Genomic DNA, 67876 nt, shown 5'->3' with positions numbered 1-67876 from the left:
TGGCCGCCCCTGTGCCTAGGGGCCGCAGGGTCCTGCTGCCCGCCGTTTCCTGGGAGCTGCCCAAATAAGCACTGCTGGGACCCCAGGTAAGCACTCACCAGTGTACTCCTCCAGCCCCGAGCCAAAACATCAGGACAAATGGCGTCCCGAGCGTACATCGGTCGGGACACGGGACAAAACTAAATATCGGGACAGTCCCGATTTTATCGGGACATCTGGTCACCCTCATTGCACATCTATCTGGCACGCGCAGATATCATGACGGGGTATGTGCGTGCGCACAGAGAGACACACACTAGGTAACTGTGTGCACAGAGGGATGAGTAGGTGCATTTGCAGGCATGATGGTAGTATCTACAGATGCAAAATTCCATACCTCAAATGCATTAAAATCAGGCCCCTGGCTCTTCTGTTCTCACCTGAATGACCAATGATGAAGTCAGCCAATTCAAGAACAGCTAATCCATAAATATTGAGGGTTAAGATGATAAATAATAGGCAGCCTCCCAGCAGTCTGACTGGCCAGCCCAGATTCTGTTTGGTCCAATTATAAACTGGTGATTCCTTTCACCCCCAATGCAGTTTGTTGTCCTTCTGCAAAACCTCGCTGCCTCTTGGGAAGGTAAGAAAGGAGAAGACACCATCCAACTCCACTGAAGTCAATGTACATCTCTTCCTTTTCCTGATGCAAGTTGGATCACGCCCCAAGTGCCCTAATCAGAGTCATAGAATGTCAGGGTTGGAAGAGACCTCAGGAGGTCATCTAGTCCAACCCCCTGCTCAAAGCAGGACCAATCCCCAACTAAATCATCCCAGCCACGACTTTGCTAAGTCAGGCCTTAAATACCTCTAAGGATGGAGATTCCACCACCTCCCTAGGTAACCCATTCTAGTGCTTCACCACCTTCCTAGTGAAATCATCAACATCCTTACCTTCCCTAGGGGGATGGTGGCTACATAGAGCAGGTTGTCATCCTCCCTTTTAAACCTTGGGTGGAGTTTCTCTCGTACAATGAAGATAATATCAGCTGGGATAATGTTCGGGCCCTAAAGTACAAGAAATAAACCAGGAAATGAGTCAGTATCTAACAGAGACGGGCACTGTTTACAGGGAAAGATAATCAGGTCTTTGCCTTTTTTTTCTTTTCTTTTTGCTTCTTTCTGATGTCTCCAGAAGGCCTGGGAAGTGTGTTTTTTTAACAAAATACGTTTTCCCTGATTGCCTTTACACTGGATGCTCAGGTTCTTAGCATGCTGTTTTTCATGGAAGATAGAAGTAGCAAGGTCATGACATCACAATTCCAAGGAAGTGAAACCTCAGCAACTGAGAATGGGAAAGGATTTTAAATCGGATTGTTTAAAATGCTTTTTCTTTGTTTCTATTCATGCCTTTTAAACCCAAACATCTCACACACATTTAGGACAAAAGCTGTCTTTGTTAAAGCCCCAGGTTCTCAGCTGGCTGGTTCTTGCTCACATACTCAGGGTCTGATTGGCATATGTAGGATCGGGAAATAATTTTCCCCCAGGTCAGATTGGCAATGACCTTGGGGGTTTTTCACCTTCCTCTGCAGTGTGGTATGCGGGTCACTTGCTGGGATTATTTCATTTAATCAATTCCCTGCTCTGGTGCACCTCGGTCTCTCCTCTTCTCTGCCTGTGGCACATCATAGTTTAGTCCAGTGGGCTGGAATACTTGGGTCTCATTTCAGTTGTTGGGTTAGCGTGTGGGTATTGGGGGATATTGGTGGCCTGTGCGATATAGGAGGTCAGACTAGATGATCTGGTGGTCCCTGCCTGCCTTAAGCTCTATAACGAATACTCCCCCCTCCATTAAAGGTTAAGAAAGTCCCCACTGAGCTCTTCAGCGAGTCCTCTTGCTAGACCAGATTTGACATTCCTGGGATTCTTGCGGTAAAAACAAATAGAAAAAAACTAGGGCTGTCAAGCGATTAAAAAAATTACTCATGAATAATTGCGGTGTTAAACAATAATAGAATACCATTTGTTTGTCTGAGCAATTGGCTGAACAAGAAGTAGGACTGAGTGGACTTGTAGGCTCTAAAGTTTTACATTGTTTTGTTTTTGAGTGCAGTTATGTAACAAAAAAAATTCTACATTTGTAACTTGCACTTTCATGATAAAGAGATCACACTACAGTACTTGAATGAGGTGAATTGAAAAATACTATTTCTTTTGTTTATCATTTTTACAGTGCAAATATTTGTAATAAAAATAATATAAAGTGAGCACTGTACACTTTGTATTCTGTGTTGTAACTGAAATCCATATATTTGAAAATGTAGAAAAACATCCAAAATATTTAATAAATTTCAATTGGTATTCTGTTGTTTAATAGTGCGATTAATCACAATTAATTGTTTTAATCACAATGATATTTTTGAGTTAATCGCGTGAGTTAACTGTGATTAACTGACAGCCCTAAAAAAAACCCTCCCAAACCTCCACTGTGCGTCCCAAAGAAGCAAAGTGAGACAAGAACCCTTTTGTTTTCCCTTATTGCAGGACTCTTTAAAATATTTCTAAATATCATAAAGTAAGACGACCACTTCAGCTACAGGAGAACTGGCCACTTCCCCTGTACTAGTTACATGGGGGATCACAAATATAGCAAAAAGCCAATTACTCGAGCCACTGAAAAAATATTCTTGCACAGGCAACCTTAACTCTGGAATTGCCGAGCTACTGAGTGTTTAACATAAGAACAGCCAATTGTCCATCTAGCCCAGTATCCTGTCTACCGACAGTGGCCAATGCCAGGTGCCCCAGAGGGAATGAATGAACAAAACAGGTAATCACCAAGTGATCCATTCCCTGTCGCCCATTCCCAGCTTCTGGCAAACAGAGGCTAGGGACACTCAGAGCATGGGATTGCATCCCTGACCATCTTGGCTAATAGCTTGATTTTGCAACCTTAAGAATGTTCTTTTAATGTAGCTTTTCGGGTGTAACTTCAGTACTGACCACTGCTGCGTGCTCTCCCTGGGGTGTGAAATTCACCCCTGTGCAGAGGGCCCAGCACAAGTCACATGTGCCAGCTAAGTCCCACTTAAACCCTCAAATAGGGTGTAAAGCGATGCCTCGGCCTGGTGCTCGCCCTGTGCACAGGGTGAATTTCACCCGACAATATTAACGTTCTGCATATCTGGGGCCTGATTCTCAGTTACGGCTCTCTGATCCTGAGGGCTGGTCTGCGCCAGCCCCAACCCCAGTGGGAGTGACAGCAGCCAAGAGACTGCTCTAATCTGTCCCACTGGCATGGCTCCCCTTTCTCTTGTGCCGGGGGCAGGGGATGCAGGGGCCACCTCCGTCAGCTTTTTGCCAGCGGTTTTAGTTCTATGATTCTCCACTGCCAGGGGAATGCCTGGCTGGCTACGTACCATTGGATTCTGGGCCCTCGGCACTGCCTGAGCAGAGCCCCGACCTGGATCTCAGTGGAGAATCAGGCCCCCATCTTCAAAGCACTCTACAAACATTAACTAGTTCAGGGGTGGGCAAACTTTTTGGGCCGAAGGCCACATCTGGGTGGGGAAATTGTATGCAGGGCCGGGGCAGGGGGTTGGGGTGTGGGAGAGAGTGTGGGGTGCGGGAGGGGGTGCAGTGTGCAGGAAGGGGCTCAGGGCAAGGGATTGGGGCAGAGGAGGGATGCGGGGTGTATGAGGGGGCTGAGGGCAGGGGATTGGGGTGCTGGAGGGGTGTGGCAGGGGGCTCAGGGCAGGGGGTTGGGATGCATAGCGGTGAAGGGTGCAGCAGGGGGCTCAGGGCAGGGGGTTGGGGTGCAGGAGGGGTGCAGGGACTTGGGGTGCAGGAGGGGTGCACAGTGCAGGCAGGGGGCAGGAGGGGTTCGGGCTCCAGGGTGGAAGCGGCACGCACCGGGGCCAGCGAAGGCTCCCTACATACCTGCCCTGTCCCCGACCCCGCGCCGCTCCAGGAAGCGCTGCGGCCCCTGGGGGAGGGGGGCAGCGGGCTCTGTGTGCACTGTCTTGCCACGCCACCAGGTACCTCCCCCGAAGCACCTATTGCCCACGGTTCCCCGTTCCCGGCCAATGGGAGCAGTGGGGGGTGGTGCCTGGAGGCAAGGGCCCGGGGGCCGCAGGGACGGCCGCTGCTGAGAGCGGTGCGGGGCCTGTGGGGTCACAGAGGGCAATCCCATGGGCCGGATCCAAAGCCCTGAAGGGCTGGATCCGGCCCACAGTTTGCCCACCCCTGAACTAGTTAATCCTCACAATGCCCTGCAGAGGAAGTGGAGAGTTATCAGACAGGGAAACTGAGGCAGGGAAGTTATGTGACTTGCTCAAGGCCATGGCAGAAGTCCGTGTCAGAGCTAAGACTTGTGCTCCTAAATCCCTTAGGCAATGTAGAAAATCTCCCCCTTAGCCTCTCTGTGCCTCATCTCACAATATACATAATTACTCAGGGATGTTTTGTGTGGCTTGTTGATTAGTGTCCATCAAGCACTTTGAGATCTTCAGCTGGAAGGTGCAACAGAAACACAAGATCCCATTACAGCAAACGATGAATGAGCCCGTCAGAACTGGTGAAATCTTGCCATGCGACGGTCTCTCGATAACTTACCTGGTCGCCTTCTTTCTGAAAGGTAATCCTGGTACCCTGCTTCCACCCGGGCTGCACGTCGATCGTTAAGATCTTATCTCTGATGGTGGACGTGTGACCGTCTTCATTCATCACCTGGGGTTTGAAACAGCCGAGTGGGGCAGTCGGGTTTGGTCTGTATCTAGGAGAGCTGGGCCTTTGATTGGCTAGGATGCCAGTGATACTGCACCAGCCTTGTGGGCAACTGTCTTTAGGAAACAAAATCAGTTCTGGCTTGAATTGCAGAGCTGTTGTGCCCAGGCAGCTCTGGGGATCATAGTTATTACAGTAGTGCCGAGGGACCAACCAAAGATTGGGCCCCATGACAGAAAAAGGGTGGAGGAAAGGGGCAAAACACACAGAGGGAACAATGGGATGGAAAAATCAGGCCACTTGGAGACAAATGCAGCTCCCAGTTACCCCTGTGCTACCTCACTGGAGTCTGCCAGGGAGGTTAACATTTGCATTTAATTTCCCTCTGACTTTAGTGGGGTAGCAACGGGGTCACTGGACCTATATATTTGGCTTACTGTTTGGGGATTGTTTTTTGTTCATGTCAAGGCAGTCTGAGTGCCAGCACAACCCACCCGGGGCGTCAGAGCCCTGCTGACGGCAGAGGCCACATAGCTAAGATCAAGGCAGGCAAAGAGACCCAAACCTGTGATGTTAACGCTACGGAAGCCCACGCTTTTCCTGTCCCCTACTCAGTGCTGTCTAAGGAGCCTCCTGTGCTCCGGCAGCAGGGCGGGGTCCCACGGCACCAGAGAGAGCACGGACACTTTGGCTGTCGGAGTCCTGCCTGACCTGGTTGCTCTGTACAGCACACGTGAGCTGCTGCTGTGGCTGGCTATGAAAGAGAGGCCGCTGCCGGAGCAGGGATGGATCCCTGGCTGCTCTCTGCACAGCCACAGGAGCACCTTTGCCGTGGAGATGGAGTGGGGTTGGGGCCATGCACTTTCACCCCACCCTGCTCTTCTCAACTGCCCTGTCCCACTCCTTGGAGCAGGCTACTCCCCCCCTGTTCATTCCCCATCGGCTGGGACTCGGGAGATGCTATCACAGAATATAGTGATCAGTCACATCCACTGATTTCAGTGAAACTTCCAATGCCCTGTGAGTGAAACATACAACCCAGCCCAATGGGAAAGAACAGCTCTTCCATGACAGGCTCCCTTCGGGCGGCCGTCCCGCTCCTAACGCCACCAATTCGGGCTCACGTCTCGCCACTTCTCATCCAGGCCCCATCTTTCCTTACCCTGCGAGAAATCTTAATTTTCTTGGTGCATCCGTAGAACAGGTCCTCCAGTGACAGGTAGAGATCTCGCTCAATTGGCGGGTCCTGCTTCGCCACCCCTTTTCCCCGCAGCCCCCCGAATCCCGTGTTCACCTCAGACCCATCTGGGGCAAAGAACTCTGTGCATAATGAAAAGCAGAATCCCAGCTGTGCATATAAAATGGTGACGTCTAAATTAGCTGCTACCACCCAAGAGAGAGAGCTGGGGGTCATCGGGCATAGCTCTCTGAAAACATCCGCTCCACATGCAGCAGCAGTCAAAAGAACAAACAGAATATTAGGAACAATTAGGAAAGGGATAGATAATAAAACAGTAAATATCGTAATGCCTCTATATAAATCCATGGTGCGCCTGCATCTTGAAATCTGTGTGCAGTTCTGGTCGCCCCATCTCAAAAAAGATGTATTAGAAAAGGAAAAGGGACAGAGAAGGGCAACAAAAATTATTAGGGGGATGGAACAGTTTTTATATGAGGACAGATTAAACAGGCTGGCACTGATCAGCTTGGAAAAGAGATGATTACAGGGGGATATGACAGAGGTCTATAAAATCATGACGGGTGTGGAGAAAGTAAGTGATATTTACCCCTGCACATAACACCAGAACCAAGGGTCACCCAATGAAATTAATAGGCAGCAGGTTTAAAACAAACAAAAGGAAGTACTTCTTCACACAATGCACAGTCAACCTATAGAACCCTTTGCCAGGGGATGTCATGAAGGCCAAAACTATAACTGGGTTCAAAAAAGAATTAGAGAAGTTATTGGAGGATAAGTCCATCAGTGTCTATTAGTCAAGATGGTCACAGATGCAACCCCATGCTCTGGGTATCCCTAAGCCTCTGACTGCCAGAGGCTGGGACTGGACGACAGGGAATGGGTCACTTGATGATTGCCCTGTTCAGTTCATTCCCTTGGAAGCTCTGGCATTTGCCACTGTCGGACAACAGGATACTGGGCTAAATGGACTACTGGTCTGACTCGGTATGGCCTTTCTTATGTTCAATGACCCAGAGAAAGGTTAGATGCAATCACACCATCAGCTGAGAGTGGCATGAGCTAGTGGCCTGAGCATAGGTCTGGGAGCCAGGCATTCCTGAGTTCTAGTCCCAGCTCTGACACTAACTCCCCTCTCTGTCCTTGGCAAGTCACTTAGGTCAGAAGTGTCTCAGTTTTTCAATGACATGCAGGGCTGAACATGGCACTCACAAACCTTCCCCCTGCCCAGTTCTTGCTGATTTCAACTGCTGTTGTGGGTGCTCGGTGCCTCTCAAAATCAGGATCAAGGTGGCTCACATCAGCCACCCAGCAAGTGAGGCATTCCAAGACAGTGACGGCAATTTGGCAATTTCCAAAACAGCCTCCCTGTGCTTCAGTTTCCCCATTTGTAAAATGGGGGTGATCTCACCGCTCTATCAGCTGGGATAACTTTGTGAATGTTTGCAAAATGTTCTGACCATGAAAAGCATGAATTATTATTTATTTATTTATTACATGTTTATTACCATGCTAAGGGAATTCCTGCTTTCCTCCGAGAATCCCTGAAGTTGTTGTCACTACCTTTGTTTGAGGGAGTTTGATACCCCCCAACCCTTTTTTTAACCAAACATAAACATTAGACGTTTCTATTCTACCCCCTAAGCTGTAAAATCAATAATTGGACTTTGCTCTCCTCTAGTGCCTTCCATCCAGGGACCAAAGACATTTATGAAGTAAGTCCCCCAACCCCGCTATGAGGCGGCACACTAATAATTATTAACCCCATTTTACAGACAGAGAAACTGAGCCATAAAGAAGTTAAGTAACTTGTCCAAGGCTGCCAAGTGAGTCAGTGGCAGACTAGGGGATAGAACCTAGGTCGCCTGATTGCCAGACATGTGCCATGCCCCTAAGACCATCCTTCTTGTTTCCAACATGGCAGTTGTAAGTTCTTTGGGACCTGATCCTGTGATCTCCCCAAACAGAGTGTAAATTCACTCCTGCAGTTTACAATATTAAGCCTTTAATTAGTTTGAAAACTTCACCAAGAGGCCAGATTGGGAAGAAACCTTTCAATCAGATCTCGTGAGTGTCCTGAGCTCCACTCAGAGCACAATGTGCCCCACAGATCCAGGGACACGGGTCCAGAGTAAACTGGTGCTAGGAATGTCTCAGTGCTGATGGTCCCAGTCTCTGGAGAAATAGATGAGGCAGCTTGTAGCACGCTTCAGCACCACCTAGTGACTGACTGCAGCATGGCATTAAAATCTCTGTGGTGGCTGCCTGCTCTTTGGGTCTCCAGGTTCTGGTGCAGTTGCCATTATTTGAGCCAGGGGATTTTCAAGAGGAGAAAGTGACGGGCTCAAGGGAAGACGCTACAAGCCCAGCCTGGAGTGACTGTTCTGTCCCATGTGTGTGGTTTAAAGCACTGCCCAGCAACGCTCCCATGGAGACACGGGGTGGGGTGACGGGTCACGTAAACCAAGGCCAATTGCAGGAGAAACAACCCTCAAATTGGGGTTCTGAGGGCTAATGGTGGCAAAGGCACAGAGGCAGGGTCTGGTTTCCAGATGACTGTACAAAACTTTAATCTACTTCCTGCCAACCACAGGGCTGGTTATGCTGAAGAGACTATGCTTGGGGCAATCACCATAAAAACACAACTGAAGCATCACAGGAAGGAATTATACCTACCAGCAAAGGGATTATCACCTCCAAAGAACTCCTTGAAGACTTTCTCAGCATTGCCGTGAAACACATAGCCAACAGACCAGGGGTTTTCACTCCCAAATTCCAGGGGGATCCCTCCTTTGAGACCCTCTTCGCCAAATTTATCATAGATGCCCCTCTTCACAGCTAAGGAAGAAAGAGGCATCAGTAGATGTGCATATGCTTTGATCATTTGTGTGTCAGATGGAAGTATATAGGCTGGTATCTGTCACCCAAAGCTGTCAGTAAGCAGTCTCCTTGCCGGCAGAAAGGCTGAAGTAGCAGAAAGGATGCTATTGCATCAGTGTAGTAGCAACTACCTATAGGAGTCTCAAAGGCGCATCCTTCCCACTGGGGAAGGTGATACATTGAGTGATCCAGGGGAAGGTGGCTGATGCCCTCCTGTCCCTACCCAGCCAGTCATCCAATACACAGAATGGAAACCACAGAGAAGACGGTTACAAATCATTTTCCTAATAAGCTCATTAAGGTTTCCCACGACTCAGTTTCCACACAAGGATTCCTTTATTAGTCCCAAAGGCCGCTTGGTGTTAGTTACATCCAAAATACAAACATAAGCATATACATGCCTATATTCTATATCCCAATGCCAACATAGTTACAAGCACTGGTCAAAATGCTCACAACAAGATCAGGTACCTGGGAGGTACCTTGCCATCATAGCGTGACTCCAGAGGGGTTAGGAAAACTTCTGACAAAGAACCCCTAGAAAACTTTGCTTTTTTATACACTGTAACAAACAGGTAGTGTTGGACCTGAGCTAAGGACAGATAAAGCAGCTAGGGCTGAACAATGTCTTCTGCCCCAGTCAAGACAAGATTAATGACTGGGCCTCTTTCTTCCAGGTTTTCTTCTTATCTCATTTGGCCATATTTCTTTCTAACTACTAAACTACACATTTTTTAAATAATAAACTAAACAAACCAATTATATACAGCACCTGGTACCCAATTATCCAAGTTTTCTTTATTTCTGTGACCTCAACCCAAACTTTACACAAGATGACACTGATATTTAAGTGTCACCACAAGTTTAACACAAACAACTTTTGTTTCTCTTCGACTCATCCTTCTACATGCTTCGGGCCTATCACTCATGCTAAAATCCAAACTCAATTTAACACCATAGTTTGCTTAGGCCTGACGTGGGCCTATATTCCTACAAAGACTACGATCTTCTCTATCTCCAGTCCTTACACTCTTGAGAGACCCCAGAGAGATTACAAACATACAGCAAGCCACAAAGAAGAAAGGGGGCAGGGTATGGAAAGTCAGATTTAGATGCCTACAGGTGCGATCTGCCAGCAGAAGCAGAGAGAAAGAGAACTACAACTTTCAGCCATTAGATTTCCTTGTGCCTGTGCATTGTGGTGGATTCTCCTTCATTGTAAATTTTAAAATCAAGACTGGGTGTTGTTCTGAAACATATGTCCAGTTCAAACAGGAATTAATTCAAAGGAGTCCAAGGACTTGTGTTATACAGAGGGGCCGACTAGATGATCACAGTGGTTCCATCTGGTTTTTATAATCTATGAATCTATGCTATATTAAAGAGAAATATTTTCTTCACATGTAAGTACTTATAGATCAGTGGTTCTCAATCAGGGGTACACGTACCCTGGGGGTACACAGATGTCTTCCAGGGGGTACATCAACTCATCTAGATGTTTGCCTAGTTTTACCACAGGCTGCATAAAAAGCACTAGCGAAGTCAGTACAAACTAAAATTTCATGCAGACATTGACTTGCTTTATATACTATACACTGAACTGTAAGTACAATATTTATATTCCAATTGGTTTATTTTATAATTATATGGTAAAAATGAGAAAGTCAGCAACTTTTCAGTAATAGTGCACTGTGACTTCTGTATTTTTATGTCTGACTTTGAGTACTGTACTAAGCAAGTAGTTGTTAAGTGAGGTGAAACTTGGGGTACACAAGACAAATCAGACTCCTGAGAGGGGTACAGTAGTCTGGAAAGGTTGAGAGACACTAGTATAGACCATGATCAAGTCACCTCTTAACCTTCTCTTTGATAAATCTAAACAGATTAAAATGTATTTACTCTCACTGTAAGGCAGATTTTTCAGACCGTGAATTGTTCTTATAGTTCTTTTCTGCACCCTCTCCAATTTTTCAACATCCTTTTTGAAGTGTGGACACCAGAACTGGAGGCAGTTTTCCAGTAATGGTCTCACCGATGCTGTAAACAGAGGTAATATAACCTCCCTACTTCTATTTAATATTCCCCTGCGTATACATCCAAGGCTCATGCTAGTTCTCTTGGCCACAGCTTTGCATTGGTCCCTGCTCCTGCAATCTGACTGGCACAGGTGGGCCCTTACACCCATGCTAGCGTTGTCAATGGGGCTCCAAACACACACAGACGTTCTCCAGCCTGGATCAGACAGCAGGAGCAGGGATCAGTGCTGCATGCAATACATAAACAATTAAGTAACTGACGTTAATAACCAGACAGATGATACACCAGCTAACCAGCATGGCAGCAAAGCAGACCATATGATGTGCCTAATGAAATCCCCCTGCAGAAAGTACACTCTGTACTTGGATATGACTTTCCAGACCTTATCCCTGAACTGCACAGTTTATCTGTGGGAAGAGAAACGTGTTTCTACTTACGATCACTTAACACTTCGTAGGCTTCTGCGAGCTGCCTGAATTTATCCGGCGCCCAAGGTTCTTTATTTTTTAAAGGATGGCTCTTCAAGGCTAGTTTCCGGTAGCTGCAAAAGAGAAGCCAGGGAGGTCCAGCCCCATGGTGGGCGCAGTTAGATCCCGTTCTGACATGCCATCTAAAGTGCTTTTCACCTAAGTGCATTTTTTAAATGTTTAAGATCCCAAACCACCAGCAGAATGGAGGTATGCAATTAGGGCCCGATCCTGCCCTTCTTTGAAGGTAAAGCCTTACACTAGTGTTTTCAAACTGAGTTCCTCTCTTGCATATTGCAAGGTCTGGCTCCAAGGTTTGGTGTCTGCCCTGCTGCGGCTGAGGAAATCAGTAGCACCTAAACGCAACTCTCTGCATTGCTTTGTGGCCTGATCCTACAAAGTGCTGAACATTCAGAGGGAGTGGATGGTATGTCAGTACTGTCACCGGGTCACTCAAGGCACAGAGCCTAAAAGGTATTTAGGCATCTAATTCCCACTGGTTTCTAAGGGTACGTCTACACTACGAGATTAATTCGAATTTAGATAATTCGAATTTGGGAAACAGATTGTATAAATTCGATTGTGCGCGGCCACACTAAGCACATTAATTCGGTTTTTAACCACATTAATTCGGTGGTGTGCGGCCACACTACCCCATTAATTTTAACCACATTAATTCGGTGGTGTGCGGCCACACTACCCCTAATTCGAATTTACAAAATCGATTTTGGTGCTACTCCGCTCGTCGGGGTGGAGTACAGAAATCGATTTTAAGTGCCCTTTAATTCGAAGTAACTGGCTCCGTTGTGTGGACGGGTTAAGGATTAATTCGGATTAACGCAGCTAAATCCGAATTAAAGTCGTAGTGTAGACCAGGCCAAAGGGAGTTAGACACCCAAATCCCATTGAAGATCTGGGTCCAAATCCTTGCAGGATTGGGCTTTTCAAGGTGAGAGACATCAGCCAATGACAGATCCATTTCCTGCCCTCTCTTGAGTTGCCCCACAGTTAGAGATATCACCCGGCATTCCCCTTTGTTTAGCAGATCCAGCACCTCAGGCCATCACAGATATTTGCACTTGCAAATAGCAATGGATGATGTGTTGTGTGTTTTGGGGTGTGCCTCTCTGAGATCAATGTCTGCATGCAGATGCTCTGAGCCCAGTATGCTCTATCAACCAGGAATTATTTCCGGGAAGTCGCATGGCCTGTTTCGCGGGAGGTCAGACCAGATGATCACAATGGTCCCTTCTGGCCTTGGAATCTGTGAAGCCCTTCCCAACAATACACAGAGTCGCTGGACCCAATAGAGAGATGCACACAAACTGAGGGACTCAGCCCCTTCCTCTTGCCATCACAGCAGCAGGTGAACACAATGCAGCTATACAGCTGTGAGCACAAAGCAAGGGGATTACTTCTTTTCCCCAAAGCTCCTAGTCTTCACAGCAGTGCGTTGCTGCACCAGGACACTTCAGACAATACAGCTGTGCACACACACAGAGGGGGGATGCACTCTACCACCTAGCCCCTTCAGAGCAGTGTGCAGCTGGATTAGCCCCAACCCACGAGGTGCCTGCATGTCTGTACACACACCCAAACATCTACTTGTATAATGGCACAGTAAGTGTGTGTCCATGCAGCATGGAGGTGTGGTACAGAAATATCTACGCATGGAGCATAGAGACACCAGACAGATGGACACACGTGCACATGAGGTTGATGTGCACACTCATGTGCACCATTAGCAGATGTGCACCTTGGTGTGCCCTTGACACAGGATGGGTACCATTGATAGCAGAGGTGCACACTCACACCCCCCTGACACTAATGGGCCCCTGGCGGAGCTGCACACTCACACCCCCCTGACACCGACGGGCCCCTGGCGGAGGTGCACACTCACACCCCCCTGACACCGACGGGCCCCTGGCGGAGGGGCCCCCTGGGCAGGGCTGTTCGGGGCACCCATGACCCGACGGGGCGCGCCCCCCACCCCCGCTCACGCTTGTTTAATGTCGGCGTCCTTGGCGCTGCGGTTGAGCTCCAGCACCGCGTAGTAATCCTGCCCCATGGCGCCCGGTCCGCGCTGCCCCGCTCGCCCGTTGCTATGGACGCCGCCCCGCGCGGCATTGTGGGAGTTGTAGTTCTTTTCCCCGCACCACTTCCCGCCTCAGCGGTCACTTCCGGACTACAGGTCCCTCCCTCTCCCCGCCCCCACTGCCCCCAAAGTGTGGGCGTGTTTGGGGAGGGGGCTAAGAGACCCCACCCTCACCCACAGCAGCCTCTGCGCACCCCCCAGCTCCTGGGGCAGTGGCCTAGCTGGCTCAGTATGGTTTGGGAACCACCCCCAGGGCCTCCACTCTCCCACCCCCCAGCAGCTCTGACCCCGCTCCTTCCCCCACCCTGGGTTGCCACTGTTGGTTGGACCAATTCCTGGAGGTTTCATCACATGACAGTCTTTCATTTTAAAATTAATCTTGAATTCCTGGAGACTCCAGGACAATCCTGGAGGGCTGGCAACCCTACCTCCACCCTGCCCCTTCCACATAGGGCCTGCTTCTCTTGTCTCACTTCCCCTCTTCCCCCATCCATTTCTTCTGTAGAGCCTTCACCAAGGAGCCCTCCCAAACTCCTGGCCTACTGAAGCGGGTGTGTGAATGGCTGCTGCGTTGTGGGGTATTCCTTGCAGTAGGGAGTGGGGCCACAGGACACCGAGCACAGGTCCTGGTGTGCATTCATTTACCAACAATGCCCAGCTCAGCACACAATGTGCCATCACACACATTAGCAGTATTGGGGCATGATGGTATTTCATTTTCACATATATCAATGACAGGGAGGGAGGGAGGGAGGGAGGAAGGACAAAAATCTGACAGGTGAACAGGGAACTGGATTGGATGGGGCCTTGTTGCATTCTGATAAGCTAATCCTATATTCCTAAATGCTCACTGACACTACGGCATGCACTCTGTTAGTTATTTAAGAGTAAATGGTTGCTTGTCTTCAGAGTACTTTACACACCTTAACTCAGCCATCACAAATTCTACGGGGTCTGGTGGGTTTTATTAGCAGATTTTCAGGAGAAGTAGAAAGTGGGAAAGCAGATTTTGTATGTGGGCTAAATTCTTATGACCATTTTGATTGGCTATAAGGTAGTTATGGATCACCCCCTTTTACAAATGGGGAAACCGGGCATAGGGAGATTAAAAGGGATTTGCCCAAGGTCACACAGTGAGTCAGTGGCAGAGCTGCATCAGATCTCTGGTGTTCCTCAATCTTAGCCCACTGTTCACTCTTTGATAGCACGTGATAGAACAGGAATTTACAAACACCCGCACACAAATTGTGGAGGTAGATCAGAGTCGACAGGACTGAACATTTGTCCCTTAGGGCAGGTCTTCACTACGGGGGGGGGTGTCGATTTAAGATCCGCAAATTCAGCTACACGAATAGCGTAGCTGAATTCGACGTATCGGAGCCGACTTACCCCGCTGTGAGGACGGCGGCAAAATCAACCTCCGCGGCTCCCAGTCGACGGCGCTTACTCCCACCTCCACTGGTGGAGTAAGAGCGTCGATTCGGGGATCGACTGTCACGTCCCGACGAGACGCGATAATTCGATCCCCGAGAGATCGATTTCTACCTGCCGATTCAGGCGGGTAGTGTAGACCTAGCCTTAGACTTAACATTTAGATGAAAATGGCAGTCTGCCACTATTATTTGAAATCCTATGGCAAAAAGATGCTTTTCACCATACTGTAAGAGCTATGTAATTGCTGATTTAACAAAAACTGGTGGAATTTTAATGTGGCCTTCACTACAATGGCTATAACTACAACTGGATATATTTTTAAACTGCACAAGAACATATGTATTTCATTCACATGGAGATCAAACTGAAATCTCAAATTTAGTCAGATCAAATCACGACTACTCACTAAATTCACAAAAATCACACTTTTTATTGTAGAATAGAGTCACAAGAAAGGTTATGAGGTGTTGAATGTGACATGGACAGAGTCGTTTTGCTTTTAAATTAACTGTCTTGAAAATGCACAAACTTCTCTAGAAAAGGGGTGATCAAAAGTCAATCCCTTTATTTCAATCAATTCTGCAGTATGGTCACCTCCAGATCTCGTGTCTCTCCAGCCCCAAGATCATAGTCTTGTTAGAAATACCAAAATTGTCCACTGAATGTTGAAAACAGTTCGGTACATATATTGCAGATACAAAGGGTCTTGCATTAACATCTTCTATAAGCTGCTTACTGGAAGAGAATGGTCTAAACTTTGGGTTGTAATAAGCAGCACAAGAGCAAGAATTCTATGTACAGCCTTGTTCTTAGATTTTATCACAACAATGTTCTCAAAGCTTATATATACACACTTCATATATACTGTACAGTCCTAGAAAGGTAGCATTGCTATTATTTGGAAGTGCTACATGGCCTAGGTTCTAACCTAGCTAGACTTTAGCCTTGTTTCTTTGTTCATCTGTTTCCCACACACCACAAATGGTCAGAGGTCAGAAAGCTGGTATCTCCTCACCATCCCATCTCTGCAGCATGTATAGATTTGTTTCTCCCATGTAGCTACCTAGAAGAGGGAAATGAAAATATTATTTAAAAAGAAAACTTCTTACATTATCATCCTCCTCATCTGCTTTTCTCACAGCGCCTTAGTGCATTTTCCTATGCAACCCCATATGGCTGGGGAAAAACTTCTTTCCTCTTAAATCCATCCTTAAAACACCCCTCTCCCATGAGGCCTACAAATCACAATAATTGGCCACTGGCAAGGTGAAAGACCAGCTGGGGCTGCTTGACAACTCACAATAGAAACATACCCATATTAGACAGGGACTTCTCCCTCTTCCCCCCTCCCCCCCCGCAACTGTTTGGATAGCATTCAGCACAATGGGGCCCTGATCCCTGACTGGAATCTCTATGAGCTACCACAATATAAATATATAGTGAATGGCCTTTAACCTCTCCCTTGACTGTTAGGACTTCAAGGTGATGCCAGAGATTCTTGGAAGGGTAATTGCCCCATGATGTTCGCAAAGGATTACAATGGCATGATCATTAGGATATTCTGAAGAGGATCTGCTTACATTGGTATCTCCGTGTTAACAATTGGAAATCCTACTGGTACCACCATGGACAGGGCAGTTTGCTACTGACAGAAGCTCATGTACTTCCCCAAATGCTATATTATAGTGGATTCTGAACTCAGCAAAAGTCTGAAGAGAAATGGGAACATTTGAATGTTTTTATTTTCTGAGATGGGAAGGAAAGAAATCAGCGGCCCTCGGAAAAAGTATTCTCCTAAGCTAGCCATAGAACAACACTGGCTTAGCTGAAAATGCAGCAGTTTCCCTGAAGGAAAACTGGAGGAAGAGGGAAGACGACACATTAGTAAATGGTGGGTGGTCCTGTTGAAAAGCACTGTTGGGCATGTTTCTTGGTGTCCATTTTTCTTCAGATTTGCCATTATAAAGATGACTGTGTAACAGCACTTGGGGTCTACAATGTGACAGCTAAAAGCTTTATAGTCATTCAGCAACAACTTTTAGAAACAAGGTTTTTGGGGGGGTTTGAAATTGTTTCAAAGATGACCAATCAAACGCACTCCATTTACAAGATGGGCTTTTCTGTCAGATCTGAGAGAGAAGATGGATTTCTTTTGCTCACGGATCACCACCAGTTAAAAGTCTGTAGGCCAAACTCTGCCCTCGGGTATGCTGGCCTACGCTGCCTTCAGTGGGGTATACTGTTGGAACAGATGGCAAGATATGACTTTGCAATAGGACTGTCAATTAATTGCAGTTAACTCATGCGATTAACTCAAAAAAATTAATCGTGATTAAAAAAACTAATTGTGATTAATCAGAGTTTTAATCGCACTGTTAAACAACAGAATACCAATTGAAATTTATTAAATATTTTGGATGTTTTTATACATTTCCAAATTATTGATTTCAATTACAACACAGAATACAAAATGTACACTGCTCACTTTATATTATTTTTGATTACAAATATTTGTACTGTAAAAATGATAAACAAAACCCAGTATTTTTCAATTCACCTCATAGAAGTACTGTAATGCAATTTCTTTATCGTGAAAGTGCAACTTACAAATGTAGATTTTTTTTTTGTTACATAACTGCACTCAAGAAATAAAACAATGCAAAACTTTAGAGCCTACAAGTCCACTCAGTCCTACTTCTCGTTCAGCCAATCGCTAAGACAAACTAGTTTGTTTACATTTACAGGAGATAATGCTGCCTGCTCCTTATTTACAATGTCACCAGAAAGTGAGAACAGGTGTTCGCATGGGACTTTTGTAACCAGCATTGCAAGGTGTTTAGGTGCTAGATATGATAAACATGAATATGCCCCTTCATGCTTCGGCCACCATTCTAGAGGACATGCTTCCATTCCGATGACGCTCGTTAAAAAAATAATGCATTAATTAAAATTGTGACTGAACTCCTTGCGGAACAATTGTATGTTTCCGGCTCTATTTTACCTGCATTCTGCCATATATTTTATGTTATAGCAGTCTCAGATGATGACTCAGCACATGTTGTTCATTTTAAGAACACTTTCGCTGCAGATCTGATAAAATGCAAAGAAGGTACTGTTACGGAGTCCCCAGGCGATGCTTTGGAACTGCTCCCCACAAAGCCAGTTAGGACTTTGGTGAGCCTCCTCTTCCATAGAGCAGACTGTTTTTAGGGCAAGAAGCTTACACAGCTTTACCTTTTGGGTTTTTCCTGGGAGCATTTAGCATATGCCCCTCCGTGAGCTTCCCACAGTGAGTCCGCCCAGGCGGGGTTCTGGGGAAGCCAGAGGTCCTGTACGCACCCCCACTTCGCAGTCAGACATGACTCTTAGCCAGCCAGTAAAACAGAGGTTTATTAGATGACAGGAACACGGTTTAAAACAGGGTTTGTTGGTTCAGCAAATGGGACCCCTTTGCCGGGTCAATTTTGGGGCCCAGCAAGCCCGATACCCCCGTCTGCCCTCACTCCTAGTCCCCAGCCAGCTCCAAACTGAAAAACCCCTCCAGCCCCTTCTTTCTGGCCTTTGTTTTTTTCCCGAGCCAGGAGAAAAAAACCTGATCTTTTTGTTTTCAACACCTTTAGTTGGTACCTTGCAGAGGAGGGGCCCAGGCCATCGGTTGCTAGGAGACAGAGTGTTGGGCATTTATGTACACTGGCCCTTTGCTCTGCAGCAACTATACACCCTTATCCCACCACCTAGATACTTAAGAACTGCATAGGGGAAACTGAGGCACCCACACAGTATTCAGAGAAAACATTAAGAACATTTCCAGTTCGTCACAGGTACCAATGTGAGATTTCTAAAGATGGCTACAGCACTCGACCCAAGGTTTAAGAATCTGAAGTGCCTTCCAAAATCTGAGAGGGACGAGGTGTGGAGCATGCTTTCAGAAGTCTTAAAAGAGCAACACTGTGATGCGGAAACTTCAGAACCCGAACCACCAAAAAAGAAAATCAACCTTCTGCTGGTAGCACCTGACTCAGATGATGAAAATGAACATGCGTCGGTCCGCACTGCTTTGTATTGTTATTGAGCAGAACCCGTCATCAGCACGGACACGTCCTCCGGAATGGTGGCTGAAGCATGAAGGACATATGAATCTTTAGTGCATCTGGCATGTAAATATCTTGTGACGCTGGGTACAACAGTGCCATGCAAACACCTGATCTTACTTTCAGGTGACACTCTGAAGAAGAAGCAGGCAGCATTATTGGTTTTTCTGAGCGACTGGCTGAACGAGAAGTAGGACTGAGTGGACTTGGAGGCTCTAAAGTTTTACATTGTTTTATTTTTGAATGCAGTTTTTTTTGTACATAATTCTACATTTGTAAGTTCAACTTTCATGATAGAGATTGCACTACACTACTTGTATTAGGTGAATTGAAATACTATTTCTTTTGTTTTTTACAGTGCAAATATCTGTAGTCAAAAATAAATATAAAGTGGGCACTGTACCCTTTGTATTCTGTGTTGTAATTGAAATCAATATCTTTGAAAATGTAGAAAAACATCCAAAAATATTTAAATAAATGGTATCCTATTATTGCTTAACAGAGCGATTAATTGAGAGATTAATTTTTTTTAATCGCTTGACAGTCCTACTTTGCAACTGGAACCTGGTTACAAGGAGCGCTAAGCATCATCCTCAACACTGGCTGTACGGAGCTGGATCCTAATCCAGTGCTCTCCCCCAGAGCTGTGTTGACTCAGCAGGGTTTATGGGAATAAAGAGTAGCAAAAACTTACTCTGATTTCTGAAATCAACAGATGTGATTCGGAATATGCACAGTGGGCAGCTCAGCTGGGTAAGAACTGGGCCATTTTTACATTAGTCACTTTTCTAAATAGAATTGCCCTTTACAATAGATACGCCTGAATGCTGAGGTAGGAGCCCCTGAGTTCTAATCAGAGCTCTCTCTGACAATGAACAAGTTACTTAACCTCTCTGCCTCAGTTCCCCATCTGAGGGGAGAAATTACGCTACTGTTCCTCAGACAGATGACATGAGGATTTGTTTGTGTAAAGTGTTATTATTCAAATAAAAAAGTAAATTTAAAAATTCACTTCTCAAAAAGGTGCCAGCTCTGCTGGTTGCCAAATCACCAGACAATGGCAGCCATTGCAGAGTGGCACCTTTATTCCCCCTCGCTGGTACTCAGGCCAATAGTAAGTAGACTTAGCCATTACCTTGTATACAGGGTCACAGTCTGCTTCTGTGAGGTCAATTACGTGATCAAGATCTTGCTGAATAATAAAGCAGGTTCCATCACCTAGATGAAAAACGAAACAGGTAAGGAACATAGAACTGCTTGCAAGATAAGACATTCTCACAACTACAAACTGATGCAGATTGGCATATACAGGAACCGTTTTGTATCAGAGCCCAATCGTTGCTTTAAATCAGGGGTCAGCAACCTTTCAGAAGTGATGTGCCGAGTCTTCATTTATTCACTCTAATTTAAGGTTTCGCATGCCAGTAATACATTTTAACGTTTTTAGAAGGTCTCTTTCTATAAGTCTATAATATATAACTAAACTATTGTTGTATGTAAAGTAAATAAGATTTTTAAAATGTTTAAGAAGCTTCATTTAAAATTAAATTAAAATGCAGAGCCCCCCGGACCGGTGGCTAGGACCCGGGCAGTGAGAGTGCCACTGAAAATCAGCTCCCGTGCCGCCTTTGGCACGCGTGCCATAGGTTGCCTACCCTTGCTTTAAATCATAAGAATGAAGATGAACTGCACTTGTTACACAAAGCCAACAGAGTCCTTTGAATAGGGGTTGTGGGCTGGCAGTTTGGCCAGACAGACCCTCAGAAGATTGGGGTACCTCATGGAAGAGTCAGTTGTTTTGGGAGACCAATGGGGAATGATGACAGAACATCATGAAATGTTAGGACGTTAATGAAACACTGATTAACATTGTTCCCATTATGTCACTTGTCATCCATTTGCTGTGGACATGTTCTCTAAGGGTGTAATTTCCAGCTCGAGCAGATATGTCCATGCTAGCTCTGATCGAGCTAGTGCGCTAAAAACAGAAGCGTAGCCATGGGGATGTGAACAGCGGGAGGGATTAGCCACCTGATTATGATCCCACCGCTCGCCCCCCTGCAGCTACACTCCTATTTCTAGTAAGCTAGTGCAGGTCTATCTCCTCGAGCTGGAAATTACGTCTCCAGCTCCTGTGTAGATGGACCCAAAATGTCACTTGGACAGCCAGCTATCACCCTGCACCACAACCCAGGAATTCACAGAGAAAGCAGAGCTGCATGATCACAGTGAGACGCTGGGTGAGCATATGGAGGGATGTGAACATATCCAAGAGGAGAGATAAGAGCAACTCCAGCTAGCCCTTTGGAAGCTCCTCTCCAGCACCAGACTGGAAACATGTTAAGAGGTAAAAAAAATAGATACGATCTAAAAGCTCTGGTGTTTGGTCAGAACATATTCATCACATCCTCTTAATTCACTGGGGGCCTGCTTCTGAACAGCCTGGTATAGATTTATACCTCTGCAAAGTGGGTGGGAAACGCTCCCAACACAGAACAGTAGCATTACACGCCCATTTTGCAGAGCCGTAAGAGACTCCATGAGGAGCAAGGCAGAGGAGAATCAGGCCCTTGTTTTATAAAATCCCTTTAACAGTTCTTCTCTGCTTCAGGGAACCGCAAGCTGAAACTGACGTGTCCACACACTGCAAGAAATGTGCAAAAGTGTCTTACGAGGATGACGATTAAGGTAACCACATTGCAAAGTAAACACTGTTGCCTCAGTAACTCTTGTATTACCTTGGCTGGCAATAAATCCATCTCTATAAGGGAGCAGACAAAGCACTGGTGCTCCTGATCGATGAATGATCTGAACTGGAGCCCTAGAAAAACCAGCAAAAACAAGGTCCAAGTATTATAATCAAGGACCACACTGTTGTATTAATTTAGATGGAATATATGGGCCAAAGTTGTTAACATAACCCAGTCAAAGTTTAACATTAAACAGTGTTAAACAAGGCTCGGTATAGACCTCAGCTTTCTTAGTACCAGGGCAAACACACCATTAAATATCCTTTTAACCTCTTAATAAAGATAAAGAAAAGAAGGAAAACACAGTCAAAGCATTTGAAAAGTAAAGTATTAAATAAGACTGATTTTAATAACATCCCTTGTTCCCTCTCTCTCTAGCTGGAAAGAGTTTTTAGAAGAAAAACTCCTTGTGTTTGACAGTCTCTTAGATGATATCAAAGACGGCAATAACTGTCCTTTGGCGAAAAGAGACTTTAGTTGAGATGGGCTGGAAGTGTTGTTGTTAAACTCTGATCCCGTTTCATCCCATGTGATGTCTGGGATTCAGCTGGAGCTGATGGTGATAGTGATGGTCATCTGGGTCCCTCTCTCTGGCTCAGTCTGGTCAGGACATCTCTCAGGGTTTGCCTGACAAAGACCCAGGGCCCCAGGAGATGGCGGCAGCCATGATGGTGAAGCTTGCTTCAGTAGCCTCTGTTCTCTCTTTTCCCCCAAAAAGTTTCTTTCTTCAAGCATCCAGAAAGGGAGTGGTGAGTGGAACAGCCCAACCCTTCATTTTGTCTATCAATTAGGCCTAGTTTTTGACACACCAATTTTGGTTCATTAATTTGAGGACCCACATTTTCTTGTTTACAAACCTGACTTCAACACAGTCCTTGAGCTAGATCAGTAGGCTTTTTTGTTGGACTAATTCAGTTTTGTGTCTGGTTTTCTTGCACCTGTTTATAACGTTCTTTACTAAAGATAACTTGACCTATTTTTCATGGTTAATTCCCAAACAGGCAAAAAGTTATAGGCCCAACTGTCAGGACACCTCCCATATGCAACATAATAAAGAACAAGCAAACAGAACAGAGAAGAAAGTGATTAAAGATGTATCAGACAACCATTAGGGTCACATGAATTATACAGAGTGAGACTGGAAAGCTGGTGGTTAGTCACCATGGACAAGGGATAAAACTGGAAAGATAGAGACACATCCAGTCTGCAAAGCTCAATATTTTATCCTTCAGTGGCTAGATCAGGGCAATGTAATAGTAATATAAGGAGATATACCTATCTCCTAGAACTGGAAGGGACCCTGAAGGGTCATCGAGTCCAGCCCCCTGCCTTCACTAGCAGGACCAAGTACTGATTTTGCCCCAGATCCCTAAGTGGCCCCCTCAAGGACTGAAATCTCAACACTGGGTTTCAGCAGGCCAATGCTCAAACCACTGAGCTATCCCTCCCACCCTCAATGATTCCTCCAGAGGCAATTCCAGAAGATCTAAAGGGATCTAAATGCTAGTTCGTTTGTAGGCAAGCACCAGGATTCCCTCCGTGCAGAATTTAAAGAGATTATCCTTAATGAAATAGATGAAAGCTTGGAGACTTTCCAATAACAGAAAAATAATTTTTCAGACATGGAATGCTAAATTCTGTCATGTCTTCATCCGAAGGTATCATCTTGACATCCTCCCAATTAGAATGTGCATTTGGCACTAATATAAACAAAGTTAATCATTACACTGTATGTACGAGCTTGACTAAGAGCTTTCAGAAAAAGGAAACACTTGGCAGTGGGCAGATCAATTCAAAAATACTAAATTGGAACGGGAGAATCATATTGCAAGCAGAATGCACCATTTATAAGGCGTGTTATATCTCAGGCCTAAAGAATTAAGCTCATTGTCAGAGGCAATGGGGGATGGGATTTCCATCTGGTGGAAGGCGTTTAAAGCTGCACTGGTTGCATGACAGCTGATAAAATGATGTGGTAGGAAGAAGTGCTGCTGCTTTGAACTGTTTTATATTTAACTCCTACATTATTGTGATTTTAAGTGTATGTCAAGAGTATCCAGATCTTTGGAGGGGCGCACACTCAGCATAAAACCAAAATCTACATAAAGCAAGACAAATTCCATTCTTCAGTATCTCAGCAGTCTATATAAAATGAATCCATATTGTAGTCTCAGTCCAATTCCTAGTGGAAGAGAGTCTACAACAAAACCACCACGAACACACGTGGCATCCTCATTGGTCATCTCTGTAGAGATACCAAGGGCTGAATAGGCCAGAGAGATCGAGTTGTTCTCTCACTTCTAGCAGGAGTCCCTTCAGATCAGGCCTGAAGCACAGAGATAGGGCACTAAGAAAAAGACTGAACAGTAACTGACTCTGATACGCCTGATCTGTGGCTAACTATAGGAGCCAGCATCCCAGGGATATCGGCACTACTGGCGCTTGTGCTGTACCTGCTCTACAGTCACCACGGCTGTTAATTTAGCTCCTTTCACCAACACTGAATTCACTGCTTTAAACACTCCACCACACCTGCCACTCACTTTGTATTTCTCACATCCAGCTGATATATATTTCCATCCTGAGTCCCTGCTAGGAGATAGATGCTTGAGAGGAAGGTACAGCAGTTAAATGCATCGGATCCAACAAAAAGAAACACCTGGGAATGAAAGGAGAGAAGACTTTAAATATCAGTTTATTCACGGGTAGTGTGAAAGACAAAACCCAGCAGCTTTATTCTTAATAGGCGTCCCAGGGAAAAGGAAATGAGTGATTTATTTAGGAAGTCATGGATACGGTCACTTCCATGAGTTATCACAGACAATTATATGCAACCTGTCAGATGCAACATGGGGCTAACAGCTCTTTGCTTCATCCCAAGACATCCAGAGGCAATAATGCAAAGAAAGCCTCCAGGAATGATCCTGTCATACTAGCATTGGCAATATATGTAGTTAATACTGCTGGGGTTCCCCTGGAGAGAGAAGGTAGCACATCATACAGAGACAGCAGGGACAATACTGGGCATATAATACCCCCCGTGGTCTTCCTCCAGCCTTCCTTGCAGGGCCTAGAAATCTCTCCTCTCCCTGCTAATCTTGCAGCAACCTCCCTCTGTTTCAGGCACAACTGTGTTACAGTTGGTGGAAGAGTCTTCTCCAATGCAGCGTTTGCCATCTCTCCATTACTTTTCCAAACTCAGATGGTTCTCCCGTGTTTCTACCTCTTCAGTCTCTGTCCTCTATTTAAATTTTATAAGAGGATTTAAATCTGGCCCATGTTTTGGAAAAGTGTGTACAGGAGATACCATACAAGAAAGGAACCTGTACTGTGTAAGGCAAACACCTGTCCCAATACCGGAGACTGTACTTGTATAAGATCATCACCACCAGTCTTAACACTTTGTGCATAGGATCCACTGCCTCAATTTACAGTCACTGGTGTATAAGAGAACAAGTATTTAAAGCCAAATAATATCATCAGACCTTATAAACCCATTCTTGATGCTTTATGGGGTACACTGGTATTTTAGCCCTTTGCTGCTTACATTAACGTGCCAGTCATTAGACAGAACTAGAGGAATTGTTAAGGCAGCGTTTGCTCTGAGGGAGCAGTACTTGATTTATGGATATATTCTGACATCCAGAGGCCACTGTTTAAATCCTTGGAAAGAAGAGTTAAAGTTGGGATTATAACTACTGAGTTCATTAAGGGAGATGCGATTTGCTCACTGCGTAGATGGAGCTATTATGAAGAAGTCTTGCACAGCTACTCCCAATTGCTTCTTCACATGTCATTACTGGTATGTCAAGCTTTTGGCACAAGCACACTCTAGGCCCCCCACTTCTTGAGGCTCTATCATAGGCCCTATGCCATTACTGCACACTTCCCATTCCTATTCCAGCTGAGCTGCTCTAAGTCTGTCTTGCAAGTGAGAGAGAATCCCAGGCTCCCAGCTGGTTAGACCAGACCACGCACAGTTGACAGGAAGGCAGAAGGTACTGGTTGGTAGACCACAGGTCTCCATCTGGTAAAATGGCACAGGTGCTCAATAAGGCGGCTTTAGTGAAGGACATTTTGGGGCAGGCCGACGTTATTGTAAAAATGAGACACACTACAAATCTGTTGTTGCTGACCAGAGAAGAAGCCATCGCTTGGAGTGATCTCATACAGATTGTATGGAGGGTGGGAGTCAGATCAAATACATTCTTCCAATGAATTTTAAAAAATAATGTAATCCTTCTATGAAGGATTTTTTTTAGGAAATGTAAGAGATGGATGCAAATTAACAAGATTATGCTAGGCTGATTTTACACTGGGCTTTCAAACAGAACCACAGTTTTTAGAGAGATTGTACCCATGTTTTTCTTTCTTAAGCCATTAAGGCATTTTTCAGGTATTACAACATAAAACCAAACATCACCAGGCAGTTGAAAGGGGAGGCCTTAAAATCCAAGGGAAAATGTGTGTGGACATTAAGAATTCCATTGTGCTTTTTGTAAAACTAGGATTTGCCTTGGGGTCCTTGGCAAAAATTCCACACCCCTGCCCTTCCACTTTTATACTGTCAGTGATACCACCCCCCTAGAGAAGGCTGTATTTCAACAGTGCTGAATGCATAATTTGCAAAGCATTTTGGGATTAGACACATGATAAAAAGACCATTTTGAACCTCTGCATTAAAATCCAGATCACAACATAAGAAAGGGAGGAAATGCAAAGTTATAGCTGCTACCACACCTCTGCCCCTTTAGTGTTAAATTTATGTCTTAATTTACAGGTGTAATAGCCACATTTTCTGAATTTTGTAGTTAAAAATTGCAAACTTCTATAAGCAGTTTTTGCATTTAATTTCCTTTAGAAAAATAAATTATTATACACTTAATGGAATTTGTTACATATCCTCATTTCAATGTGTAATCACTGCATTGGTTTCAATGCATCACACTCCCGATATGCATGCTCCAATATTTAACTGGTGCATTGCACACCTGTATGTTATGAAGTCAGGAGAAAAAGTGTATTGCAAACAACAAGCATTTGGAACTCATTTAATGTCTAACATTTCATCTTATAACATAGTTTTTTATCATAAGAACCCTGTGACGGGTTTAATATATGGCGATATACCTATCTCATAGAACTGGAAGGGACCCCGAAACATCGTTGAGTCCAGCCCCCTGCCTTCACTAGCAGGACCAAGTACTGATTTTGCCCCACATCCCTAAGTGGCCCCCTCAAGGATTGAACTTACAACCCTGGGTTTAGCAGGCCAATGCTCAAACCACTGAGCTATCCCTCCCCTTATAGGTCAAAAGGTGCCAAGAGGTTTTGAATGGACAGTAGTGAACAGGTCTCATGAGATACTTACCGGCTGCCTGCTCTGTAATCCCACACCTTGGAGCTTTTTGTCTTCCCGAGCCAACAGCAGGATTTTCCCTTCTGTCCCAATTTCTCGTTCACCTGTTAAAATTCTAATTGTTAACATTATTGGCAGTATTGCAAGGCATCTTAGCAACAGAATTGGGGAGGCTTATGCTGATGGTACCAAAATCTCTACCAGACGCTCATAGGACGTACCTCTTTCTACATGGAAATCCAGAAGGTCCCTTTGAGGTTGAGACCAGTACTTGGTTTGGCAAAATGTCTGATGCTTTTGGGGTGGGAAAGGGGAAGAAAACACCCTTTTAACTAGGGAGGGAAAAGCAAGGAGATTCATGTACCAACAGACAAAATACTCATTTCCAAAGGCCTCAATTATATAGGGCCTAATCTTACTCCTGCTGAAACCCATGGCAAAGCTCCCTGTGGAGCAGAAGCATACCCCTAAACAACAAGAATGGCAGTGTGGACCAATAATCACACAGATCCTAGAGCCAATGGAGCCTCCTGCTAATTTTAGTCAATACATTAATGTTAGATGTAATATAAACCACATTAACGAGTATTATGCACATAGTATGAATATAATACATGTTACAGATATATAGATATACACACACAAATAAATTAGTGTTGGGAAATTATGTTAACTAAACGTATTACGCTCTCCCTACAGTTCAGTTCATCCATGTCAAAAATCCCACTACACTTTGCAAAGCTGAACTCAGCTTTGGCAGTAGAAAATGGGAAGCCTGTCAAAGCTAAGATATATGAACGGTGTGTCCTAGCACAGGCTGGGATGCTTCTCGGCTCTCTATGAGCTGAGGGGTGAAAACATTATCTAGAACAGAGATAAGAAAAGTATAGAACAAAACAACAACTGTTACGAACTGGTGGGCTGGATTTTAGTACAGACTTTTGTAACTTGTAAAATCATACTAGAAATACTACTAGCTGAAATGCCTGTCTTTGAAGCACAGCTTCTGTATAAACAAAGACCATACTGGATCACATCAAAGGTCCATCTAGCCCAGTATCCTGTCTTCCGACAGTGGTCAATGCCAGGTGCTTCAGAGGGAATGGAACAGAACAGGTAATCATCAAGTGTAGGGTAACCAGGCTGCGAGATAAGAATTGCTTCCCAGAAGGAGGGTATGTATGTTTGCTTTTTGTACTGTACTGCTTTGTCTTTAGACAATAAATTTGGCTACGTTCAGTTATTTGGTCTCAAACATTTTTAAGAATGAACTAGGAGTGTAGTCAAATAATTGGCTACACCTTTTAGTCTATATCATCCTCTAAAAAGGAACTGTATTCGTCAGCTTCTCTCAGGACTCCAGTGAGCAACCCTGATGGCCCGCTTCCCTTCCTCTTGAGTTTATGCTGTCAGATGAGACCGCTGAGGATGGAACTGCTGCCCAAGCGAAGGATTCCCCTCTCATAACAGTAGTTACGTATTTTCCTTAGAGTCTGCACATGGCACGTCTGAACTGTACAGCTTTTTAAGGGAAAAAGAAAACCTCTATATATTACTTACTAGGTGCATTTTCAGGTGAGCCCAGATTTATTGTATTGTCAGCAACGCCCAGAGCAATGCCATTCACAGGAGAACCACAATCTGCAACAACGCCTAGGCAAGCAGATTTCCCACAATCCCAGAGGCGGGCAGTGCCATCTCTAGAACTGGAAATGACATTTCTTCCCCGATCCACAATGGCTGTGTCCAGGATACCTACACCAAAGCAGAGAAACCTCTCAGAAGGGTAGAAGCGAGGAAGTTACAGCAAGGCACCTATCTTGCTTTAAAAAGCTGGAAAGCATGCACCAGAATCTCTCAGGCAGTAGGCCGTTTGGGTGAAATCCCACTGGAGTTACATCTGCTCACACCAGAACTGAATCTGGCCCCTGAGCTAGATAACCCGATCATGAATTTGGACAGGTTAGTGATACCTGTTTATTCCAGATACAGCAACATGGAAAGCATGTTCCCTTACAATTTTATATCACTGTTGTTTCTAACATTTAAAGAGGTATATGAATAGTTACAAGATTTAATTAACTGTCCGCATACAGAAGCAATGTTCAAAGGCAGCAAGTTCAAATGCCAGGACTATTTTTCAAACAAAAGTCAACTGCAACCAGACAAAACCAAATTTAATTATTCTAGCTGACTGCAGCTGCTGAGATTGCTTGCGATCCAATTATGCACACAATGGATGAAGTCAATTTTGGAGACAACAGAAGTCTGCTAGATTTCCTCTCACTGAAGCTCTGCTACATTTCCTGTCAGATTAATTTACAATATTGTTGCAATACATCTGCAAAGCCTTTTGCACGTTTTAAAAATACACAAAAACGTACCAAGTGAAAATTACGGTAGGCTCACTGCAGGAGACGAAAAAGATACTGCATTAACATTTTGCTCAAGTATTTGGACAGATAGATGCCACTTAGGCTATGTGTACACTGCAACTTGTGTCAGCCTAACTTAAGTCACTCGGAGGCATGGATAAACCAGCCCTCTGAGTGACATAAGTTACACCGACATAAGCGCTAGTGTGCACAGCGCTATGTCGGCGGGAGAGCTTCTCCCACCCACATAGCTACCGCGGCTCACGGAGGTGTTTTTATTATGCCATTCCTGTCCCCTGCCCTCTTGTCAGGTAATGACCGTCCCCTAATTCAGCATGACAAACAGACTTCGTGCTCTGAGGCATGAACAGTGTCTTTACTTGTTTTATGAGGCACCTACAACATTGCTGGACATTTGAAAAATATCATCTGAAGCAATGGTGGTACAACCTTTATTATCTGAATGTCTTGATTAATGCTGAATAAGCATTTATAATGGAAGGAATTTTCAGTGTAATGCATATAATCAGGGATATGAGCCTATTTAGGATAACAAGGAGTTCGACTGTCAACTGTACAGAGGAGGAATAAAATGCTATCCTAACTCTATGTTCACAACTCCGAGCAGACTATTGTGCTGTTCTCCCTTCTTTTCCCTATTATACAGATTCAAAACCTGAAATGCAACATGAACAACTTCAGGTGTTTAGAATAGCAGCCGTTTTTGTCTGTGTTTTATATACACATGCTTGGAGTCTGAAGAAGATATTTAAAGCATCTAATGTTAATGCACAGCACAAAAATGTACTAGGTTGATGCTTGAACTTTAGCCCTCTGGTGTGATGTAATTAGACAGGCAGCAAATTAAGCATTTTAAAGGCTAGTTCGTGTACCTCCTTTGTGACCTTTAAACGTTACTACGCAGCTGGCATCTTCTGCTGACCAGATCTTTAGCTGGGCGTCCATTCCCCCACTCAGAACCACAAGGCCCGACGGGAAAAACCTGCAACAATTCACATCATACACATGGCCTTCCAACAGTCTCTGGAAAAACAAAGAACGGTGTGCTAGTTCCACTGTTATCACCCTGATGCCATCCTGTATTACGTTATTCAGTACTAGGAAAGCATAGTGTTTCTACCTAAATCGTGGACATGGTCAAGTCCCCCATGAACATAGCCAATTTTCTACAGTGGGATAAGTTCAGAAGCAGACAGTGAACAACTGCACCGTAGCTACCATCACTTCTAACTATCCTTCCATGTTCTAAATATTGGGACTCATCACCATGGCCTCTGAGCATCACTCCTCTTGGGAGATTACGCCACAATCTAATAGATCTTTGACCTCAGAAGTGAAATTTATGCTAATGTCTCACTCAAAGGACAACACCGTAACCACATTGGACCTCAGTGCACAGTCACCATTAGTTAGGAGCCAAAGCAGGACACTAGAATCTATGAACTTGAGACCAAAAAAACATAGACGAACCCAAAGATAGAGCCAAAGTTCTTACTCTTATTTCTCCATTAGCCGCCTGCCAGATTTTCATGGTTCCATCAGTGCTGGAAGATACGCCAAGGCCCCCGCCACTGGAAATATCAATGCAGATTATCTGTTTGGAAAGACAGCACCAAACAGTATGAGCATTTTACGTGACCCTGCAAACACATGCTTATTTTGCTCACTCCCGCAAGGGAATTTTGCACTGAAGGAGACCTGCTAACCAAAGCATTCAGTATTAACACCTATATAGAGATAGATATTGCAGATTTCACCATAGCAACTGAGCAATCATAGTCAATCACTTCACATGCATAGCTGAACGATTCTGGTCTGATAATACTCTCCACATACAAAGCACCTTTCATTTGAGGACCTCAAGATCTTTTACAGACATTGGCCTCACAGATGTTAGGAGGCACTTGTTAATAAATGTTAAGAATATGCTTAGCAAGGTCTTGGCTCTCTCATTTAGTCTAACAAAAAGAAAAAGGGTTGTCTCCCTTTTGGGGGGGGAAGGGGGCTTGAGAGAAGGGAATAGGTAGCTAAAATGAGTGTTTCCTGATTAAGGTGTATTATACAGACATTCTATGTCTCCCCATCAAGGACAAGCTGCTGGTATGATCTGACCTGAACCCAGGATTCAGACATGTTGACCAACTGGATTATCTGACTTGAACCACCTCAATTTCTTACAATTTGGTGGCATTTACAAGCAGAGACTTTGCTAATTGTTTTCTCTGGCTCAGCTCAGAGTTCTGCCTGGGCAAGGAGAGGGAGGGGATTTTGAAGGGCAGATCAGCAGCATGGAGGGATCGCAATAATTACATTTCAATTGGCCAGACCAAGTTTTTGGTTAGCCTGGGTTGAACAGGGGCCAGGGTTTTTCTACACTGTAGGCATCAGCCCCTTTTTGCAAATAAGAAACTGAAGTAATGAGGTTACACAACTGGCCCAAAACAACACAGTCAGTAGCAGAGCTTAGACTAGAATCCTGACGCAGTCCCTTGCTCTACAATATTCCCTTCCTTACACAATATGGTATCTAAGTGTAGCCTCTTCTGCTTAACTCCCAGTGCCAGGAAAGGGCATTGTGTTTGCGAGCATAGGAAAACAGATCCAAACCTGCAAAACATCAGGTTTGAAATACTCAGACACCCAGCAGCCACAGCCTTAAATTCTAGTAGGGCTGACTTCATCCTCATTAAGTAGATAAACTGACTCCCACACAATTTACCACTTTTTGTAACAGCAAACATTTGCCTTATATCCTTGCACAAATTTGTCTTTCCCCCAAAATATTGTGCATCATTGCTGTGATCTGGTAAACAGACTTCTTCTAATCTGAAGGGGGCTGCATTTTAGTTGTGGATGACGTAGTTTTGTAACGCATTGTGTAATCATATCACTTCACCCACTGATAAAGTACAGCTACTCCTGGGGTGGAATGTGACAGCTGGGTAACAGATCGTAGCAACAGTGAACAGTTAAGGACAAAACTAAGAATAGTCTTCAGCTGAAGGAAAACAGAACATAATTACTCAAATTGGAACTCTGATAGAATAAGGCCTTAGCTCCAGCACCCTAATAGAAAAGGATATGGGATCCTTACTACTAACAAGTGGTCAACACTCAGGTTTTATGTCTTATCTAAAATAAAAGCTTATCTAGTGGCATCATACTGAGGCATCAGTTCAATACCAACTCAGAATGAAGAATGCCACCTAATGATTTGCCACCACATGTTTTCCCTCGTTTCCTATCCAAGCAATGACCAGGACAAACTCTGTTTAGCTCATGAGTTCTGACAAGCAAGATCACAGCTAGGGGTGACATGGCTGCAGATCCGCAGTACTCCATTACCCATTTTAAACAAAAATGTGAATTTGTGGATTGCTTTTGGGTTTAAAACTATTTAAAATTCACATAAGAGCTCTGCTGGCTGGGGCTATTCAGTGAAAGCACAAGTCAAATCACTTCAGGCCTTGGCTACACTTGCAGCTGTACAGCGCTGTGAGGTAAACCTGTCTGCGAACAGCTGAGTAGGGAAAAGCGCTGCGGTCTGTCCACACTGACAGCTGACAGCGCAGTGGTGTGGCCACACTTGCAACATTTGCAGCTGTATTGGGAGCGGTGCATTATGGGCAGCTATCCCAGCATTCATGTGGCTACAATGTGCTTTTCAAAACGGGGTGGGGAGGGGGGGAGTGTGGGGGGAGAGAGTGTGCTTTTTGGAGCATGTCAGCTCTCTATTTTGCAAGTTCCGAACTCCCGGCGCCCTGCTCATTCATTTACTCACTCAAAGCCAGCTGCAGACTGTTTGCTTTTCTCTGTGGTACGAGCTTTGAAACCGGCACTTCCGCATTCCTGCAGCTTCTGGAGACACTTATGTATTCATGGAAATCAGGAAAAGCCATTCCCCTCTGCTTCTGTAGCTGACATTACTAATCTGACTTTCTCTTAACACAACCTCACTTTCTTTTAATACATACAGCTCTACCCTGATATACCGCGACCCGATATAACACAAATTTGGATATAATGCAGTAAAGCAGTGCTCCAGGGGGATGGGGCTGCGCACTCCGGCGGATCAAAGCAAGTTCGATATAACGCAGTTTCACCTATAACACGGTAAGATTTTTTGACTCCCGAGGACAGCGTTATATCGGGGTAGAGGTGTAGTTGTAGAGATGTGAAAATGCCACTTTCCCCAAACATACTGTGCATCAAGATGTGTTTTTACAAAGACAGAGCACATCTATTTTTCAGCATCTACTATAGCATTTTCTATAGCACCCATTACTACAGTATCTAAGCACCTCACAAGTAAGTTAGATCTGCATAGCCAAGTCCCTCGCAGACTTGACCGGTTTCTGCTCTTCTCCCTTCTGCGGCAGAACAGGTTTCGTTTGGGATACACACGTTTTTTAGTTTCTTTGGATAAGCTTTATGTAGAGTTATAAAATCAGCCAAATCGAAGGCTGATTTTCCCAGCCATGTGCTCCCTTCCAGTGCCAAAACGAAAGTCCCAGATCAAATTCAGCTTTGCTGCGTCATTTAAGAATGTGAGCAGCTCCCCAAAATAGAGAATGCAGAACAGGGAGGTGCAGGTACTATATGGGAGTAGAGGAGAGGGAGGAGCAAATGAAAAAGCACAAAATCCCACAAAAATAAGAATTATGTTTAAATAAAGAACAAAGCTGGGGCAAGGAGATGGACTAAAAGCCCAGGAAAGTGAGGAGTCCTTTGTTTATCCACAAAGCAGACACAGTACAGGCAGCAGTAGTGTGACCTTGCCCACGCTCCCCCGCCCTCATGCCTCGCCCCGGAACAGGAGGGTACACTTTAAGGGGTGAAAGTAACTCATTATTCATAAACCATTCAACCCTAGCCTCTCTGCTGAGTCTGCCAACAAGGGGATTAAGTACAGCGGTCATACCATGGATACTAGAAAGGCCAAGTTCACTTCCTCTAGGACAAACAGCCACCAGTTCAGCAGCTTTGCCATGACAAGCTTGGTCTGGACTTGAATTAGAGACCTAGAGTTGAAGAGTTCCATACCATTACTAGTCCCCTAGCCCAGCCTGTCACACTCTCTAGTGTTGTAATGATTTCTGCTGTAATTCACCAATTTTTCCCCTTTATGGTGGAACCTGCTGGGGGACCGGAGTGAGCAGAGACTGTAGTTAAAGTGCAGGATAGAGGAAAAGAGAAAACAAGAGCCAGCCAGAGGAGACTGTGGGAGAAAGGCATCCTTCCCACATTTTGGGCAGGTACCGGGTCACCCTGTATGTTTGTACGGGACCTGTCACATTGGGCCCCTGTTCTCACTGGGGTCTCTGAGTGCTACTAGAACAACAAATAAAGCATCTCAATCTCCCCTTTTACTTACACACAACAAGGCACCAAGGTGAAGTGACTTTCCCCATGGTCACACAGGAACTGTGGCCCAGTAAAAAACAAATGCTTGTTGCCTGATTCAGTCTTGTCCTTTAACCACTAGACCATGCTGCCTCCATGGGAAAGTGGGCCAAAAGTGATATTTTTTGGAGCCCAGTTATTGAAAGAAGGGATATGGAGTAGCATGGTCCCCGTGTAGGGTGAATGTAGTGCCGTTGATGTAGTTACTTCATGAATCATTGCAGTAGATCCAGTGGCACTCTGCTGATCCACAGAACCGCTCCTGTCAAAGCGGTGAAGCACCCAGTTGTCAAAGAGCGATGCTTTCCTATGATTTATTATAGGTACTGTAGTTGTACTCAGAGGCCGCTGTTAGGACCAGAGCCCCTTTGTGCTAAGCACTGTACAAACAAGCGTACAGGAAAATATGGTCCCTGCCCTGATGACATGACATTAATATGCAACAAAACTCAAATAATGTAACAATAAGGAAAGTGAAAATCTGATGGTTCTACGTCACTGGAAAGTTTGTTTTTTTTCCTTTTTTATTATAGCTGGTCAGTTCCTTGTAGCTGTCACAGTAGAACTGGATCTCGAGAAGGATTCCAGGGACCAAGGATTCCAGAGCCTTTTACCAAGAAAACCAAGTGCCTCTCTGCATCATATGTGACTGCTTCATGTACTTTGGGGGGCTGTTGGATGGAATTTAACTACGATTCGATTAGATTTACAGGTGACCCAAAAAACACAAAAGGCAGCAAAATGCAACAGCACCCTATTCTTCCATATAACTAAAGGGATCTCTATTTTAAGCTTCCCAAAGGATTGCAGAATTTACTTTGGATTGTTTTCATACACCACTCCTTTAATGAACTGGAGAGACCAAGTTTAAAGATAGAAAGTGGAAATACTAACTTAATTCCAACCTGATTAGACTAGTTTGTTGCTAAGTTTCTATACAAAGGCACGTTGCACTCCATTTGCTTCACTGGTCTGCAACAATTGCAGACAGATAAAGAATGTTATTAACATTCAGCTCCATGCATCTCTAATCACTCAGCAAGATTACTTACACTTTTTTGATGAATTCTGCAAAAGCTTGTGTATGGTGCCAAAAATTTTGTGGAAACATTTTCATGAGGGCAAGAAACGAGTATGCTTTTCTAAATGAGTGGGGGGAAAAAGATTACAATGTTGTTAGAATTAATTGTACAGAACTATAACATTTACAGTCATGTCTTACGTGCATGTACAGATGGAAAACAATCTCCTAAAAATAATACATCCTTACTATCCCTTCACCTCCTACCTGCTCATTTTACTGACTCATTATCTTGCCGCAAAAGATATATAATCCACAGCCTGGTCACACACCACCAAACTTCAGGATATTTAGAGAGCATTCCTCATAGTAGTAGCTAAGTGCCAGTACACCTAGGTGGACAAAGTACTTGGCCTTTCACTTTTAAGATCCTATTTTAAGATTAAAGATTTTAAATGAAAAAAGTTTGATGGCCTCTTTTCATGTCTAGAAGACACTGGTCCAAAACTGACCACATGCAACTAAATTCAACTAGTGCAGTTACCATGTCTAATCAGGAAAAATTGTTAAGCACTTTCTACGCTAAAGTTTAGATCATAAGGCAGTACATGGAAGAGCACACTGTATTGCTGGCATCACACTAGTGATTGACTGTAGCATTTTAATTTTGAGTACTAGCTACTTGCTGACCCTTCAAACATACAAATACACTGAAATAAGAGTACCTTGGTTATTTCATTTACAACAAATCCTTCAGAGGCTGAGATCTCTGGAATCCCATCTGAGCCTACTCCCTGGCATGTCAGGCTGCCATACAAAGTAGATTTCCCTGCAGTACAAAGAAATATTAAGGATCAGAGAAAATGATGATTTAGCATTTTACACATTTCACATGTAAATATAACCCTGTATTTATTCTCGGCCTTCAGCAATTTCAGTGACACACAGGCAGCCTATTCAGATCCAAAATTTAATCTTCCTTTATGAGTTTTTTTTTAATTAAACATTCAATTACTGAGATTCAATTTGGACAAAGGCACTGAATATATCTGGGAGAAAATTAATGAACATGATTGATATGCCCTGTCTATCAGGCAGAGAGGAAGGTTTGGGATTCACAGATCATAACAGGTGAAAGAGGAGGGTAAGAATGGGAGCTTTTGCTTAACTCAAATGGTCTGACAGGTTAGTAAAGAATAAATCTGACCAGACAAGCTTAACTGCTTTTTTAAAATCACAAAGTTAGTAGACGAAAAGAATGCAGTAGATATATTTTGATTTAACTAAAGCAGTTGATAGTATGTAAGGAACACTCACTTGAAAAATTAATTCACTTTAGCTTGGATTGGAACCATGTCCTATGGTTTGAAGTTTGCAGATGACATTAAACTAGGAGGAGCTGGACACAAGCGTAAACACTGACCTAACAAAAAGGGCCTGGACACAGGCAAAAAATAAAACAGGATTCTGCTTGGAAAACTGGGAGAAACCCACAAAACAGATAATGCTCAGATGCGAGAGCGAAGCCTGACAGCAAATAAGACAAGTGTGGCAACAAGGCGGCTATGAGTTCAGGCTGTATACGAAGCAGCATCACAACACATAAGGCAATATCTGTTCTCTATAAAGGCTCAATGTGAGCACACCTGGAACACCATGATCAGTTCTGGGTATGTTCCAACTAAGATATTGACAAATTGGAGGGTGCTCATGGAAGAGCAATATGAACATGGGGTGGGAGGGAGAAACATTCTTAAGGATCCTATTCTAAAGTAGTTCTTATATTACCCTCCTCATCACCTTCATAGCTGAGCACTCTCCAGAATGCATTAAGTGATGTACCTAACACCTGTTACATGTGGTTCATTCTCTCTCACTTCCTTTTACCAGAAAGAGAGGCATGTGTGGTACAGGGCTGTGGTTTATTAGGGCTTTTTACTATAAATCATACATGCTGCTGTGTGTTTATGTTAGAGATGGCAGATCAAAGCAGCATGCACTGCACTTGAAATAGAAGGTGGGGAGGTTTGTGATGGTCCTTAGTTCCTGGGGGAGTTTATTCCACAATCTGAGACCAGCCCCTGAGAAAGCACAGCCCCGTAAACAGATGAGCTTCACTCTTATGGTAGAAAGCTCCTTTGCGTCAGAGAAGCAGAATTGCTGACCACTCTTCATCCCAGAACTTTAGGCTCTTTTAGATATCCTAGGCCCAGACTATTTGAGCACCTTGAGGATATAGACCAAGATCTTGTACTTGATCCCGTATTCTATAGACAGAAAATGTAAAGAGTGGAGGACAGATGCAATGGTCTTGCAGTGGCCCATGTTGATGAAGCCTTCTGTACTACCTGAAGTTTTCTAAGGGTTGATGGCTTCATGTCCAGATATATTGCACTGCTGTAGACCAGATGAGAAGTGACAAAGGCAGGTATAATGGAGGTTAAGTTATTATCCACTAGGTCAAGTATCAGAGGGGGAGCCGTGTTCGTCTGTATCCACAAAAACAACAAGGAGTCCGGTGGCACTTTAAAGACTAACAGATTTATTTGGGCATAAGCTTTCATGGGTAAAAAACCAACTTCTTCAGCTGCATGAAGACTGTGTTAGTCTTTAAGGTGCCACCAGACTCCTAGTCGTTTTTGTCCACTAGATAGTGTTACTTGCAGATGCCGCTATGTGAGAGGTAAGCAGTGAAGAGAAATCCTGGTACACACCTAGACTACAGACTCAACTGACTAATTGTAAGTTTGTACCCTGAACGAACCAAAAGGACTACACTATGGCTGCAAACTCTGATGTAACAGGGCTTTTCCCTCTCTAAGATTTATTCTAAAGAGCTCAGCAGAAACATGCTCCAACCCCAGCTCCAACTCCCTTGAAGGAGAGCAGGAGGGCTTCATGTGTGCAGGCAGACACCCAGCTCTGAGTTTCTTGGGTCAGCACAGGGCTCAGGGTGTGTATATGATCTTCCTTTGGGGCCACTCTCCAGGAACACAGAACAAAGGGCAGGGCAGGGCAGGGCAAGAGGTGAAATCTGGCTGTATAGAGCTTGGTGGGGGTGTCACCACCCACACATTTCCTTTTTCATGGGCAGGTAAAGTGCTTCACCCCTATATGCCCCCCCAGCTCCATGTATAATGCATCATGTTAAGTGCATCACCCATCTCAGGGCCAGGAAGTCTCTTTCAGTGGCGGAGGAGTCGCCACTCACCTGGGCTCCTGCAGCTCAGCCAGGCTTCGCCTTCATTCCTCCTGTAGAGAAGCACAAAGGGCCTGTTACTTACAGACCAGACCAGCAGCACCGGGGAGGGAGCAGGACAGCCAGGACGCACAGAGGAAGGGTAAGGAAAGGGGGTCTCTGGGGTGGGGGAGATAGGGTATCGCTCCCCCAGCAGAGGGGGGCTCTGGGGTGGGGGAGATGGGGTATCGCTCCCCCGGGAGAGGGGGGCTCTGGCGCAGGGGGTGTTACTGCCGGGGGCAGGGCGGGCGCTCCCCGCGGGCGGGAGAAATGGGGGTGTCGGTCTCTAAGGAGGGTAGCGCGGGGGGGGGGGGGGCGGCTCCCACCTCAGCACCTGGTTCCAGTCGCTCTGGATCCGCATAGTCGCCGCCATCTTCCCTCGGCACCGGAAACGCCACTTCCTGACCCGGAAGTGCTGGGGAAAGCTCACCCAATAGGAAAGCGCCGCCTCCCCCCTCCCTCCCCACCGAATCCTTAAAGGGGCCGCGAGGCGGCGGCAGCGGAGACGGGGCCCTGCTGCGCTCAGGTGAGCGGTGGCGGCTGCTCGCACCACCCCGGTGCGTGTCTGGCCCGGCCCGGGCGCGTCTCGCAGCCGAGGGGTGGGTGGGACGGAGACCCTGGGGCTGCTGCAGGGGGCTCGGGGCAGTGCTGGGCGGGGCGCGGGGCGGGCTCTCGGGACGGAGGAGGCGCTGCGCTGTGCTGTGCTGTGCTGGGGGGGGCCCTCGGTGCCGGGCCCGCCCTGGGGGGTGGAGGGGGCCGGGGGGCCTGTATCTACTAGAATTCTTTGGGGGGGGGGCAACAAACATGTGTACAAGGGGGATCCAGTGGATTTAGTGTACTTAGATTTCCAGAAAGCCTTTGACAAGGTCCCTCCCCAAAGGCTCTTAAGCAAAGTAAGCTGCCATGGGATAAGAGGGAAGGTCCTCTCATGGACTGGTAACTGGTTAAAAGATAGGAAACAAAGGGTAGGAATACAAAGGTCAGTTTTCAGAATGGAGAGAGGTAAATAGTGGTGTCCCCCAAGGGTCTGTACTGGGATCAGCCCTATTCAACATATTCATAAATGATGTGGAAAAGGGGGTAAACAGTGAGGTGGCAAAATTTGCAGATGATACAAAACTACTCAAGATAGTTAAGTCCGAGGCAGACTGCGAAGAATCTCACAAAACTGGGTGATTGTGCAACAAAAATGGCAGATGAAATTCAATGTTGATAAATGCAAAGTAATGCACATTGGAAAACATAATCCCAATTATACATATAAAATGATGGGGTCTAAATTAGCTGTTACCACTCAAGAAAGAGATCTTGGAGTCATTGTGGATAGTTCTCTGAAAACATCCACTCAATGTGCAGCTGCAGTCAAAAAAGTGAACAGAATGTTGAGAATCATTAAGAAAGGGTGTCAAGTATCAGAGGGGTAGCCATGTTAGTCTGGATCTGTAAAAGCAGCAAAGAGAACTGTGGCACCTTATAGACTAACAGATGTATTGGAGCATGAGCTTTCGTGGGTGAATACCCACTTCTTCGGATGCATGTCATGTATTCACCCACGAAAGCTCGTGCTCCAATACATCTATTAAGAAAGAGAAAGAAGATAAGACAGAAAATATCATTTTGCCTCTATATAAATCCATGATACACCCACATCTTGAATACTGCGTGCAGATGTGGTTGCCCCATCTGAAAAAAGATATATCAGAATTGGAAAAGGTTCAGAAAAGGGCAACAAAAATAATTAGGGGTATGGAATGGCGTCCGTATGAGGAGAAATTAATAAGACTGGGACTTTTCAGCTTGGAAAAGAGATGACTAAGGGGGGATATTATTGGAGGTATATAAAATCATGACTGGCATTGAGAAAGTAAATACGGAAGTGTTATTTACTCCTTCTCAAAACACAAGAACTAGGGGGTCACCAAATAAAATTAATAGGCAGCAGGTTTAAAACAAACAAAAGGAAATATGTCTTCACACAACACACAGTCAGCCTGTGGAACTCTTCGCCAGTTGACGTTGTGAAAGTCAAGACTATAAGAGGGTTCAAAAAAGAATTAGATACATTCATGGAGGATAGGTCCATCAATGGCTATTAGCCAGGATGGGCAGGGAGGGTGTCCCTAGCCTCTGTTTGCCAGAAGCTGGGAATGGGCAACAGGGAATGGATCACTTGATGATTACCTGTTCTGTTCATTCCCTCTGGGGAACCTGGCATTGACCACTGTCGGAAGACAGGATACTGGACGAGATGTTCTTAAGAGTTATGAGCTGTATTAGTATTTCTAGTGGTGGCAGGATGTGGAGTACCTAGCAGCATGAAAATCAGTCAGCCAGCTAAAGGAGAAACCAAAGTAACTTCTTTTGCTCTGTTTTTAGGTTCTTGCATGTAAAAAATGTTCACTGGATCAGATGCTTATGAGTTCAAAGAAGAATTCTGGTTCATAGCTAATGGGAACACTATAAGACAGTAGTGCCATAAGAGTGATACCATGTAATCTGCCAAGAGAAATAGTGAGAATCCAATAGTTTGAGTCATTTGAAGTTAGATTGGACAAAGCACTAGAGAATATACTGTGTAGGTAGGTCATAACCCTGTACTCTTAGGAAACAGACCTAATAGATTTTTTTCCATCCCAGGAGAACTGATTGGGCTGATACGCTAGTAGAATAGATCACCCCTTTAGTCTGTGTTCTGACCCCTGCTGCTTCATTCCCCAGCTTCTCGGAGCAGCACAGCAAGCTAAAGGAATAAGCTATAAAGTGCGTCAGAGCTTGTTAATTTCAAGTTGATAATACTTTATTGGTGTGACCAGTTATACTTTATACAAGTGTTGGACAGGCACCTGGTGGATTCCTCTGAGGTAATGACAAATTAAGCATCTGCCTGTGACAGGGCTTCAGTGTATCGGGTTCAATACCGTGTCCATTTGCACTCTATGACTAAGTCAGTGCGCTTCACCAACATCGTAGTTAATAAGAATGGCCTTGTTATTTAGGCACAGCACTGATGTTCAACTGGCCTGGACTGACAGTGTAACCTGGGCAAATTGTGTCTGAGCTGAATTTTCAGAGGTGCGGAGCATCCACAACTCAAAGCTGAAGTCAGTGGGATGTGTGGCTACTCCGTAGCTCTGAAAATCAGGCTCTTTATTGCTCAGTGCCTCAGTTTCCCCCAGGGTGGGTAGAATGACACCCTGCAGGATCATTGTGAAACTTAAATCTTTCATGTTTGTAAAATTCTTTGAATTCCTTAGAAGATGCTACGGAAGGGGAAAATATTCACAAGGAGTATGGGAGGTCCCGCCAAGGTGGGGGCGGCAATAGGGAATGCTGGGGGCATAGATATGCAGAGTGAAGGCTGGGAGTACAGTGTCTCCACTGGCCCTTCTCCCCTCCCACCCCATCATTTCTTATTTATGATTCCCCAGTGGCACAAGGCCTATGATTGAGTTTTTTGTGACAGATTTTTCTAATGCCATTTTTCTCCCCCTGTGCTACTCTCTTCTGATCCCACACTCCTTAGATCCAACAAGATGCCTGGTCCCAGCCCTCAAGGTCACAACTGGAGCCAGAAGTCAGAAGACGAGGAGGATCCCTTGGATCAAATGATCTTGCGCACTGGCTGTGCCACTTTCCATTATGCGGTGCAGGAGTGCATGGCTGAACACCAGGACTGGAGGAAGTGTCAGCAGCAGGTACAGGCCTTCAAGGACTGCATGAAGGAACATCAGAAGCAACGAATGGAGGAATTGCAGAAGAAGCAAAGGTTAGCCCAGGCCAAGAGCTGATAGAAAAGACTCAAGCTTGAAGCTCAAGGGATCCAAGTCTAACTCAGCCAGAGCATGGAGAATTTAACTCCTGAGAAGTATCCTGCTGAATCAAAGAGGGATAAAACCTACTCCCTCTTGGGACTTGGCACGTGCATTAAGGGGACTGATCATAGTAATCAGGATGGGGGTGGCTTTGCTGATGATGTGTCACTGAATATTTTTTTACAGTGGAAATATCAGGTAAAAATTTATTTTAAAATTTCAGGTGAAAAAATAAATGGATTTATTGTTCCTACTTTGGGCAATCCTGTCATTCCTGTTCTGTCTCATGTTGTTCTGTAGTGCCCACCGCTGTAATATAGGAGCTGAGGATGATCTAACATTGTACCCAGGGCAGCCACTGGTACATTCTCAGTTCAATGCACGCACGTTATGTAAGAAATCAAGAAAGGATTCTTTGGGTGGCACTGCTGTATGGGTGGCAATACCACAACCCCCCTACAATAGGATTGTGACCCAAGGGTTGGGACCCCCAATTTGAGAAATGCTGCAGAGAAATTACACATTTTGGTCGTGGCATAAATAGCAAATTTTGCAGATGTTACACCTCCGCAAAATTTGCTATTGATGCCGTAACCAACCCATGAAAAATGTATGATTTCTCTGTGATTGAAGTAGCCCCCTATTTATAGATAACCTGAGCCCAGGCCACCAAGCACCTTGAAGAGAAGAACTGAGACCTTGAACTTGACCCGGGGTTTATGGGAAGCCAGGCTAGAGAGCGGAGGAATCTAAAATCCATTTTTTATTAGAGACAATCATGGTATAAAATAATCCGTGCTTGCAGAAGCAGACAAACCCATACGCCCCTGAAATAAGATGACAAACCACAACACGAGCATTGCTGGCTGGGGCACTGCTTGGTCCCAGCAGCAAAACTGAAGGAGCCCTGGAAAAAACCCCGCATCTCTTTAATTCTGGGGAACTTTCTCTAGAAAGTAATAGGCCCAAAGTCCACACTCATTGACTCCGCTGTAAAGCCAGAGTAACACCCCTGAAGTAGATGGGAGTTGCTGTGGATTTACAGTGGTTAAACAGCTGAATCTTGTCCCTACTCTACGTTTCCCAGGGCTTAGTTTGCAGCATGACTACATTTCCCAGAATGTCCTCAGCTCGAGTCTCCCCCTCCCTCAGTTACGTAAGCCAGCAAGTCTTTCTGCAGGTCTCTCTCTCCTGGAGCAAGGCAGTTGCCATCAGTCAAAGGAACCCCTGCAAGCAGAGGAGTCCCACACAAATAACAGAGTATTCATGGTTATACAGCATGGCACATGAGTAATAGATGAAAAGTGGCAAATAAGTCTCTGTCCCAAAGGTCTTACAATGTAATCAAGGGGCACGTAAAGCCATATACAAAGAAGCTTTAGAACACAATGCAACAGGCGAGGATCAATATGACAAATGGTTCCAATCCACCCCTTCAAAGCCCCTGGTTTCCCCTCAATCCTGGTTCTCCTGGCAGAAGCACGACCATTTGTGTATACGCAAGGCCCCAAAGTGGGCTGGGTGCTTTCTAAAACAACCAGAAAAGCCATAGCCCTGGCCTGAAGATCTACAGGGGCAACACGGGGAGGGAGGAGGTTCGAACAGCTAAATAATCAGCAACTCTAGAGCCTGCAGAATAGAAGCTGGAAGGGCCTGGTGACAGCAGAGGGTCGGTGGGGAGCCGTGTGCGCGCACTGGGGGCGGGTGGGACAGAGACTAAGGCTTTAAAAAGCTCTTCTGCCTAGAAGGGGAGAGGATGGGGGGGCTGCTGAGATCAGGCACTTAACTCCAATAGCAGATTGGCTGGCTTTTGGGGACAGTGGGAAAGGAAGAAATCAAAGGGAGCAGCTGTCCCCAACCGCACTGCTGCTGGAAGAGGCTGGCCAAGAGGGTTTAAATGCCTCACCCCTTTCCAGGCGGGCTGGGCTACAGGGGAGAGCTCTCCTGCTCCTGAGGAGGAATGGGGCTGGGGCATTGGTCACCTTCTCAGCCCCCTACACGAGGAGGGACACAGGCTTCCTAATCCTCCCCTGGAGGCTCCATCCCTCACAAGGCCCATACAGCCGCGGCCAGTGAGAAGTGTGTGCACGTCCGTGGTGGGAGCGCTGAAAGTAAGTGTCCCCTGAGATGGGGATGGAACAAGGCTCTTGTTCAGAGTGGGGTCCCTGGCAGCCTCCTCCAGGCCTGTCTTCTAATGTCATCATACAGGGGCACGCTAAGTGATCAGGACAGTCTGGAGCGAGCCTGGCCACTGTCAGCCCTGCAGACCCATCTGCTCTCTCCGTCAGCGGGTGCAATAGGAACAGCAGCAGCACGAGCCCTCCCCTCCCCACCCCAATTCCTGCCAGTGAGACTCAGTTGAGAGCGGCCAGGGGCCCCGCTGGGGCAGAGTCTGAACCGCTGATCTGGACCCCTTTGCACCTGCCCGTTCTTTTGCAAACCTTGAGGCGGAGGTGTCACTGGCTGACCTACTCCTGTGCCAGCGCTGCCCTCTGCTGGCGCTACCGTGCAATGACACAGACTCAAAAGCTCCATGCCTGTGGCTGGTTTGTATTGACAATGGCAGTCGCTGTGGGGCAGGAATTGGCTTGGAGCCCTGCAGGTGGTGGGAAAGAGCCGCACTGCAGCGACAGACCCTGGGAGAGGCCTGGCAGACCCAGCCACACTGGAGCTGTGGGGGGAGTGTACGCCGCAGCAGGAAGAGCCCTTACAAGGCTGCAGCGTGTCCCCCCCCGCCCCCGAGCCCCAGGAGGGATTCAGCCAGGAGTGCCCCAGGCATCCAGCACAGTCAGCAGGGGGTGGAGGAACCATGGCACCACTAGCTTCATGTGCCCCGTGCTAGGTAATAACGGGAGGGCTCCATGCTTGTTAAACTAAATTGGCTCTTTATTACAACTATTTACCAAGCTATTCCAGCCATGCACACACAAACTGACTTCCTACGGCCGCCTAGGGTGATCACTCACACATCCCCAGACTACTGGACATTGCAGTGCTCCTGGGAATGGTATGGGCCTGCCAGGTTGGGCCACCCCACCCTCACCTGCATGACCCGACGCCTGCTGGCGTGACCTGCGCCGCCCGAAGGACATCAATGTGAAGAGCGGTGAGGTCACGCCAGTGAGGGTGGAGTCTGGAGTGGCGCACTCTTCAACATGGCATCCCCCATCCAATGCCAGACAAAACCACATCTGGGACAGGGGGCACACCTTAGAAAAGCAGAACTGTCCCAGCTTAAAACCAGACGAATGGCCTGCCTAGTGCCTCCTCCAAACACCTCCATCCTGCAGCGTGTGCTCTTCCTGCCATGCTCCGTGATGTCTGCTCCACCTTTCCAGTATTGCCAACTTCAAGAGATCACAAATCATGAGTCAGACCCCCCAAAATCATGAGATTGGCCCAAAAATCAAGAATTAAAAAAAAAAACAAAAAGATTTGATTGTGGTTTTTAGGTCTCTTGATGGTTGAACTCCCCTTGCCCATCCCCAGGGTGTGTGCATGTGACAATAGTGTTGCTCACACTTCGACAGGTACTATAGGTGATTTTTGTCCCCTGCTGCAGGAGCTCTCACCCCCACATCTGCCTGTCTCCTGCCCAGTGATTAATCCTGTCCCTCAATCCCCCACCAGTTCTCTCCCCACTCAACTCCCCTCAGTTCAGCCCCCCAGCCTCCATCATCCCCACCCCATCAGTTCAGCCCCTCTACCCCATTGACCCCACTGGCTTCAGTTCACCCTCCCACCACTCACCCCATCAGCCCCCACCCTCCTCACTTCAGCCTCCCTGCAGCCCTCCCAGCCTCAGCTCTGCTCCTCTTAAGGTTCTTCACCCTCCCCAGGCCGGGGGCAGCAGTGGGGTCCCCTCACCCATTTTCCAGGATGGCAGGGGAGCAGACACCCAGGACTGACAGCTGGAGTCCCAGCCACCCCTGGGGAAGCTGATAGGATTTCTAAGTAAAATTAAGTCTCACTTTTAGAATTCTCAGATGTCAGGGGTTTTTTTCTTTTCAGTTTATTCAACTGCTCATTTGAGGGCAGGTCCACCCCCTTCTCTCTCAGGTGAAGTTTCTCATCCCTGCTGGGGTGTAGCCACGCTGTCTCTTGTCCCTCCCAGTTAGCTGGAGGACCTTGTTTCTGATATATAAATGAATTTTCATTGTCTTTCAAGCTACTTTGGAATTAACTGCCTGGTGGAGAAACCACATTCCTTTGTTCAGAGTGGGGTAATTCCTGTCTGACTGGAAACACATTTGTGCCAGGGCTGGAAATTTTTTTTAAAATCCTGACATTTGAGAGTTGAATCGCGAGATCGTGAGCAAGGCCTCATTTTCCTCACAAGTCGCGTCTCTCGTGATCCATTTGTGAGTTGGCACGTCTGTCTTTCCTTTCAACAAACCAGAGCTCACTAGCACACAGAGCCTGTGCAGGAACAGGGCCTTTACCACCAGCCCACTGCAGCCTCATAAATATGCTGGTCTTCGAGCCCAGGTCCCATTGCCTCGTTGTGTTCCTGCTAGGTGTATGGCTGCCTTCTTTCGGTTGGGTGGCTTCCTGGTGGTCTTCTGTATTGATCATATACCCCATAGCTTCTGACTCCCCTACATCCAGCCGGCTAATGAGCATGCAGGGCCCCAGTCACAAACGTGTGAAAAAGCAGGCTAATGAGGACAGAAGGTAGAATGTTGCGGCCCAGATAGGAACAATTATTCCATTCCCCTGCCCCATCTTTGTATAGCTCCCCCTGGTGGGGCACAGCGTGGTAGCTATATGGGTGCTGGGTATAAAGCACTACTTCTTGGCCCACCTTTATTCATCCCGGAGTGCGTCACCTCCATGCTAAATCTACTGCCACGCTCCTGAGCTGATTAAACCAGGACTCAGATTTTAAAACAGAGGGGACTGACTCTCTTTATAAAATAAGTGCTGGAGAATGGGGGTCATTTGCAACGAGACATGATATTTCCAGCCCCAGGTTGGCTCCAACACAGCAGAATGCTGGGGCCCAGTTGCAGACTGGTGAAAAACTGGGATATAATTAGGAATGAAGCATGATAGTCCAGCACCAACACACACAACAGGTTATGGGCCAGTTTTAAACCATTATGGGTGAAATCTTGGCCCTGATGAAGTCAATAGGAGTTTTGCTGTTACTTTCAACGGAGCCAGAATTTCACGCTATTACTCCACTAACTCCTAAAATGCCATTGTGTGGATCCCCAGGTAGGGCATAGACTTGAAATATATGGATGTAGGGAAGCAAACAGCCCCTCTTTCCCCACCTCTCCTCACAAGAACCATCCCTGAGAGTGTCAACTCTATCCTCTCTACTTAATCTACGTGTAACGTAGTGTTCAGATCTTTCCCCCACCAAAGCAGCACTCAGATTTTAAAACTGGGACATTGGCTTTGCTCCTCATAGAACTAAAAGTGGGGTAATTAGGCAGCAGATGGGATGGTCCCAACTCAGGGTCAGCTCAAACTCAAAAGCAAATGCTCACCTGGTAGAATATGGGGACTCAGTCACAGAGCTGGAAAAACCAAGATAATGAGGACTAAGAAAGGAGTCAATGCCACTGTCAGTTCAACCCAAAAACGTGTGTCAAATCACACAAGCTGAATGCTCTGCGGTAGGACCAATGCCCTCTGTATTCCTCAGGCCCAAACTAGGAACAGACCCAGCATCTGGAACTTAACAGAAATGCATTTTCCAGGTGGTGCTATCTCCCTTTACTGATGTGGTTGGGGGGAGGGAGGGAATTGGTTAAATAGAAAAAGAGATGAATGGAGTCTCTTGTTCTTCGTCCCCTCTGCAAATACATGTACACTGGAGATACAGGGTTTGTTAAGGTATTGGCAGCTTGTCACAGCTCCTCAGGATTCCTGGGTGAGTGCAGAGTTGTGAGACTCCAACCTCCTGTAATAGCTTTCGTATAATACAGGCATCAGGGCTTTTTGGACACAACTAGCATGTTGGCTGCTGTATTACTTTAGTAATTGAGGGCATCGGGAAAGCGATCTGCTGGTGCGAGGCCCAGGCAAATGCACCAAAATAAATCCCCCACTTTTCTAGTGGGTTTTAAGTCAAGATGTTCAAAAACAGGTGCCTAAATAAGGACTGAGGAACCTAAATACGGGGCCTGATTTTTCAGAGGGTAACGTCTGCACTGCAACGGGAAGCAGGTTTGAGCTAGCGTGCTAAAAATAGCAGTGTGGGTGTTGTGGCACAGGCAATGGCTGGGGCTAGCTGCCCGAGTCCAAGGCCACCTGACTCCCTGGGTCTGAGCTCAGGTGGCTACCCTGAGCCTCCGCCTGTGCTGAAACAGCCGCACTGCTATTTTTAGCATGCTTGCTCGAGCGGCGGTAGCGCAAGTCTGTCTATCCAGGCTGGGATACAACTGCAATGTAGACATACTAAAAACGCTGAGTGCCCAAGCAACTTCCACTGCAATAAATCGGTGTTACTGGCTGCTCAGCAAAGAGAGACAAAGTTCTGAACTATTCCACCAGACTCACTCCATCATCCCCCAAACGCCTCAGCAGGCTGTCAGGTGACAATACATGCAGCCAATGAAATGGCAAGAAGCATTATATCCGAATCAACTCTCATTGGCGGATTGTACACTGAGGAGGTTGGGAAAGCTACTTTTTCATAGTCAACCTTTTTGTGGCTATTACATCACATTTACAATTAAAGTCAAAAGGACGACCAGCAGGGACCCTAAAAATGGTCATAGCAACAACTGCCATGTGAGAAAGCCCAGTTCTATTTCTTGTGCTGGTTAAGAGGAGTATCAATATTTACCTCCAAGGTCAACAGGGACCTGATTCTCCTCTCTTTTATACCAGGGTAAATACGGAGTAACTCCACTGTAGTAAGGGAATTGTATTCTGCTAAAACTTACACCAGTTTTACACAATCGGATCTGTACTTTGCTAACCACTGAAACAGGAAGTCAGTGGGCCAAATTCTTTTGTCACTTACGTTGTCTGTAACACATGTGCAAAATGTTACCAATCAGAATTCTCCACTCTCACCCCTAGTTTTACACTGACTGTGCACAAGTGAAAGGACTACAAAGCTCCAAGGCAGTGGAGAACCAGGTCCCAGCTATGTATTGTTATGTAGGTTCTGAATGGTTTTGGAAACTGCCAAAAAAATCATATGCGCCTGTTGTCAAGGGCAGATCCAGGGAAAAGTTATTCTTCACCTGAGATAGATAATAAGAGTCAGATACAAGCCCAGTCAAGGAGTAATTTGCTTATGTAATCTGATTGGTTGACAGTGGTCCAAGCTTCACTGTTATTGGCCTTTGACAAAGTCAGTTTCTGTTGCTGCCTCATCTCGTGATTGTTCTGCCATTCATGAACCAAGATCTCTCCTCTGTGATTAGTAATTTCCACCTCTCACAGGGATGTGGAGGCTCCATCCAGGTTGGCAAAACGCTTTGAGAACCTCCCATGAAAGGGGCTATACAAGTGCAAGGAATTATTATAGCTTTCGCTGTAGGAAATTAACTAGACAACTGCTTTAAAACTAGTAGCATTTGGGGATCAAATGTTCACCTACAGTGTTTCTGGAACAGCATTAGATTGAGCATCACATCTGAAGTTTGGGCGGGATTTTCCCCTGCCGCCTGACAGTGACATACACCTTTCCCTGGATCATTGAGAATAGACAGACACCTCCTCCACACTGAGGGCAGTTGGTAACAACCGAGGTCCATCACTGCCTTCCATCTTAGCTCTGTCTATCCTCCCTCTCTCTGGGCCTGACTCAGCTCCTGCAGCAGTCAATGGAAAGAATCCTGTTTCTTCCAGCGAGAGCTAGAGCAGGACCTTCAGGCACAAGCCTGCAATTCTAGACCACAGTGGGAATTTTGCCTGAGAAAAGACTGCAGGATTGGGCCCTCTATTTCTAAACCAAAGTGTGGAAAAGGCACCCAAGGCAGAACAAACAGGAACGAGGGTGAAGAAATCAGACATGCGATCCAGCCTTTCCATCACCACACGGCTGCAAATCTCTCTAAGAAAAAGCACCAGTTGGTCAGATACACAAAGGGTACATTTGACTTCATTAAAATAAGCTCCTTAACAGAGCAGCGGAAACCTCTTCCAAGCAACAAACATATCATTAAGACCGTATTAAGAGTTGCCTTTGAAGGCCACCAGGAGCCAATTAAGGGATGCTATAGCGTCACAAAGATGGCTTTGAAATGGACTGGATAGTTTTAGCTGGACACTGGCTCAGCTCATTTGCGCCATCAGCTCTTCAAGTTCCGGTCGAGCCTTTAATCGAACCTTGAAGTCTGCCTCTGTATGCTGTGGGGAGGAGAAATGGAGAAATAGGAATTACTCTTGATCATTTCCAAAATAGCAGCAAGACAATTATCTCCTGATATTGGCCATGCCAATGTTCTGTACTATACCAAGGGCTTGGCGGTAAGTAAGTGTTCACAGTTCTACTGAGCCCGGCAGTGCTGGAACGTTTTCATAAGTACATAAGAACGGCCCTAGTGGGTCAGACCAAGGTCCATCTAGCCCAGTATCCTGTCTTCCGACAGTGGCCAATGCCAGGTGCCCCAGAGGGAATGAACAGAACAGGTAATCATCAAGTGATCCATCCCCTGTCGCCCATTCCCAGCTTCTGGTGAACAGAGGCTAGGGACACCGTCCCTGCCCATCTTGGCTAATAGCCATTGATGGACCTATCCTCCATGAAAACAGAGCTTGACATACGGCGCTATTGTAGCTCAGGAACTCGGTATGTTTTAATTTCTAAAATAATATTGTGAACTAGGGCTGTCAAACGATTAAAAAAAAATGATTAATCACACCTTTAAAAATAATTAAATAAATGGTATTCTAATATTTTTGCATGTTTTCTACATTTTCAAATATATTGATTTCAATTACAACACAGAATACAAAGTGTAAAGTGCTCCCTTTATGTTTATTTTTGACAACAAATATTCGCACTTGAAAAACCAAAAGAAATATTTCAATTCACCTCATACAAGTACTGTAGTGCAATCTCTTTATCATGAAAGCTGAACTTACAAATGTAGAATTATGTACAAAAAAATAACTGCATTCAAAAATAAAAATGTAAAACTTTAGAGCCTACAAGTCCACTCAGTCCTACTTCTTGTTCAGCCAATCGCTCAGACAAACAAGTTTGTTTATATTTACAGGAGATAATGCTGCTTGCTTCTTATTTACAATGTCACCTGAAAGTGAAAACAGGAATTCTCATGGCACTGTTGTAGCTGGCGTCACAAGATATTTACATGCCAGATGTGCTAAAGATTCATAAGTCCCTTCATGCGTCAACCACCATTCCAGAGGACATGCGTCCATGCTGACAACGGGTTCTGCTTGACTACGATCCAAAGCCGTGCGGACCCATGCACGTTCGTTTTCATCATCTGAGTCAGATGCCACCAACAGAAGGTTGATTTTGGTTTTTTTGGTGGTTCGGCTTCTGTAGTTCCTGCATCGGAGTGTTGCTCTTTTAAGACTTCAGAAAGCATGCTCCACACCTCGTCCCTCTCAGATTTTGGGAAGGCATTTCAGATTCTTAAACCTTGGGTTGAATGCTGTAGCTATCTCTAGAAATCTCACATTGGTACCTTCTTTGTATTTTGTCAAATCTGCAGTGAAAGTGTTCTTGAAACGAACAACATGTGCTGGGTCATCATCCGAGACTGCCATAACATGAAATATATGGCAGAATGCGGGTAAAACAGAGCAGGAAACATACAGTTCTCCCCCAAGGAGTTCATTCATAAATTTCATTAACGCATTTTTTTTTTAAATGAGCATCATCAGTGTGGAAGCATGTCCTCTGGAATAGTGATTGAAGCATGAAGGGGCATATCTGGCATGTAAATACCTTGCAATGCCTGCTACAAAAGTGCCATGCGAACACCTGTTCTCACTTTCAGGTGACATTGGAAATAAGAAGCAGGCAGCATTATCTCCCATAAATGTAAACAAACTTGTTTGTCTGAGCGATTGACTGAACAGGAAGTAGGGCTGAGTGGATTTGTAGGCTCTAAAGTTTTATATTGTTCGTTTTGAGTGCAGTTATGGAACAACAACAAAAATCGACATTTGTAAGTTGCACTTTCACGATAAAGAGATTGCACTACAGTACTTGTATGAGGTGAATTGAAAAATACTATTTCTTTTGTTTATCACTTTTACAGAGCAAATATTTGTAATCTAATCAATATAAAGTGAGCACTATACACTTTGTATTCTGTGTTGTAATTGAAATCAATATATTTGAAAATATAGAAAAACATCCAAAAATATTTAATAAATTTAAATTGGTATCCTATTGTTTAGTAGTGCGAATAAAACTGATTAATCACGATTAATTTTGTTAATCACGATTAACTTTTTGAGTTAATCACGTGAGTTAACTGCGTTTAATCGACAGTCCTATTTTGAACTAATCTATAGTATCTTTCATCCCAGGATTCCAAAGTACTTTACAACCATTAACAAATCAAGCATTACATCACCCCTATAAGGCAGGCTCAGAATCAGTGTTTTACAGATGGGGATATGAAGGCAGAGAGAGGTTAAGAGACTCACCCAAGGACATAGTGAATTAATGGCAGAGCCAAAAACAGAATTAATATATGGAGATATACCTAACTCATAGAACTGGAAGGGACCCTGAAAGGTCATTGAGTCCAGCCCCCTGCCTTCACTAGCAGGACCAAGTACTGATTTTTGCCCCAGATTCCTAGTCTGCCACTGACTCAACTCTTTAATCTTGTGCAAGTCAATTATCAATCTGCTTCTTCTCCAGTAAAAGATGGACAGTACTTCCCTGCTCCATAAAGGGCTTTGTGATCCTTGGATGAAAGGTGCAGTATAAGCGCTATGTAGTACTGAAAGGAAAGCAACCTACTCTGAACCACGGGGATTTTCTATAGGTGCAAAGCCATTTACCATCCACTCTCCTCATGGGTGGTAATGGGAGTTGGTTGGAAAGGTGCTGGGGGCAGGGGAGGCACGTCACGGGATACGGAAGTCCAAATGCTATCCAGGGCACTGGTCAATGAGCAGAGTCTCACGTAGGCCAAGTGACCAAGTGGGGGCCTGAGTCTGAGGCGCGCTGGGCACCCACATGTCAATGGGAGAGGTGGGTCTTCTCAGGATCAAGATCTTGTTCTGTGCTGTTTTTTTTTATTATTATTTTAAATTCATAGATCATAGAATATCAGGATTGGAAGGGACCTCAGGAGGTCATCTAGTCCAACCCCTTGCTCAAAGCAGAACCAATCCCCAGACAGATTTTTGCCCCAGATCCCTAAGTGGCCCCCCTCAAGGATTGAACTCACAACCCTGGGTTTAGCAGGCCAATGCTCAAACCACTGAGCTATCCCTCCCCCCTTGTTCTGTGCTGTTGTGAGGCAGATTTCACCACATACATAGTAAACACTTTCTAAATGTGAACACATCAGTAAACTTAAAGGTACCTCTTTCACTGACAGATGGACCCCTTCGGGCTGGTTACTCTGAATAACCTCCAAGAGTACAGGAGCAAACGTTGAACTCAAACCACTGATCTGAAAGAAGAAATGAAATGCTGCAGGAGAAAAGCCAAACACCGAGCGGACCTTTTCCATTAACAACACAGCAAAGGAGTCAATTTCAATGCAAGCAGAAGGCGAAGCCCAAACAAGACCCTTACAGTCCAATCACTCCAGGCCAATGTACATAACTTTAGTTTGCAAGGCATCTTCCATGCACACTGTATCCCAACATGCCCAGTTTTGACATGAACCACCCCACATCCCTGCCCACAATATCCCCACTGTCTGTGCAAGAACCTCCACTGCAGCTGCTGCTGTCTGGAGCATGTATTTTGTATCTCTCCACCTCACTGTTTTTCTGACTCAGTTGAAAATACATCTTTTGTCCCTTTCTTATACCACTTAACTTGTTTAACTGTGCTACTGAGAAGCAGAAAGATTGACATACGGATGTATGTGTTGGTGTGTAGGTATAGAGACACATTCATGCACAGCGTAGTTTTTTTAATTCAGGTTAAATTATCGCTAATGTCTGGATCCCTACCACAGAAGCTGCCATGGAAAACTTGGGACACCAGTGTCCACTCTGAAAGTTCTCAGCATCAGCTCTGTGCCGTGGAAAACATCTACCTTTTAAAGCTTTGAAAGTTTAACCCAGAACAGGTTTAACCACAAGACTGAGTGTATGTAGCTATAGGACGAGGAGGAAAGCATCACTGAGGAAACAGATTCTAGTTTAAAAACTGCGAAGGGTCAATATAACCAGTGAGCTTTAAAAAATTATTATAAACCACTTCAGAGTGATAGGAGCCAGTGAAGAGGAGTTTGGGAAAATATCTCGTTATGACTTTTCCGTCTGTATTGTCTACCATTCAGTGTAAAAGAGATAGTACCTCTAATCATTAGAGTTGGGAGACAAGCCTTCCGGGCTCTCCATTCTGCAAGTGGCTCATTGTGAGACTTTTAGTTAATTAACTTCTTCGTGCCTCAATTTCCACACACAAGTGGTTAGACTAGAGAGTTAGTTCGGTGCTTTGAGATCCTCAGATGTAAAGTGCTATGCAAGAGCAGAGCGTCATTATAGGCCAACAAAATTTCATACCTGTACAACTCGCTGGTGGGTTGTAAGAACAGCATCTAGGTACTGCCTAGACCCTTGCTCCTGCACAAGCATCACCTCCATGGTTTTAGTGGGCATCGCATAGCTGTAGAAACAACAATTCAGCAATCAGGGAAATGTTGACAGCCCTTGGCAGGAATGAGTGAACTTTCATCAGAACAGAACATGGGATGAAATGAAGCATTCATGAGAAATTAACTATGCAAACAAGGTAGACTGCATTAGGGTCAGACACAAGCAGGGCTGTATAATCACTTGTGTGACAGGACAGAGATCAGAGGGAAGTCTACGGCATTACTGCTGCCCAGAAGCTCTTTTGGGCACAAATGCTAACACAAGAGGAGATAATTTTATTCAATGCCTTTGTTGTTGAAGGAGAGATTTAAAGCAAACATCTAGTACAGGGATCCCCAATGTGGTGCCCGCGGGCGCCATGGCGCCCACCGGGGCTTCCATGTGCGCCCGCCTACTGGCATCCGGACAAGCAGCCGCCGAAACGCCGCCGAGACGTGGCAACGTCAAGAAGCGCTACCACCGAAATGCCGCCGACGCCTCTTGATGCTGCTGCTTCACGGCGCCATTTCGGCGGCTGCTTGTCCGGCGGCCACAGTACTCAGCAGCTAGTCATCCGGCACCCACCCCATGGAAAAGGTTGGGGACCACTGATCTAGTACATAGTTAATGTACCTGGTTTTATTTTCATTAGCAGTAACTGACTTGTATCTTTCACAATGGTTATTAAGAAGGATAAGAAACGGCTGGTGTAACATGCCACTTGGAAAGACTTTATTTTCACCAATATGGGCCTAGTACATACAGAGGAGAGATACTTGGCCAAATTCTGTTCTCATTTATATCAGTGTAAATCCACAGATTTCAATGGTGTTACTCTGGATTTTCACTGGTGCAAATGAGAACAGAATGTGGCCCATTGTGTGAACCGCTTGTACTGCAATTCAATTAGCGAGGAGGGATGATCTTGTGGTTAAGGCACTGGACTCTCACTCAGGAGGTCTGGGTTCAATGGCCAGGTCAGCCACAGACTTCCTGTGTGACCCTGGCCAAATCATTTAACATAAGAACATAAGAATGGCCATACTGGGTCAGACCAAAGGTCTATCCAGCCCAGTATCCTGTTTACTGACAGTGACCAATGCCAGGTGCCCCAGAGGGAGTGGACCAACAGGCAATGATCAAGTGATCTCTCTCCTGCCATCCATCTCCACCCTCTGACAAACAGAGGCTAGGGACACCATTCCTTACCCGTCCCGGCTAATAGACATTAATGGACTTAACCACCATGAATTTATCTAGTTCTCTTTTAAACCCTGTTATTGTCCTAGCCTTAAATATCTCTGGCCTCAGTCAAAGGGGGCTAATATTTCTTTTCTCCCCTACTTTGTCTGCACTATGTATACAGCCCCTAGCACAATGGGGCCTTGCCCTCTGTCGAGGCATGCAGGCATTACTGCAATACAAGTAACAATCTATGCAAGAACCACAGTCTAGGGTATGAAGCAGTCATCTAGGTTGTGGGCTCTTCCTGTTACTATTCATAGGCGCATCCGAGCAGAAGGCACTTTAATTTCCTAGCATCTGTGGGTCTTGTTCTAAAACGTTTAACAGGGGGCTGGAGGACTCGAGGGATTGGTATCCATAGAGTTTGAGGGCAGACGGGACCATAAGATCATCTAGTCTGATCTCCGTGGGATATCCAAATGGGATCCAAGAGTCTTTTAATTTAAGTCTCTGCCATTTGACAGCTGTTCACTGAATTATGAGAAATTAGTGAGTGGTCCCAGTTTGTCTAGAGCATCCACATTGCAGAAAGAGACCATCACAACTGATCTATGCATGCAGGACTTTCAGCTCCACGGCTGTTGATGCAACACCTCATACAAGACCAGGGGTTCTCAAACTGGGGGTCGGGACCCCTTAGGGGGTCACGAGCTGTCAGCCCCTACCCCAGATCCCACTTTGCCTCCAGCATTTATAATGGTGTTAAATATATTAAAAAGTGTTTTTAATTTATGGGGGGGGGAGGTGCACTCAGAGGCTTGCTATGTGAAAGGGGTCACTGGTACAAAAGTTTGAGAACCACTGTACAAGAGTCTAAAAAAGTCAATTCACTTTCTTGACATTTTTAAATAGGGTTTAAACAGTGAGCACCACGCATACATTAAACAGCATTCGGACAGATTCCCATATGTGCTAACATCCTTTCACAGTAGTTACGACAGGTCCCTTGGACAACACCATGAAGGCCCCAAGGGAATCAGCACTTATAATCACAAGGGATGGTCAAGGCTGCAGACTTTTACAGATAATCTTTGTGCATCCCCCTCACGGAAGTGAAACAGATGGCATGATTTCGTCCCGTAAGTATTGCTCTGCAAAGACCCTGCAGGAGTCACATGCCGTTACATGATCCACAGAACCATTCCGAACAGCACAGTTAGCTTCTCAGATCTAACAGTGGAACCACAGTTATACGAGACCCCACCGCTCTACCTCGAGGAGAGCACCACGACTCTCACCTAGAAGAGAGGGGTGGGGTTAGTATGGACCTGGCAAGAAAATACATTCAAAGAACATTTCCTTAATGAAACCCTCTCTGCAGATCCCCACTGTAGGGCAGCAGGGAAATGGTTAATGTTGAGATGTTAAATGCCATCGTTCGCATCCAGAGTTAATATCGTATTGAGATGAACAGGAATAAGTCACACATCGTAGAGCAGTTACAAGCGATCAGCAGTCTCAGGCAGACAATGCTGCAGCACGTCAGATCCTTCACATCCCCAAAGTGAAAGCGTAAATCCTGGCAACAATATTGGGGCCCCTGGAGAAGAGCTAGTCCAACTCTCCCCCCCCACATCTAGTTCAATCTTAGTCTCTGCTATTTATAAGCTGAAAAAGTGCAGTCCAGCCCCTTCACGAAAGCTGCCTTGTGACAAGCCTTTCCAGGTCTTCGGAAAGCAAATTAAAATACAGACTTTGAAGGCTCTCTTGTCCTATATTTAGGAAAATTATAGCTGTGGCAGAACAAGCAATTTGTAGGACAAAGCCCACAAGTCACTGTTCTGCCTGATCCAAGCTCCATAGTGCTAATGTAATTTTCAGTGCTTTTAGATGAGAAAAAGATCAAGACAGAGTGGGTGAAAAGTGACCTTGTCTCTAAATGTGGGGCAGTGAGGAGAGATCCATCCACGCAACAGATGTACGGGAACAAAATCTGACTCAAATCAGCAGAAGCTCTGTTTGCATGACATGCCCCATTTCTTTTCTGAGACACAGACAAAAGAGAAATGTGTCAAGAGGAAAAGAATCCAGCACAATTGACAGAAGCGAGACAGGGCATTTTAACACCTCACAACATGTGGAAAAGACACATGGAGGGCTAGGACTCTGATTATATTTGTGGCACTTTTCATCTTCAAAGAACTCTACCCACGTCCAGCCATCCTCAAGACCTGTGAGGTAAGCAGGCTTTAGTCAACACATGTTGCAGATGGAAAAGCTTGGGCAGAGAGGTGGCAAGTCCATGGAGTATCCAGGATTAGAACTCAGAAATTCCCCTTCCCCATTCCTGTGCTCAGACCACTGGCTAATGCCCCTTTCTCCAGTGACTGAAAACTGAGAGCTAAATTCTTCCCTGTGATCTGCACAGCCAGTCTATTGATACCCATCCTGTGGCTTTTCCTACTTGAACAGAGCTCTAAGTGAGGTCAGTCAAGAGCCCATGGAGACTGAAAGAACAGAATAAATTCAAGAGAATGACCATGCAGATCAGAGAGGAAAATTCAGACACAAACAAATGTCACGGGGAGGGGCGGGGGGGGAACCACAGCCCGTCAGACGTTTTAATCCCACCCTCAAGCTCCTACCGTGGAGTGGGGTCCGGGGCTTGCCCCAGACCAGCCGTGGAGCAGGGTCGGGGGCTTCCCTCGCTCCGCACATGCCATGACTCCACGTGGCTCCCGGAAGCAGCGGCATGTCCCCCCTACAGCTCCTATGTGTAGAGGTAGCCAAGGGGCTCCGCATACTGCCCCCGCCCCAAGCGGCGCCCCTGCAGCTCCCATTGGCTGGGAAGCATGGCCAATGGGAGCTGCACGGGCAGCGCCTGTGGACAGGGCAGCATGCAGAGCCGCCTGGCTGTGTCTCCGCATAGGAGTCAGAGAGGGGACATGCTGCTGCTTCCAGGATCTGCTTGAGGTAAACTCTGCCCGGAGCCTGAATCCCTGACCTCCTCCCGCACCCCAACCCCCTGCCCCAGCCCTGATCTCCCTCCCACCCTCCAAACCCCTCGGTCCCAGCCTAGAACACCCTCCTGCACCCCCAACTCCTCATACCCAGACCCACCCCCAGCCGGAGCCCTCACCCCCCTGCACCTTAACTCCTTGCCCCAGCCCGGAGCCCCCTCCCACACCCAAAACTCCTCATTTCTGGCCCCACCCGAGAGCCCACACCCCAAGCCAGAGCACTCACTCCCTCATGCACCTCAGTCCCAATTTCGTGAGCATTCATGGACCGCCATATAATTTCCATATCCAGATGTGGCCCTTGGGCCAAAAATTTTCCCCATCCCTGGTATAACACCTTCACCTGCAAGGCTCTCATTTTTGTTCTGTATCCGAGCAAGACCAAAGTACATACGGCATGTCATGTAAACACACAGAGCTCACATGCAGTGGTGGCCTTTATACCTTTCATTCACTCGAATGGAGAGTCGGTTGCAGAGTTTATGAACGTATTGAGCAAAATGCTCCACCAGGCACATGTCGTACGCAGTCATCTGTATGTTCAGGTCTCCATATTCATGATCTGATCCAGCACTAATCTCCTTCATCCGTATCCTGTCCCTTTTCCTCTTTGAAAGCTGTAAGAAAGTGAAATACCCTTCAGCATTCTTGGAAAGTCTGACTATACAAGATTCATGCCCAATAGCAGTTAGAGCAGAAGACTGGTAGCCTGGACTCTATACCCAGCTCTAACGCTGATTTGCTGAATAATCTTGGGCAAGTCAAGGCTTCTCTGTGCTCATTTTCCCAGTTGTAAAATCAGGATAACACCTAATTTACAGAAGTGTTCTGAGGCTTAATTGGTTGAGGTCCTGGGATGACAGGCCCTATAGAGGCACCACACTCATCTGGACAATGTATGCTTAGCATGAAAAACTACTTCTTCCAGAAGGAACTAAGGACTTGGAACAAACTGCTTCTAATTCAGCCTCTGCCTTCGAGGCACCTGTCTAGATGAATTATTGTTTCACTGTTCCAGAAATGTGTGTCTTCCAAATTCCAGGTAAAGTAAAAAAGTTCAAAATGGACCAAGACTTTACTTGCTAATATTCAGCAACGGCTTGTGAGTGGTTTGGTTAAGTTCAACATAATTAATAGTTTCCATTAGTCACACCATTTAGAGACTTAAATAAGGAAGTAATGGACACAAGAAAATATTTGTGTAGTGCTTTGAAGAGGCTATTTCTCACTGCACAACAATCTCCGCTGGGAGAAGCAGAAGGAAAGCAGCATAGTCTTTGCTTGTGTACTCAGAAATCCATAGAATTAGCAACACCAACATTTTAATTCATCTGTCCATGTATCCGGATAAATGGAAAGTCAGCACTGTCCGAGCACAGAAAAGCCTACCTCCGGTGGAAGCAGGTGTCTGAACCTCCCAATGCCATGGGTAGGCTGGGACCTGTAGTGTCTGTTGCAGCTCAGCGACGTGCTGCCTTTAAAGAGGAAGACAGAACAAATACGTTTCAAGTTAAAGGTCGGACGAAGCCTCTCCTGACAAAGCGGTAACAGTATGGAAGATAGGAGTCACCAGGAATCCACTGAGGAGAGGTGGGGCTGGCAGGGGCAGACACCTGGAAGAAGAGTCTTTTTGTCTGTAATTAGGTGTTTTAGATCAGTGGTTCTCAACCTTTCCAGACTACTGTACCCCTTTCAGGAGTCTGATTTGTCTTGCGTACCCCCAAGTTTCACCTCACTTAAAAACGACTTGCTTACAAAATCAGACATAAAAATACAAAAGTGTCACAGCCACACTGTTACTGGACAATTGCTGACTCTCTCATTTTTACCATATGATTATAAAATAAATCAACTGGAATATAAATATTGTACTTACATTTCAGTGTATAGTGTATAGAGCAGTATAAACAAGTCATTGTATGAAATTTTAGTTTGCGCTTACTTTTTATGTAGCCTGTTGTAAAACTAGATAAATATTTAGATGAGTTGCTGTACCCCCTAAAGACCTCTGCGTACCCCCCGAGGTATGCATACCCCTGGTTGAGCACTACTGTTTTAGAGTGGCCAGAGGTGGGCAAGATGCTTCACACAGAAGACACGTCCCTGCCCCAGTCTACACTGTAGGTTACTCAGGGTTAGTCATGTACCCAACACACCACAGTGGTTCAGTTAAGTATTGGGGGGGAGTAAATATGTGCAACAAATATGGGGGGGGGTCCCATTGTCTCTTGTCAAGTTGTCAGGTGAGATCTAAATGAGGAAAGGGTAGTGACTTGGCAGACCACAATAGACTGGGAGAAAGAGAAGAGATCCCTAGCAGGAGGACATTCAAGGAGATCAGCATGGAAAGGGCTGGAGCATGATGGTAGTGGTGAAACTGTGATGGATCCAGGATCCCAGTTATCCTTAAACCCAGCCCTGCTTCCAATATTCATGTATCCGAAGAAATGACAAGCCCTTGTTTCTTCTCATTACTCTGGGGCAAAGTGCTGTCCCTGTAGCCTTAACTTTAATAAGCGCACCCCAGAGACAGGCGATTTTTTAGACTGAAAGTACAATACCTTGAACCAGCCGGGTTCAAGAACATACTAGATCCTGTCTACACTTCAAGACCAAACTGTGTTTTAGTCATGTCAGAGGACTACTGTGTTGTAACAGAATCCACCAGCACAGTAGATATTGAAGTGTAGATGGGTTTAACCTTAAATTGGGTTTAAGACTGGTTCCACTAAGAATTTCTGACCCAGTGTAGACAGGGAATATTGGGCTAGATTCACAGAAGAACTCAGGTGACTGCCTACCCCTTTAGGCACCTAAATCTCAGAATCGGGCCCCACTGGGATTCACAAAAAAACCTTCAGCTGCTGCCAAACACTATAGGGTAAACTTGCCTGGCACCTACATTTTTGCAATAAAAGTTCTCTGGGCACCTACAGTTCAGCTTCTGGACATGCGCTCTGCAGCTCCACGCCAGGCGTCCAGACACCTAAGCCCCAAAGCGATGCACAATCCGGAGGAAGACAGGTGTTCCTCCACCTAACTACTCGCTGTGGGACCCAAGCAGGTAATGCCCAGAGCTTACCTATTGGATCAGGCGCCTGCAGGCAAGCTTACCTTAAATGGCTGCAGGGGGAAGGGAGGAAAGGGGAGAACAGGAGTGAGAAGATTCCTTCATAACTTTTAGCCCAGTGGTTAAGGTACTCACCTAGGATGTAGGAGACCCCCCCATTCAACTTCCCCCTCCACCTGATGAGGAAAAGGGATCTGAACAGGGATCTGCCACCTCTCAGGTGAGTGTCTTAGCCACTGGTCTATTGGATATTCTGATATGGGGTTCCCTCAGTCTCTTCTGTTGAAACTGTTCCTCTGGCAATAAATAATGAAAAAATCATTGGGACAGAGAGAGAGAGAGAGCAAGCGAAACCTTCCTAGCCTGGAGGCTGGAGCACTCACTTGGGAGGTGGGAGACACAGAGTCCAGTCCCCCTGCTCCAGTGAATTTTTAAATGATTTATCCCAGTGGGACAGCTTCAACAGGAGAGACTCTCATCAGAACATACCATAGCCCCATGGCTAGAGCACTCAGCTAAGTAGCAGATCCCTGTTCAAATCCCTTCTCATCAGGCGGAGAGCGGAATTGAACCAGGAGTCTCCCACAGCCCAGGTGACTACACTAACCACTGGGTTAAAAGTTATGAGGGAGGTCCTCCTCCTCTCCCCTCCTCCACCCAGCTTTTTCCAAAAATGGGGCAGACACCTAACCCCAAGAGAAAGTTTGCAGAGAAGAATCCCAAGCAGAGGAAGGTACCTCCCTGCAGGCTGGATTTAGGTGCAGGAAGAGGGGCAGGGCTTAGAACACACCCCTCTCCTTGGCATCTCCCATTAGCTATCTTAGGCGGAGAGCCACCTAGTGTGCTAGCTTCTGTGAATCCCATTCTGAGGCACCTTTCCCCCAAATGTACACGAAGCTGAGCTGCCACACTAAACTCTGTGAATCCCAGGGATTTTCTAGGTGCCTAAAAGTTAAGTGTGGTGACACTACATTTCTTTGTGAATACAGCCCATAGTCTCTAGCAGATGTTTCTCCACAACATAAAGTCAGTCTGTCTAGGACTCTTTGCTTAGCCGTCCCAGGAATGGAACAAGAGGAGGATTTGCAGTCAGATACAGGTGTGACTGAATACTGGCCCAGTGCCCATCTGAATTATTCATTATAACACCATCAATCAGCTCAAATTTGGTTTAAAGAATTAAACAGCAAGGTGACATGACGGCTCAAGTGTGAATATTTGTTTCGGGTACAAGAAGGTTTTTTGTGTATTGTATTCAAAATCTACAGTGAGTTCTTACCTACAGCACAGATGGGGCTCTCTCTGGCCGCTGTTACTCTAAAGGAAAAGCCAGGATGAAAGTTAAAAGCTATTGTTTCATTTATAAAAGTACTATACAGATTTTCAGTCTCTAAATAGAGTCATTATTCTTGAGTGACAGGTTTTATAGGCAGAGAGTGTGGAAAATGGATTAGATCTTTACACTATGGCTCTCATTACTGCATTATCTGTGCACCTCACACCCATTAATGGATTTTACCTTCACACCACCACTGTTGGGTAGGGTAGCATTATCCCCACAGGACAGATTAAATGACTTGCCCAAGGTCAGGCATGGTGTCTGGGGTTGAGCTGGGAATCGACCCCAGGTATCCCAAGTCACAATCCGCTAGACACAGGGTGTCAAACTCATTTGGGGGAAAAGAGAGAGAGCCAGATTCTGTGTTTCATTCTGTTGGGAGCTGGGGTGAGAATTCAGGATGGCACACTCTGCTTGATCCCCAGTGGAGACTCCACTGATGTCAGTGGGAGGAGCACACAAAGATCGAGGAGATAATATAGCTTTTACATAGTAACTAAAACTTTTAATTATTCTTTTATGTCTTTCTCTGCAGGAACTCCCAATTCCCACCCCTCAAGGGCTTCACTCCCACCCCCCAACCATTCTATTTGCTACAGTGATCCGTTAATACTGACATTACAACACCATCAGTGGGCTTTGGAGATGATACATGGATCAAATTCATAAGGAGTAGGTCACCCCTCTGACTCATTTTTCAGTTCTCTGCAAACTCAGACAGACATCATGACGTTGGTTTACACCCTCCTCCCATTACATTTGGAAGATTATGGCTGCAGCCATGATGTCTAGAAAAAAACACTTTTTTTTGGTCATTAAAAAAAAGTTTACATTCTGCACAGTTTGAGTATGGCATGTGAGCCACAAAATACATCATGCGAGCCACAAAATACATCATGCACACCTGATCTGGTCCATGGGTTTTGAGTCTGACATCCGTACACTAGACCATTCTTCCTACACTGATGGTGCAAGGAACCATCTCTTGTACAGATCCTGCTATTCCATCAGCTTCCAGGTGTCATATGAAATATTCCTTTCACTATATCTCAATGTTTTATCTTTCTCTGATATTATTTTTCAACTGTATAGTGATTTTTTTAAATTTATTTTATAAGTTTGCTGGGCCAGTTTGTAAAAGAGACAGGATATAAAAATGTTATCTTGAATCTTACATTTGCTCTGTCAGATTTCACAATCCTTACCTGCTAAGAGCAAGTGCCTGTTTTAGAAACATTTCCTTCCCCAGGCAGAGCACCTAAAACAAGCCAACATTGTTAGAACACAAACAAACATGTAAGAAAAGCATCAAGAAGGTTTTCAAAGCAGTCAGTTGTTAGCTTATTCCTCTTGGAATGCATCTTCCCTAACAAAATTCAGTAATTTCATAATGTACCAATAAACTTCCCAACCAGTTTTCATTGGCCTAAAGCAAATCATCACTTCTCAGTACACTGCTACAACACAAAAGGGGACAGAATAACAGGAAGATAGATGACTGTAATTTCTCTTTCATACACTCTATCACTTGTACATGTGAATTCCAGTAACTTGATATTAAGGGACCCACTACCGACCAAATTCATCCCTGGTGTCACTCCATTGACTTCAACTTAAACTAGCTATCTAACTATATCAATTACCCACCCATTTACTCCAGCTGTATCTGATTTGGTAAAGATACAATTCCTCTTCTCTGCGATAATATCTAGCATCCACCCAAAATATCTGACATAATTTATGATAGGAGGAAAAATATCAAAAGAAAGATAAGACAGACTAAAGTGCTCTAAGTATCCAACAAGAGCTCAGTATTTAAGCCTTGTCTACACTAGACATTTTTGGAATATCTCCAAATGGCTTCTCTGGTTGTAGCCACATTTGGAGTGGTAGCAGAGACAAGGCACTAATGTTTTTACCATACCTTGACTAGTGTAGGGGAAGACCACACGGAAGTAAGATGCCTGGTGACCAGCTCACCCTACTGTTCACATTGTTTGCCATTGCTAACACTGGGGGATTTGCACTGGTTTCAGTGCACCACTTGGGATATTTCCATAAAATTGTCAATGTAGACACATCTTCAGATCCCCCCATTTTACAGATGAAGGAAGTGAGGCACAGAGAGAATAAGTGACTTGCCGAGGTCACACAGAACAGAACCAAGTTCTCCTGACTCCCACTATCCTGATCTAAACACTGAACAATAGTGCTTTCTGATACAAGATGCACTATTGGAAACAATCCCCCACTGGCCCTTGAGGAATGAAGGGGTGGCCAAAGCATGACCCACAGAGTTCGACAGTTCAGCCCACGGGTCCTTGCAAGGTCTCTCCTGATGCAAGCAGAGGATCTGTAATCGGCACAGGAACATGGGACTTTCCATATGAAGGAGAAGGGTGACTATATTCAACTCCTTTTCATAATAAGGAAGGCCTGGTCTACACCCAAAACTTAGGTTGACTTTATGGTGCTCAGGGGTGTGAAAATTTCACACCCAAGAGACATAGTTAAGCCAATCTAAGACCTGGTATAGACACTGCTACATCAATGGAAGTATTGTACCATCAACTTAGCTACCACCTCTCAGGGAGGTGGATTTATTATAGCAATGGAAAAACCTCTTCCACCACCATAGCAACTGCCTACACTACTGTGCCGCACTAACACTTATTGTGTAGACATAGGCTAAGAGTCTCCCATGTTAAGAAAGATGAATTCAGACTGGAACAGGTGCAGAGAAGGGCTACTAGGATGATCAGAGAAATGAAGAACCTACCTTATGAGAGGAGACTTAAGGAGTTTGGCTCAGTTAGCCTAACCAAACGAAGGAGGAGAGAAGATATGATTGCTCTCTATAAATACATCACATGGATAAACACCAGGGCATGACGGGAATTATTTAAGTGCCAATGTTGACAAAAGAACAAATGGATATAAACTGGCTCTCAATAAGTTTAGCCTTGAAATTAGGCAAAGGTTTCTAACCAGAGGAGTGAAGATCTGGAACAGCCTTGCAAGGAGAGCAGTGGGGGGAAAAAATCCAACTGGTTTCAAGACTGAGCTTGATCAGTTTATGGAGGGGATGGTATGATGAGACTGCTTACACTGGTATATGGCCCATCTGCAACTGCTATCAGCAAACATCTCTAACACCTAGAGACAGGACACTAGAGTGGGAGGATTCTGAGTTACTACAGAGAAATCTTTCCCAGGTGTCTGGCTGGTGGGTCTTGTCCACATGCTAACGGGTCTAACTGACTGCGCAATATTTGGTGTTGGGAAGGAATTTTCTCCCAGCTCAGAGTGGCAGAGACCCTGGGTGAGAGGGAGGGTTTCACCTCACTCTGCAGCATGGGGCATGGGTCGGGCTAGATTGAATTTGAGCAAGTGGTGGATTTTCTCTAATTTGAAGTCTTTGAATCATGATTTGAGGATGTCAGTAACTCAGTCGGAGGTTGTGGGCATATTGCAGGAGTGGGCTAGCGAGACTCTGCGGTCTACCACGTGCAGGAGGTCAGACTAGATCAGCGAGCTGATTTTCAGTGGCACTCACACTGCTCAGGTCCTGGCCTCTGGTCCGGGGGGGGGGGGGGGGGGCTCTGCATTTTAATTTAAGCTTCTTAAACATTTTAAAAACCTGATTTA

At 45.5% G+C, this 67876-nt stretch overlaps 4 protein-coding genes across 5 annotated transcripts in view; 1 reads left to right on the top strand and 3 right to left on the bottom strand.

Moving 5' to 3' along the window:
• DNAJB13 (DnaJ heat shock protein family (Hsp40) member B13) overlaps window positions 1-13363 on the bottom strand; it is a 20016-nt gene extending 6653 nt beyond the window's left edge. Inside the window, exons 1-6 of the mRNA XM_026651657.1 lie at window positions 13290-13363; window positions 11260-11363; window positions 8582-8743; window positions 5870-6027; window positions 4597-4710; window positions 934-1047 (exon numbers count right to left, since the gene is read on the bottom strand). Of these exons, the coding sequence (XP_026507442.1) occupies window positions 934-1047; window positions 4597-4710; window positions 5870-6027; window positions 8582-8743; window positions 11260-11363; window positions 13290-13357 (720 nt within the window). The 5' untranslated portion in view covers window positions 13358-13363. The remainder of the gene's footprint in view (window positions 1-933; window positions 1048-4596; window positions 4711-5869; window positions 6028-8581; window positions 8744-11259; window positions 11364-13289) is intronic.
• Window positions 13364-15242: 1879 nt separating this feature from the next.
• Window positions 15243-39468, bottom strand: PAAF1 (proteasomal ATPase associated factor 1). 2 transcript variants are annotated; one of them, XM_024213434.3, is made up of 12 exons: window positions 39403-39468; window positions 39050-39090; window positions 36564-36667; window positions 35870-35959; window positions 30910-31008; window positions 30287-30437; window positions 28579-28773; window positions 27031-27122; window positions 24203-24318; window positions 21648-21730; window positions 20045-20127; window positions 15243-15881 (listed from the first exon to the last, which is right to left on the bottom strand). In XM_024213434.3, the coding sequence occupies exons 1-12, from the start codon at window positions 39447-39449 to the stop codon at window positions 15804-15806; spliced, it is 1179 nt and encodes a 392-aa protein (XP_024069202.1). In that variant the 5' UTR covers window positions 39450-39468; the 3' UTR covers window positions 15243-15803. The 2 variants fall into 2 exon arrangements, with proteins under 2 accessions (XP_024069202.1, XP_024069203.1); XM_024213435.3 differs by lacking the exon at window positions 39403-39468 and having other exon boundaries at window positions 38999-39079.
• A 135-nt stretch (window positions 39469-39603) lies between these two features.
• Window positions 39604-43080, top strand: LOC112116111 (cytochrome c oxidase assembly factor 4 homolog, mitochondrial). Its single transcript, XM_024213438.3, has 2 exons — window positions 39604-39633; window positions 42600-43080. The coding sequence occupies exon 2, from the start codon at window positions 42610-42612 to the stop codon at window positions 42862-42864; it is 255 nt and encodes an 84-aa protein (XP_024069206.1). The 5' UTR covers window positions 39604-39633; window positions 42600-42609; the 3' UTR covers window positions 42865-43080.
• Window positions 43081-50932: 7852 nt separating this feature from the next.
• On the bottom strand, window positions 50933-65506 carry MRPL48 (mitochondrial ribosomal protein L48). The gene is made up of 7 exons (XM_026651652.2): window positions 65434-65506; window positions 64169-64206; window positions 61209-61294; window positions 60264-60436; window positions 55543-55645; window positions 54384-54473; window positions 50933-51207 (listed from the first exon to the last, which is right to left on the bottom strand). Exons 1-7 carry the CDS (start codon window positions 65463-65465, stop codon window positions 51133-51135), a joined length of 597 nt encoding a protein of 198 aa, XP_026507437.1. The 5' UTR covers window positions 65466-65506; the 3' UTR covers window positions 50933-51132.
• Window positions 65507-67876: the final 2370 nt, after the last annotated feature.

The sequence above is a fragment of the Terrapene carolina genome, unplaced genomic scaffold, assembly GCF_002925995.2.
Source record: "Terrapene carolina triunguis isolate 2854851 unplaced genomic scaffold, T_m_triunguis-2.0 Scaffold97, whole genome shotgun sequence".
Taxonomy (NCBI): Eukaryota; Metazoa; Chordata; order Testudines; family Emydidae; genus Terrapene; species Terrapene triunguis.
Note: the sequence above shows the minus strand (reverse complement) of the source record. Positions and strands in the feature narration are given on the sequence as shown.

Excerpts from the sequence above, each read along its gene's own strand:
- MRPL48 (XM_026651652.2), bottom strand. The coding sequence starts at position 65,465 with ATGTTTCTAAAACAGGCACTTGCTCTTAGCAG. Across the intron at positions 64,207-65,433 it reads CAGGCACTTGCTCTTAGCAG|AGTAACAGCGGCCAGAGAGA; the intron begins GTAAGGATTGTG and ends CTTTTCCTTTAG. Across the intron at positions 51,208-54,383 it reads TCCATCTGTCAGTGAAAGAG|CATACAGAGGCAGACTTCAA; the intron begins GTACCTTTAAGT and ends TCCTCCCCACAG.
- PAAF1 (XM_024213434.3), bottom strand. The coding sequence starts at position 39,449 with ATGGCGGCGACTATGCGGATCCAGAGCGACTGGAACCAGGTGCTGAG. Across the intron at positions 35,960-36,563 it reads TTGTAAATGAAATAACCAAG|AAAAGCATACTCGTTTCTTG; the intron begins GTACTCTTATTT and ends CCACTCATTTAG. Across the intron at positions 21,731-24,202 it reads CTGGATGTGAGAAATACAAA|GGCTCCAGTTCAGATCATTC; the intron begins GTGAGTGGCAGG and ends TGGTTTTTCTAG.
- LOC112116111 (XM_024213438.3), top strand. The coding sequence starts at position 42,610 with ATGCCTGGTCCCAGCCCTCAAGGTCACAACTGGAGCCAGAAGTCAGAA.